The 72,089-nt window shown below is 32.8% G+C and overlaps 5 protein-coding genes across 5 annotated transcripts; 2 read left to right on the top strand and 3 right to left on the bottom strand.

Moving 5' to 3' along the window:
- Positions 1-13,754: 13,754 nt before the first annotated feature.
- On the top strand, positions 13,755-18,568 carry LOC129880179 (putative late blight resistance protein homolog R1B-17). The gene is made up of 4 exons (XM_055954109.1): positions 13,755-16,635; positions 16,733-17,852; positions 17,987-18,062; positions 18,146-18,568. Exons 1-4 carry the CDS (start codon positions 13,973-13,975, stop codon positions 18,253-18,255), a joined length of 3,969 nt encoding a protein of 1,322 aa, XP_055810084.1. The 5' UTR covers positions 13,755-13,972; the 3' UTR covers positions 18,256-18,568.
- A 1,436-nt stretch (positions 18,569-20,004) lies between these two features.
- LOC129880180 (sphinganine C4-monooxygenase 1-like) lies at positions 20,005-24,108 on the bottom strand. Its single transcript, XM_055954110.1, has 2 exons — positions 23,428-24,108; positions 20,005-20,876 (listed from the first exon to the last, which is right to left on the bottom strand). The coding sequence occupies exons 1-2, from the start codon at positions 23,680-23,682 to the stop codon at positions 20,322-20,324; spliced, it is 810 nt and encodes a 269-aa protein (XP_055810085.1). The 5' UTR covers positions 23,683-24,108; the 3' UTR covers positions 20,005-20,321.
- Positions 24,109-29,166: 5,058 nt separating this feature from the next.
- LOC129875013 (origin of replication complex subunit 6) lies at positions 29,167-32,377 on the bottom strand. The gene is made up of 10 exons (XM_055950444.1): positions 32,117-32,377; positions 31,969-32,015; positions 31,279-31,383; positions 31,082-31,162; positions 30,692-30,803; positions 30,526-30,588; positions 30,308-30,395; positions 30,057-30,124; positions 29,586-29,682; positions 29,167-29,485 (listed from the first exon to the last, which is right to left on the bottom strand). Exons 1-10 carry the CDS (start codon positions 32,234-32,236, stop codon positions 29,412-29,414), a joined length of 855 nt encoding a protein of 284 aa, XP_055806419.1. The 5' UTR covers positions 32,237-32,377; the 3' UTR covers positions 29,167-29,411.
- Positions 32,378-34,454: 2,077 nt separating this feature from the next.
- Positions 34,455-44,704, bottom strand: LOC129880178 (uncharacterized). Its single transcript, XM_055954108.1, has 9 exons — positions 44,569-44,704; positions 43,595-43,717; positions 39,452-39,649; positions 38,538-38,616; positions 37,091-37,233; positions 36,719-36,832; positions 35,539-35,670; positions 34,895-35,008; positions 34,455-34,798 (listed from the first exon to the last, which is right to left on the bottom strand). Exons 1-9 carry the CDS (start codon positions 44,620-44,622, stop codon positions 34,748-34,750), a joined length of 1,008 nt encoding a protein of 335 aa, XP_055810083.1. The 5' UTR covers positions 44,623-44,704; the 3' UTR covers positions 34,455-34,747.
- Positions 44,705-52,689: 7,985 nt separating this feature from the next.
- On the top strand, positions 52,690-58,570 carry LOC129880176 (probable hexosyltransferase MUCI70). Its single transcript, XM_055954107.1, has 8 exons — positions 52,690-52,857; positions 52,961-53,223; positions 54,262-54,360; positions 55,934-56,292; positions 56,699-56,910; positions 57,003-57,259; positions 57,359-57,537; positions 57,853-58,570. The coding sequence occupies exons 2-8, from the start codon at positions 53,001-53,003 to the stop codon at positions 57,928-57,930; spliced, it is 1,407 nt and encodes a 468-aa protein (XP_055810082.1). The 5' UTR covers positions 52,690-52,857; positions 52,961-53,000; the 3' UTR covers positions 57,931-58,570.
- The last annotated feature ends 13,519 nt before the right edge of the window (positions 58,571-72,089 follow it).

The raw sequence follows: 72,089 nt of genomic DNA, 5'->3' as shown, positions 1-72,089 counted from the left end.
CTAATTAATTAATAATATTTAGTTATTTTTTTGGATTGTAAGTTGTTTATCAGTAAGACAATCAAAAGATCATTAATTAAATTATATAATGAATTAGCCAAAAGAAAGTAAACGTTGTTTCCAACAAATTTTAAAGTGATGAAAAATAAATTATAGTCACCAAAAAAATATGAAGAAACAAGAATATTTTATTGATAAACAATGTGGGTACAAATCTGTTTGTTTCCTTGATTCTTCTTTCTCTAGATTTATCCGTGATTCGAGGGTTGTTGGTGGCGTATTTCTCGAACAAGGATGCTTTGAACGTGATCTCCATGAAAGAATTTGGGAATCTTCTTGAAGTATATGATTATCAAGATGAGTTTGACATATTTTGATCTTTTTATTAATATTTCATTAATTCGTGAAATTTTCGAAATGCTTTTTCAAGGAAATATAATACCCTTTATATAGGCATGAATTATGTTTTAGGATAGAGTAGCCTCCAAAAAACCCTATGTAATGACCCTGATTTTTTATCAGATTCCGAACGAATTCCGAGCACCCCATCGGAGATTTTGGATTCTCCAAAATCTGAAAATCACAGCAGCACAGCAGCCCCATTTTGGGGGATTTTTCTCCAACTTTAAAACCCCATAACTTGAGCATTAGGGCTCCAAATTGGGTGATTCAAAAGGCAAAATTGTGAGTTTTTTCGTGGAGAACGCATTGGAGAGATTGAAAACTGATTTGGAGCATTCGATTCAGGTAAAAATCGCGATTTTAATTGCAGCTGTCTCCATTTTCGGATTGAGTTTTTGAAGAACTTTGAGTAATTGTTTCTTGACCTATATAAATCCGATTTTGGTGATTCAAGGGTCTAAATTTAAGAGCATTTCGTGAGGAATCTCGTGTTAATCTAAGAAACGCGAGAAGAAGCTTCATTCGAGGTAAAAATGCGTTTTAAGTTACTGATTTAGCCATTTTCGGATTGAAATTTTATGGAATTTTTGAAGAGTGTATCTTGGTCAATATAACTCCGTTTTGAGTGATTCTTGAGGTTAGATTATGGGATTTTTCGCAAGGAACGTAATGGTGTAATTTGTTTTGATTAACATATTTTCGTTTTTGAGAAATCGATGTGTAAAGAGGCTGTCTTATATCATTTTCTTAGTTTGAAAATGTGGGAATTGATTTTTGATCGTCTTACGTAATTTCCCATCCCGAATTATGTTATAAATATGATTTGTGAGCTTGGGTTGACGTTTAGAACCTATTTTGGGGGTCAAATCCAGAATTTCATATGTGGGTCCCATAATTCCCATTTTCGACCCCAAAATTGGTCCATCTCCAAAAATTATGAAATTAGTGTCTAAACGACCGTATTGACATCGTGGTTCTATTTTTGACAGCTTGGAAATATTCTGAGGTAGTTCGGAAGGAAAGAGCTCCGACACAGTGATTTAGAGCCCGCGTGTTTAGCTTACAGGTAGGCTACGGTTTACCTTTCTTTAGATTGAGCCGGAATGTGTGAAAGCATGTTGAAATAGTTGAAATTTGGGTTGGGTAGTTTGATTGTATATCTTAGGTGTTAGAAATCATGTTTTAGGCTTATTATCGGGTTTTTGGATATTTAGAAGCATGTGTATCTTGTCGTTATTTGTTCGTATTATACGTAGAGTTGAATGAGCATGTTGTTGATATGGTGGGGTATGTTGGCCTTAGTATAGGATGTAAACTTGCTTTAGATGTCTCGGCGTAGCTCCGATAGACTTAGATCCTTGTAGAATGGTGTAGCGGGCTAGTGCCTGACAGTTTGGCCTTAGCTAGGCGTTACTCTTGCTCTTAAAAATACCATCATCCATAACTCGGTATAATTGTTACTTTCGTGATGCGTCGGCAATACTAGATTTCGTGATCGTTGACTTTGGCTCCGATTTCAGTTTTGGCGGCATATTGGTCGACTCATCGGGATGGAGATTCTTAGTACTATTATTATTTAGTTGGAAAGGAGAATATTCGGCACCATAGGATAAAATATATGTGAGCATCCGGGTACCCAGTCCCGGCCTCCATTCTGAATTATCAGGGAGCATCCGGGTACCCAACTCCGGCCTCCGTCGACTTGCTAGTATGATGAGCATCTGGTATCCAGTCCTGGCCTCGATCATATCTATGTGTTACGGCGAGCATCTGGGTACCCAGTCCCGACCTCGACCGCACTTATGTATTATGGCAAGCATCCGGGTACCCAGTCTCGGCCTTGGCCATTTTGAATATTCGGGTGAGCCTCTGGGTCCCAGTCCTAGCCTCGACCCCTAAGTCACCACTAGATCGATTGAATCTTAGAGATTCTGGGTTTGGAAATGATATTGTACTTCGGCTTCTAACATCGCAGATTCTTGGTTTCTAACCTTGGTAGTTGTAGCTATTCTGTGTACTCGGCGGACTTATGGGGGTTCGTTCGAATTTTTATTTAACTTGTGCACGAGTGTCCCGGTTGGGCTTATGGGGCCCAGTTGGGTATAGTTAGCTATAGTTTTCATAGGTAGTACTTTTTTCCCTTTTGATGCTTATGTTGACTCCTATTTAGGCTATTCTTCTTTTTCATATTATTTTTACCTTTTCTGCTCAGTCGGCCTATGATGCCTACTGGGTACCTGTTGTCTTGGTACTCATACTACACTCTACATCTACTTTCGTAATGCAGGATCGAGCACCAGCTATCGCCGTGGATAAATTGAGCTTGTTGCAGTCAACTTCAGAGACTAGGGTGAGTACTTGACGTTTTTAGATCATTCTTGTCTCCTTCAGCATGGATGGCCCGTCTTTTGCCTTATGAGACTAGCTAGTTGTTTTATATATTTTTGGTCCACTTTCGGGACTTGTACTCATATTTTATTTTATAGCAGTTCTGTACTTGTGACTTCCAGGTTCTGGGAGGAATCTTTAGTTGTTTAAAACATATTTTGGTTTACTTCCGCTTATTCATTTTGTTTACTTTTATAATTCGATGTTTTTATATAGTTTTTGCCCTCAAACACATTACTTGAGGTTCCGAGTTAACGGGTTGGCTTACCTACTAGAGGGTTATAGTAGGTGTCATCATGACCTAAGAAATTGGGTCATGACAAGTTGGTATCAAAGCGCAGGTTCATTGGTCTCACTTGTACAGAGCTAACGTCTAGTAGAGTCTCGCGGATAGGTGCGAAGACGTCCGTAACTTATCTTCGGGACGCTAAAGGATGTCATTAGGAACATTCTGTATGTTGTATCATTTCGTGTAGTGTTGTGTCTTATTAATTTCGTGAAATCTCATTTGTTCCACTCTTTCGCAGGAATAGTTCGTACGTGCGGTACCACAAGTCATAATAACGCACCAAGTCCTGGCATGCCTAGAGGTCGTCCTCGTGGGACAGGTAGGGGAGCAGCACCAGCTCCTAACCCAGAGATAGAGTCGGAGCTGGTAGAGCAGCATCAGGACGCTTCTATTCCTACTCAGCCAGAGGGACCACCACCAGCAGCACAGCCTCCAACTGCACCAGTTATGACCCCAGCACTACAGGCAGCGATTGTGCAGCTCCTCACGGCTATTGGAGTTGTACCACAGGCCCCGACCCTAGTATCGGGCATACCAGCACCGCGGGATACTCTTGTTCAGCCGGCACTTAAGGTTCAACTGCCTCCACTTGTTGTTGCACCCCCGCCAGCAGTTCCAGAGGGTATGATGTCATTACAGGATCAGAAGAAGTTAGGGGTATTTCAGAGACTGTCGCCCCCAATATTTTCTGGAGCCACTAGCGAGGATGCCATTGAGTTCTTGACTACCTGTCAAGAGCAGCTCCATTCCTTGGGTCTTGTGAAGTCCAGAGGCACCGACTTCACTGCTCACCAGTTTAGAGGGGCAGCTAGACAGTGGTGGCACTCTTATTTGCACTCCAGACCAGCTGGGTCACCACCATTGATATGGGCCCAGTTCTCAGAGGCTTACTTGGCTCGTTACATCCCTAGGAGTGTTCAGGACCGACTTCGAGATCAGTTTACTCGGTTAGAGCAGGGCCACATGACGATTGCAGAGTATGAGGCTAGATTTCATCAGCTTTCCTGACATGCCACTATGATTCTACACACTGAAGAGGAGCGGGTACGATGTTTTGTGTGTGATTGAGACCTTACCTGAGATTGGGGACCGAGCACCTTGTTTCTGCGGGCCGCTCTTTTCTGGATGTGGTGGATCATGCCTGCACGATCGAAATTATTCATCGTCAGGCCCAAGGGGGCAGCGATAAAAGACCCAGGCATCAGGATAGCTTCAGTGGGTCCCATTTAGAGGCCATGATAGTTATGATAGGCCCCGCCAGCGATGAAAACTTGCTTTAGATGTCTCGGCGATGAAAACTTACTTCAGTGGGTCCCATCAGGATAGCTTCAGTGGGGTATGTTGGCCTTAGTATAGGATGTAAACTTGCTTTAGATGTCTCGGCGTCGCTCCGGTAGACTTAGATCCTTGTAGAATGGTGTAGCGGGCTAGTGCCTGACAGTTTGGCCTTAGCTAGGCGTTACTCTTGCTCTTAAAAATACCATCATCCATAACTCGGTATAATTGTTACTTTCGTGATGCGTCGGCAATACTAGATTTCGTGATCGTTGACTTTGGCTCCAGTTTTAGTTTTGGCGGCATAATAGTCGGCTCATCGGGATGGATATTCTCAGTACTATTATTATTTAGTTGGAAAGGAGAATATTCGACACCATAGGATAAAATATCTGTGAGCATCCGGGTACCCAGTCCCGGCCTCCATTCTGAATTATCGGGGAGCATCCGGGTACCCAACCCCGGCCTCCACCGACTTGCTAGTATGACGATCATCTGGGTATCCAGTCCTGGCCTCGATCATATCTATGTGTTACGGCGAGCATCTAGGTACCCAGTCCCGACCTCGACCGCACTTATGTATTATGGCAAGCATCCGGATACCCAGTCCCGCCCTTGGCCACTTTGAATATTCGGGTGAGCCTCTGGGTCCTAGTCCCAGCCTCGACCCCTAAGTCACCACTAGATCGATTGACTCTTAGAAATTCTGGGTTTGAAAATGATTCCTAAATGTTGATATGTCGAAGATTTATTAAAATATAGGCGTGGTTTCAAAATATGGAATAACATGATAAAATATTTATTAGAAGCCTATGGGCATGACTTCTACATATAGTGTTATATAAAAATAATTAGGAAGGCCTAATATCTATTTAATTGTCATGTTAAAAATTATAGTACTTATAAACATGATTGTTATATGATAAAATATGTTAAAAATATTGTTATATCTCATAGACCCAACAATCTCAAAATATTTCTACCGACATGATTTCTATATGATTGAAATAATATTAAACCCTATAAATAATATTTAGGTTATTAACATGTTGAAATTTATTTTAAATGCTATTTATAGGTATGGTGTCTAGATGAAATGATATGTTGAAAATTGATTAAAATTGTAGGCATAATTTTTTTTAAAAAAAAATAACATGATAAATATTTTATCAAATCCTATAGACATGATCTCTTTATATAAAACTATGATAAACATGTGTTACAATTCCAAAAACATGGTTTAAATATGAGGCGATGAAATATTTATCAAGAATCTAAAGGTGTGATTTTTTTTTATTAATAATATTATACTAAAAATACTTATAACGACAAATTCCAAAAACATAGTTTAAATATGAGGCGATGAAATATTTATCAAGAATCTAAAGGTGTGATTTTTTTTATTAATAATATTATACTAAAAATACTTATAACGACCTATAGACGTGAATCTTACATAACGGATAAACTATTTATTAACTTAAATGCATGATTTGTATATATTGACCACATTATACACTAAACATGATTTCTAAATGGTTAAAAATCTTATGGCCATGATTTATAAATAAAGTATGTATTGGAACATTTATTAAATTCTATAGATATAGTTTCTATATGAGTCAATATGATGAAAATATTTATAATCTTATAAGTATAATTTAATTTCTACAAAAATACTAAAAATATCCATTAAGTACTAAAGACATGATTTATGTATATTTCTTACGATGAAAATCTTGGTTTTATATGCTTGCAATATTATTAAATTCTATAAACATAGTTCTATATGACATAATGTTATAAAAATATTTACTAGCAAATATATAGATATTGCATCTATTAAAGTAGCCTATTAAACTTATTAAATCCTAAACATGATTTCTATATAAATTAACATGTTATAGTCATGTAGATATAGCTTCAATTAATATGCTGAAAATATTAAGCTTAAACCGTGACATATGATTTAATTAACATGCTAAAAATTATCTATAGAAAGTGTGTGTACATGATATGTAATAATAGAATGGTTAATAGTTTGAATAAAATATACAAGAGTTGGGCATTTTTTTTAATACATATAAATACATGAAAAATATTAAAATTGATAGACTAATTAAAACATAGAGTTTATCAATATTTGTTTCTGTGATAAATATATTTCATTTAAAATTAAATCTAGAAATCAACAAAATAATTAAAATAACTAATTTCTTTCGGCATATTTATCTAGCGCACGCAACCACATAAAATTATGTCAGAGTAAAAATAAATTGCAAGTACCACATAGATTTTCCCTCCCCTCTAGACAGTCCCTAATTACTTTTATTATGTAGAGTAGAGTTTTCAAGATTATTACAAAACTAAAAATAAAGGTAAATGAATAAATAATACAAAACAAAAAATGTAAACGAAATAACAACATCTAAAAATTTTCGTTTGCCACTCCTGGTATATTGGACTTTGAAGTTCAAACTCTGCTAAATCATAAAGACAACACAAGCAATATCCAAATATATAAAGAGGTATCTCGTAATTATATAATTTTACTACAACAAAGCAAACAAACAAAGCAAGAACACATTTCAAAATAATAAACCAATATATCAAAGAAAGTGAGAACTAACCTGGATATTTCATATATTTATTTTAACAACATATAATATGTAAGAACCTAAAGTGAAGACAAAAAATAGGAAAAAGAAGTACTAACCGGTTAATATGAGTTTTGTTAATATGCCAACGAAAAACAGTAGCAAAATTCGAGATCCAAAGAAGTTGAAGTAGCAAAGAGGCAAAAGAAGGAACTTAAAAGCAACTAAGTAATTTGTAAAAAAAAAACTTCTCGAATTCTAGTGTTCTTTTCTTTTCTTTTTATTGTGTTCTTGTAATTTTTTTTTCTCTGTTTTGTTATTCTTCTTCTCTATCTATGTCTTTTTTTTCTTCCTTCTCCTTCAGTGAAAACAAGTGTCGATATTTATAGCAAAAAATAGTCGATTTGAATTTCAAAATGAGCCATTTGAGAGAGGAAAAAGTATCAGATTTTACAAAAGTCAAAGGAGATGAAAACACATCCCCAATAATTCGAATTTGATTTTGATGGCCTTTGATTCGGATTAGATTTGAGGGAGATTTTTCTAATTCAAAGTCAACAATTGAAGGCTCTATAAAATCTCAAGATTTCATAGGTTTCATAGGATTGCATAGATAGAGAGAAGGAAGACATTACTGTTGGGATTGCGTATTTGCGATGTTGCTCGAGGAATTGAGGAAGAAGGCGATGAGGGTGTGGAGAGAGTAGAGAGCGGCGGTCTTCTTATCTTCTTGAGAAGAAGATGAAAAGTATAGAGAGAGAGTTAGAGTGAGAGTTTAGAGAGAGAGAGTTAGGGTGAGAGTTTAAAGAGGGAATGAAGTGTCAAAAAATATTATTTTATTTTTTTTGGTATTGGTAGAAAGATGAAATTAAAATTAGGTAATTTAGGATTAGGTCAAAATTGATCTAATAAATTAATTGTCAAAAACAATGTCTAAAAAAATAGATAAAAAAAAATTATGCTTTAAATCAATTGGAAGAAAAAATTAGATTGTCATCTAATTAATAACCATAATATATGTATATTGGATAAGTAAGATCATAAACTTTAGCAAGTAGTAATATTTTATGCATAAAGTAACTACTTTTATATATATATATATATATATATATATATATATATATATATATATATATATATATATATATATAACGTATGTATGAATTTAATTATACATATCAAGATGTTGAAATGATCAAAGAGTGTCAAATTTAATCATAAGTAATGTAGTAGTGGAGCATTTTCAAAAGTATATATTAAAATATATCAAATTGCATGCTTTTTTTTTGTTAATGAGATGCAGTAGGGGTGCACTTTCAAAAGTAGAATATATCATATGACATGCTTTTCCTTTTGTTAATGATTTGAAAGGCATCCGTATACATTTTCAATGCTTTACATTCAATCTAATTCTTTTCATTATTATGCCTTCTATTTATAAATGGCATTAAATTACTTAAAGTCAAGATAATTCCCCCATTTATAAGAATACTTTAAGGAAAACAAAGAGTACTACACATGCTTAAATCTAGAGGTGGCTCGTGATTTGAACACGTCGAAGATATTATTATCTTAAAGAATGAATTAAGCGTTATAAAAAAAAAAAATAATAATAATAATAATAATAAAATATTTAAGACTCGAACTCGTACATTCGCGCTCAAGGGATCAAGGGAAGGACGATCAGAATTATACGTACCGAAATAGATGTATAATATATACTAACATAATTAAATAAAAATATAATAAACTTAACTAAGTAATGACCTTTTATATGCACGTGTATACAAAACATATAAAAATAAATATGTAATATGTACGTATTAATATGAACAAGTAAAACTATAGCATAAACTTAGTTAAGAAATATATATATATATATTTTTAATATAAAGAAAATACACACATATATAATATATACTAAATGGCACGTAAAAATATTTGTACATACGAAGCTTGTTACTTTAATTTTCTAATTAGGAATAACAATAATAAAGATGGGAGTAGTAATAATGATAATAATAATAATAATAATAATAATAATAATAATAATAATATTAATAACGACAACAAAATATAGTAGAAATAAAACGTCAAAATATACGGTTCATTGGGTAAAACCAAATATATATTTTTTATTTATTAATAAGGAAATAATTTTTAAAAAGTCTATTTATTAAGATAGTGATTCGAAAAGTAATTATAGGTAGGTCAAAATTGGATGTCAACAGTGCCTACAATTGATAGCAAGACCCTACTAATGAAAACAAAATTGTTGATTACTGTTTGGGGTCATGCTATCTTACATGCAGCACACTTGTACGTCTTAGACCGACACATTATAATAAATACTCTCCATCACAATTAGTATCTGATAATGAGCCAAATATAGCCCATTTAAGATTTTATGGTTGTGCGATATACGTGTCTATAGCACAACCACAAATTACAAAGATGGGCCATCAACGAAGGTTGGGCATATATGTTGGGTTTGACTCACCCTCCATAATTCGATATCTTGAACCGTTGACTAGTGACTTATTCACTACTCGATTTGCAGATTTTTGGTTTGATGAAATAATTTTTCCGCCATTAGGGGGAGAGAAAAAGGAACCTGAACAAGAAATTGAGTAAAAATTTTCACCACTATCTCATTTTGATCCACGCACCCGCACATGTGAGCAGGAGGTCCAGAAGATCATCCACTTACAGAGAATAACAAATCAACTGCCAGATGCATTTATTAATTTGAAACGAATAACTAAGTCATATATCCATGCAGTGAATGTACCTATCCGGATTGATATCCCAAAATGATCATCTACAAGTATCATAGCTTCTGAATCCCAAATACGTCAAAAGCGTGTTAGACCACTGGGTTCAAAGGATAAAAATCCTAGAAAGAGAAGCGTGAAAAATAATAAAGATGATACTACAAAATAACCTCTTGAAAAAGGTCAAGATTTGAGTAATCCCGATATTTCTGAAGAAATCAATGAAATCGAGACTCAAGTGAATGAAGAACTTTCAATAAGTTCTACCAGTGATGAGATAAATTTAGATCGATCGAAAATCATAATTGATAATGTTTTTGCATATAATATTGCTCTTAACCTCATGCAAGATAGTGAAAGTCTTGAGCCTAAATTCACTGAAGTATGTCGGCGTAGATGTGATTGGCCAGAATGGCAAAACGCAATTCAATCAAAATTAGACTCACTTGCTAAACGTGAGATTTTTGGACCTGTAGTCCAAACCCCTGAAGGTGTAAAATCAGTTAGCAATAAATGAGTTTTTGTGCGAAAATGAAATAAGAGAAATGAAATTGTAAGATACAAGGCATGCTTTGTTGCACAAGGATTCTCTCAAAGACCCGGAGTCAACTATGAAGAAACATATTCACCTGTTATGGATGAAATACTTTCGATATCTCATCAATTTAGTTGTACATAAAATCTTGAAATACATCTAATGGATATAGTTACAGCTTATCTTTATGGTTTACTTGATAATGAAATTTACATGAAAATCCCAAAAAGATTAAAATTGCCTGAAGCATGTACTAAGTCTCGAGAGATATACTCAATCAAATTGCAAAAATCATTATATGGTCTGAAACAATCAGGGCGTATGTGGTATAATCGCCTTACTGAGTAATTGATAAATGAAGGTTATATAAATGATGTCATTTGTTCATGTGTTTTTATTAAGAAAACGAAATCAGAGTTGTTATACTCGCCGTTTATATTGATGACATAAATCTCTTTAGAACCCCTGAAGAGGTCCAAAAGGCGATTGAATATCTAAAGAAAGAATTTGAGATGAAAGACTTTAGAAAGACAAAACTTTGTCTGGGTCTGCAAATTGAACATTCAGCAGACGGGGTTTTTGTTTACCAATCTGCCTACACTGAGAAAATCTTAAGACGATTTTACATGGACAAAGAACATCTATTAAGTACTCAAATGGTTGTTCGATTACTTGAAGTGGAAAAAGATTTATTTCGACCTCTAGAAGAGAATGAAGAACTTCTTGGTCCTGGAGTACTATATCTCAGTGCTATTGGTGCACTTATGTATCTTACTAAACGCAACCAGACCTGATATAACATTTTTTGTTAATTTGCTGGCAAGGTATAGTTCATCCGCAATGCGGAGACATTAGAACGATATCAAACATATTTTGCGATACCTGAAGGGTACTATTGATATGGGATTGTTTTATACTAACAAAGGTTGCGTAGACCTTATTGGTTATGCAGATGCAAGTTATTTATCAAACCCACATAAAGCTCGATCTCAGACAGGCTATTTATTTACACACGGAGGAACTGCCATATCATGGCGATCTACAAAACAGTCAATTGTTGCTACTTCTTCAAATCATGCTGAAATAATAGCAATTCATGAAGCAAGTAGAAAATGTGTGTGGTTGAGATCAATGATACAGTTCATCAAAGAAAGATGTGGTATGGAAAATGATGTTAAAGTATCCACAATTATAATCGAAGACAATGTCGCGTACATAGCTCAATTAAAGGGTGGCTTCATAAAAGGAGACAGAACGAAACATATTTCACCAAAATTATTTTTTACACATGATCTACAGAAGAATTGTGATATTGATGTACAATAAGTTCGTTCAAGTGATAATCTTGCAGATTTATTCACAAAGGCATTACCAACATCAACTTTTGAGAAACTAAGATATAAGGTTGGAATGCGTCGTCTCCAAAATATCAAATGAAGTTTTCATCAGGGGGAGTAAAATACGCGCTGCACTCTTTTTTCCTTAACTAAGGTTTTGTCCCATTGGGTTTTCATGGTAAGGCTTTTAATGAGGCAGCAATCAATGCGTATTATCAGATATGTGTACTCTTTTTTCCACTAAATTTTTCCTAGTAATTTTTTTTAACGAGGCACAACATCTATGGAAGTTGAGAATTACTATGTATATTATTTCTTGTAATTATTTTTTTTTACACGTAGACATTCAAGGAGGAGTATTATGAAGGAGGATTGTCCACCTTATGAAAGTGGATTGCCCACTAAACAAGTTGCTCACAACTTGCCTTCTTCACTTTGTAAATTGCCTCTTCTGGCAATTCATTTCGTAATACAGCAAAGAGAAAAATTAAATTACATACACTGCTTCCTCTTCGTTCTCCTCTTTATTTTCTATTTGTTGTTTTGCCAATTTAATTCACAACACTTATATATATATATATATTTGTAAATCATTCAAACTTTTGCTTTACTAAACTAATTCAACTATCTCTCTTGATGAATCTTCCAAGACCATGCATTAAACTTCCTTCTTTATCTTGATGAAGTTGTACCCAATTAATATAATCATATTTTTCTTTGATAACTTTTACATCGTTCTTAATTTTAATGAATTTGTATTTGTTTATTAGGATTAAAAAAGAAATTAATTCTTTGGCACTTTATCTTTGTGTGCCTGTCTTGAATACTTTTGAATATTCTTTGGCACTTTATCTTAGTGTGCCAGCCTTGCTTGACTTTGTTTTTCAGGAATAATCTGATATTCTAAAATTTATATTAATTTTTATTTAGATATCTTAATTAATATTTATCCATTTTAAATATTTTATGTCATTTTTTTGATATGTCTTTGACTCTTTTTTCACTGACCTTACACACATATTGATCAAACGTGTCCACATAAATTAAAGGTCCAATTAGATCATGCCATTTTATTTTAAAGAGAAAAAATTAAAAATTAAAAAAATTAAATAATCTTGACCAATTAAAAAAAAATCCCCCTCACCCCTCAAATTAAACTTCTCACTAGGGCTGTTCACAGTTTTGATTAAAACCAAAACCAAACCGAAAATTTAACCAAACCGAATAAAAAAACCGACGTTCAATTTGGTTTGATTTGGTTTGGTTTTAAATTTGAATAACCGATAATATTTGGTTTGGTTATGGTTATAGAAAAAAATAACCAAATAAATAACCGAACCAAACCGATAATTATATACTTAAAATTTATAATTATTTATATTTATAATATTAGTTTTTCATAAATAATTAAAGATATTTTATACGTTTTAATTATTAATTTAATATTAATATAATTATTTTTAAGGCCCAACAATCCAAACTCAACTCTCAAGCTCAATTATAAATTCTAATAAACACTAAACAACGGTCCAAGTCCAACAATTCAAGCCCATTAGCCCAACTCTCAAGCCCAATTCTAAATCCTAAATTCTAAATCCTAAATTTCTAATAAGCACTAAGCACTTGAGCAGTAGGTAGCAACATAAAGTAAAAGTTAAAACTTTAAAACCATAGTATCTGTTTTCCTTTTACATTTTTGTTCATTTCACGTTGGTTTTTCACAAAGTCACAGACTCACAGTCATAGACTAACAGTGAAGGCTCAAGAGCAACCTCAACTCCTCAACCCCAAGTATAAGATTGTCAAATTTTGAGAAGGTTTGTAAAGAGTTTTTCAAATTTTAAATTGATTTTAAGTTGTTTTTTTTTTTTTTTTGAATGTTTAAATTGTTTCATTTTCTGTTTTGAACCTCTGTGGGTAGTGAAGAAAAAAGAGTTTCATAAGAATTTGAAGAATGTAGAGAGAGAATATTTGAATTATCTCGGCTAGTCATAAACCGAATAACCGAATCAAAACGAACCAAACCGATAATAACCAAACCCGTGGTTATTATTTTACTTGGTTTGGTTATGATTTTAGACATTTAATAATCGATTAAATTGGTTTGATTATGATTTTAATCAATAACCGACCCAAACCGAACCATCAACACCTAGCTTTTCACTACAATACACAGTATCTTCTTCCTCAAATTTCTCAATTTTCATTCACATAGTTATCTTCTCTGCATGTTCCTCCATTTTCATGATTTTTTTCGATTTCATCCTCTTCTTCACCGCACGAACTTGCCCAACTCCTTGTAAATATCTTACGCGTAGTTGAGATCGCTTTTTCTGAAACTTTTTCCCCAACAGTTTAATTCTTCTGTCACAAGGATGTATTTCAACAATGAATTGTCTGATCTTAAAGATCGCTTCATTAGCACTCTGGGAGACAAAAGATACTCGAATATTAGAAGGGATCAAATACATTTCTTTGTATGGGAGTTAAAATTCCTTGATTGTTTTCTCCATTTGCAGAGCTTCGCTTTTGCAAGTGAATGTGGTATGCTAGATATCTCACAGAAAATGCTAGAAATTTGCAAGAGGCTGTGTGCTACAGTACGGAGGAATGCTGGTTCAAATAATGCATTTGCATACTGGAAGAAGGTAATTTTCAAGAAGCTGTGTGCTGCCTTACCAGATGCTGGTTCAGATGATGGATTTGCATATTGGATGGAGGTAATTTGGAAGACTAAGCAAGAATTCAGAGCTAAATACTCCTTACCAAAAACTCCACTTGCAGCCAACAAGGTGGATGATGATATTAATATTTATAGTCCCAAATTTGTGATGGAATTCATTGATGCTGTTGTGGGGAATCTCAATGTTCTAGTGAAGATCAATGATCCATGTTCGTTGCTTTTTGTTCCAGGACCCAAGGAACAAATTGAACGAGTGTTAAAGGAGTTGAAGTTATTGAGATTTTTTGTTTGCTTTGTTTCAAACAAATGTATAGAGCCTCAATACCAACATACTACTTTTTATACTCACGCTTTAATTGAGACTAGCCACATCGCAATGGTTGTGTGGTTGCATTTGCCAATCTATGGCAACCGAAATCAAGACTTGGCTCCAAGTGAAGAAAGTCGTTTGCTTTCTGATTTCATGGAAATGAAGATTAAGTCCATTCAACCAGGCATCTGCAACATCATTTATATTGATGTCCTGCAAGCTTTCAAGTTCACCATACCACAAGCTCAAAATAAGCATGCAGCTGAGAGTGGCATTGTGGAGACTCCGACACACAATCTGATGGTTGGTTTGAGTGATCAAATGGCCAACCTTCAGGAGATGCTCTGCCTTCTAAGAGATGGTCTCATTCATCTGCCAGTACTAGATCTGGAATTTCATCTTCAAGATATGGATTCTGTTATTGTTGATGCCGGACTTCTTATTTACTCATTATATGATATCAAGGGGCAGACGGAAGACACAACATTGGAGGATATCAACCGGGCATTTGGTTTTGAACTTCCGAGAAACATTGAGCCTATCAAGGCGATGGTCTACCTTGTCATGCAAAAGGCATTTCAATCTAACTTGCCAAGGGTTCATGGACTAGGCTATGTCGATTTTCTATTGAAAAACCTGAAGGATTTCCAAGGCCGTTATTCAGATTCACTCGCTTTCCTCAAGAATCAACTTGAAGTAATTCAAACGGAATTTGAGAGCTTGCAACCTTTCCTGAAGGTTGTCGTAGAAGTGCCACACAACAAGCTCAAGACACAGAATGAAGATTGTGCTACACAGATAATTAGGAAAGCATATGAGGTGGACTATGTAGTTAATGCTTGTATAAACAAAGACATTCCTCATTGGTGCCTCGAGCGTTGGCTCCTGGATATAATAGAGGAGATTACTTGTATCAAAGCAAAGATTCAGGAAAAGAACACAGTTGAGGATACAATGAAGACTGTCATTGCTCGTACGTCATCACAATTGGCAAGGACTCCAATTATGAATGAAGAAATTGTGGGGTTTGAGGATATCATAGAAAATTTAAGAAATCGACTACTGAATGGAACCAAAGGGCAAGATGTCATTTCAATTCACGGCATGCCAGGTATAGGTAAGACGACTTTGGCCAACAGACTCTATTCTGACAGGTCAGTTGTCTCTCAATTTGATATTTGTGCACAATGTTGTGTGTCCCAAGTATATTCATATAAGGACTTGTTATTGGCCTTGCTATGTGATGCTATTGGTGAGGATTCTGAGCGTAGAGAACTTCATGCCAATGAATTAGCTGATAGGCTTCGCAAAACTTTATTGCCCCGAAGGTACCTTATCCTTGTTGATGACGTGTGGGAAAATAGTGCTTGGGATGATTTAAGACATTGTTTTCCAGATGCCAATAACAGAAGCAGAATCATTCTAACAACAAGACATCATGAAGTTGCCAAATATGCTAGTGTTCATAGTGATCCCCTTCATCTTCGTATGTTTGAAGAAGATGAAAGTTGGAAGTTGCTTGAAAAGAAAGTGTTTGGTGAAGAAAGCTGCTCCCCTCTCCTAATAGATGTTGGGCAAAGAATAGCAAAAATGTGTGGACAACTCCCTCTTTCAATTGTTTTGGTGGCTGGTATTCTGGCAGAGATGGAAAAGGAAGTAGAATGTTGGGAACAAGTGGCCAACAATTTGGGTCCCCGCATTCACAATGACACGAGGGCCATTGTAGACAAAAGTTATCATTTTTTACCCTGTCATCTTAAGCCTTGCTTCCTTTATTTTGGAGCATTTTTAGAGGATAGAGTGATTGATATTTCAAGGTTAATAAGGTTATGGATATCAGAAGCATTTATAAAAAGTTGTGAAGGCAGGAGCTTGGAGGATATAGCAGAAGGTTACTTGGAGAATCTTATTGGAAGAAATCTAGTAATGGTTACTCAGAGGGCCAATTCAGATGGAAAGGTCAAAGCATGTCGCATTCATGATGTGATACTCGACTTCTGCAAGGAAAGAGCAGCTGAGGAGAATTTTCTACTATGGATAAAACGGTAATATGATCAGTAAAATGGTACTTTCAATCAATCAAGTATTTCAAGTTATATTTGAAAATTAATGACATAATTTTGCTTATTGATATATTCACAGGGATCAAATTACCAAACTTTCTTCCTGTGTTTACTCTCACAAGCAGCATGCTCACTTGGCCTTCACTGAAATGGATAATATTGTAGAATGGAGTGCCTCTTCCTCACTTGTTGAGTCTCTACTTCTCAAGAATTATGTTCCACACCTTTCCAATCGTCCCTTATCCTCACATGCTTTTGCAATTTCACACATTTTTTCAAATTTCAAGTTTCTAAAAGTATTGGATTTGGAGCACCAGGTTGTTATTGATTTTATTCCAACTGAGCTCTTTTACTTGAGGTATTTCTCTGCACACATTGATCAGAATTCAATTCCTTCAAGCATATCCAATCTTTTGAACCTTGAAACTCTTATATTAAAGCCTGTGAGACATAACAAGTTATTACTACCTAGTACAGTTTGGGATATGGTTAAATTGAGACATCTGCATATTCCTTACTTCAGCCCAGAAAATGAAGAAGCATTACTCGAGAACTCTGCAAAACTTTATGATTTGGAAACCCTTTCCACTCCATATTTCTTTCGTGTTGAGGATGCAGAATTGATGCTGAGAAAAACACCTAATCTTCGAAAACTGATATGTGAAGTCGAGTACTTAAAATACCCCCATCAGTACCATGTGTTGAATTTTCCAATACGGCTTGAACTACTAAAGCTTTATCGATCAAAATTCTTTAAAACCATCCCCTTTTGCATCTCTGCACCAAATCTCAAATACCTGAAACTATCTCGCTTTTTCCTGGATTCTCAGTACTTATCAGAAACTGCTGATCATCTCAAGCACCTTGAGGTACTCAAACTGTACCATGTTGAATTTGGTGATCATAAGGAATGGAAAGTGAGCAATGGCAAGTTCCCTCAACTCAAAATCTTGAAACTAGAATGTTTGTCCTTGATAAAATGGATTGTAGCTGATGATGCCTTTCCTAACCTTGAACAATTGGTTTTGCGTGGCTGTGGAGATCTTATGGAGATCCCTTCTTGTTTCATGGACATCCTTTCTCTCAAGTACCTTGAGGTAGACATCAGCAACAAGTCTGTTGTTAAGTCTGCCCAGAAAATACAAGAAACACAAGTCGAAGATAATCAAAATATTAATTTCAAGCTCGTCATCATCAAGGTACACTACTGAGAAAAGCTTTATTCTGCACGATTTTGATGAATTAGAAATAACGGCTTTAAATTTTATCAACTGTTTTCACTGTGTTATCTTTAACCCTCGTGGCCTCGTTTTACATTTGGGTTTTCTTGCAGAAAATGGTGGTGAAAATCCGTATACCACAGGAAAAAGATAAACATAAGATGATAAAAAGAATAGTTGTACTTCCAGGTACTGATTATTTTTTCTTTCTTTCCTTTTTTTTAGTACACCAAATAAATTGACTCATCTTTTTTGTCTTTTTGATATGAAAGGGATAGAAGCAATTTCATGGGATCACAAGGAGAAGACACTTACTGTGGTCGGAGATGTGGATGCTGATGAAGTTCAATTAATTGTGGAGAAACTGAGAATGACATGGTGAACTCAACCATGATGGATTTCCAGAAAATGGCAAGGTTTTAGTCCCAACTTGTCAACACAAATGTGTTATAGTCCTTTGTCCTTTTTCTTACTGCAATTAACTGTAGGACCAGCAAAAGAGCTAGGGGAGGATGGTAGTGAGAAAATAAATGTAGGGTCAAGTTGGGGCGAGTTGGGTTATGACCAAAGTAAAGTTTGGATGATCAATAATCTGCTGATTTATTAATTCAATCCATTGTAATTTGTTCAAATTCAACTCAAAACGCCCATTTATCACCTCTAACTAATGACTACATCTGCAAAGTTAATGGTTTTGTTGATGAATTTCAAAGCAAGGTTGAGGAACTAGTTACTTAAGCTAGGACCTAAGGTTTTTATCCTTTTTTAACTGTGATTTTTGTTGGATGGTAAATGGACACTTTTAAGGCATTTCTCAAACAAAGTAAATATCTATATAAAAAGAAAAAACTAGTTTTAATTATTTATTGGTCATAAACTAAAATCTTTATTATTTGTTATGTTTGATTTACTTTTGCATTTTGAACTATTTTGATATGTCTTACTTGAGCCAAGAATATTTTGGAAACAGTCTCTCGATTTACATACACTCTACCCTACTCAGATTCCACCTGTGGGATTACACTGTGTATGGTGTTGGTTGTGTTGTGGTCTTAAAACTAAATTGTGTATTCCTCAAGCTAAAAAATTTACAACAAAAAGAGAGATCGTAACTTTGTCGGATCGTCTATTTGTGTTCGGACCCTGTTGCATCACGAGGCATTGTCTACGAGTCGGGTTATTTGAGAATGCAGTCCAAATCGGGCAGTGAATTCGTCCAAGGCTATATACAAGCAAGAGACTGATAGCGAACAAGTACCGCGAAGGAAATATGAAAAGGACTTTGAAAAGAGAGTCAAAGAGTGCTTGAAATTGTCGGGAGCTTGTCGCACCACGAAGCATTGTCTACGAGTCGGATTGTTTGGAAATGCAACCTAAATCGGGCGGTGAATTCCGACCAAGGCTAAATAAGGGCGAGAGACCGACAGCGAACAAGTACCGCGAGGGAAAGATGAAAAGAATTTTGAAAAGAGAGTCAAAGAGTGCTTGAAATTATCGAAAGGAAAGTGGATGGGGGCCGGCGATGAGCCCCGATACAGTGATGAGTCAGCCCACCGATCGACTTAGGGCGTGGACCAGCGTGGACAGGGGCCAAAGCCCGGGATTTTGATACGCTCTTGGAACATCGTCTCCTAGATTGTGGTAAGCAGATCCCATCCTATCCAAGTTCCAACAGAGTCTAGGGCATGAAATCAAGATTTTGACCAACAATATATCGCTCCCACTAGACCAAATCAGAGCCCTAACTATATATTAGAGAAATGAGAATGTTAGCACCTGAGGGTGTGGCATAGCAGTCAATCAATGAAGTGGGAGAAAAAAACAAAGCCAAAAAAATATTAAGAGATTTCTTCCGGTCTATGTTCCGCTAAGCAGAGCTACCTGCTATCTCTGTTGGTTGGAAGAAACAGGTACTCAGGAAAATTGTCGAGGTGAGCTCGACAAGATCATAAAAAAAAAAGGGCAGCCCGGTGCACTTAAGCTCCCGCTATGCGCAGGGTCGCAGCCTTACCTTGCATTTCTGCCAGAGGCTGTTTCCAAGGCTTGAACCCGTGACCTCCTGGTCACATGGCAGCAACTTTACCAGTTACTCCAAGATCATTTCGACAAGATCATGAACAACACAAAAACAGAACAATGAGAGAGTCACAATACATGTCCATATGCTTTGGAGCTAGCGAATTCAAGGCACACAATACTTTTCAGGAAATTTTTATCTCTGCCTGCAGTTGAATATACCAGATATCAGATCTGAGACAGTTTAAAAAGGAAACTATTATTCGACCCTATTCCTTTCTCAAACCTCGAAACCAACACCAGCTATACAACAATATATGCAGAACCCTTTAACTATAAACTCTATACAAATTAAATGAATAACTAAGCATTTGAAGGAGGCAAAAATTGCAGTGGTACATACTCTATGACAAACATGTACTAACAGTATTGTCAATGTTCCTTGCAATCTTTAACAGGCTTAGCTTCAAAACCTCCTTCTGGTCTCCTCTCAAGTTCATATGGCATGTAAGTACCAAGTATCCTATCCCACGTCACAAAGAAAGGCTGTGAATAGTTAAACTTGGTCCCATAAAGCTGGTGATGGATATCATGGTAAGCGGAGTTGTTTTTAAAGAAGATATGGAAGAGATTTCCGGGCAACCATAGTCCGCAATGATCATCAACCGTCTTGATCGTAGCAAATGAGAAAAAGAAGATGGAGGTACGTGGTGACATGCCAGAGACGAGGAAAGCTAGAGCCCCACCGATTGTGTCAAGAATCAGACCCTCCAAAGGGTGGTTGTACAAAGCTCCAAATGCATACGGAACAATTAGCCGATGATGTTGAGCATGGATATGTTTGTACAAGAACTTGTTTTGGTGCATGTACCGATGCATAAAATATTGCCAAGTATCTAACATCAACATAGCAACAAATAACTGTCTGCCAAGAACAAAGATGGAAGCGTGTTGATCCCCATCGGATTCACCATCATTTCCTGTGACCTGCTCCATATTAATAGACTATCAGATACCAAGACTTACTCAAAATATGAACTAAAAAAAGAATTAGTCAAAATACAAACATAAAAATTGACATGATGTGGAACAAGAATATGAGAATCGGGTTCATGATTGGAACAAGATACTAAAAGTACACAAAACAAGTATGAAAAGTGTGACTCCCCATGATATATACTTAGGTTACTTATCAGAACATACAAAAGGTGGACAACTTTCAGTTCATTGATCAGAGATTAATTGTGTTCAGTATAAGCTAGCCCTCGCCTAACTAAACTTATCTGTTTTCCTCTTGGTGTCAGAAAAGCTTACACTTTTGCTATCATAAATGAAAAGGCAAGTGCTAATTCGTGGCTCCCAAAATCACAAGCCAACTTACCAAAGTGAAAGGAAACAAAGCAGTGCATTAGTTAAGGTCAGGACTCAAGAGACCCAATTAATCACCACATGACCATCCACAAAGAGAAGAGCCAACAAATAAAATAAGCTTAAAGTAGAGTTTTTAAGGGGGTAGATATGAGTTAGGCTATACTTTGCAAATTAGTTTAAAGAAGTGGTTGAAACTAACTTTGCAAATTAGGCTACAACCTACACATATATCAATGCAAGCCAAAGGAAAGACAAGACCACATTGTTTCCTTTTTATATCTCTTCTTTGCAGGTTAAAGAAACGAATCTATCCCTCAATATATCCACGCTCACATATTGAGGTTGAAAAGATCATCTCACAACTTACTTTGGTCTTTCCAAAATTAAACATATGTGAAGTAGCACGAAAAAAAAAAAGCTTTATTAGGAGGTCAAAGTTAGGCCTCCAATTCTCAACTATTACAGCTGCCGTCAACTAACTTTGCAAGACAGACGAACACCAAGAAGAAGGTAGACAAGAAATGGAAAAGAGGAGCAATGATCCCCCTTTTTCTTTAGTAAAGGCAGATAAGCCAATAAAATTTTATTCTTAGGATAGTCTAAATTTTATTGAGCCGAGGGTCTCTAGGAAACAACCATCCTACCGTGGTAGGAGTAAGGTCTGCGTAGTACACTTTACCCTCCCCAGACCCCACGTTGTGGGATTTCACTGGGTTGTTGTTGTTGTTGATAGTCTCAATTTCCATGTTGACAGTTTCTATATGAGACGTCTAGTAGTCTCATCCACAATATCAGCATTAACAGCTAAGATCAACACAGTGCCGATTGAGCCGCTTTTGCAACCTATTTTCCTAGAAGAACTTCAAAGTTGACCTTTCTTTATAAAATCAAACAAATCAAAACTAAGGCTCAAATGATTGCATCTGATTTTTACAGAACTCCTATTTCCCTATCATTCAAAGAAAATCAAACCTGCAAGCTTCAGCATTTCATATAAACTTCCTTATCAAAAATATTTCATATAAAGTTAAAAGATGAAATTTCTGTTCAGATAACGATCTACTATCACTTTTTTAGGTTCAAGAGATTAAGAGACACTTCATAAAGCAAATTCCAATATATAGATATAAAACACTCTACAGAAGTAGCCTTGAGGCTTGTCACACCAGGAAAAAAGAAATTTGCACACTTTGTGATTGAAGAAATCATACGTCTTGCTCTTTTCCTTCATTTGAATTTGTTTATTCTGTGCATCAAGGAATTCATCTAAATGATAAGTAAAACAAGTAAGCTATGGATTAACATCCAAATGAAGCATTGTATCATAGTTACTCTGATAAATGACTCATTCACCAAAAATGTATATAAATAACTATTAAAAAATGTTAATGACTAAGGTAGAACAATTTTACCATCCATATATCAGGAAATTCTAGGATCACACACGTAGACAAGCATAAAAAAGCTCCTCCCTCAAGTCAATGAAAATAATTCAAAATGTTTGAAATCAGCCTAAAAAATATTGGATATTCTTATTTAAAATCCAACAATATTTGCCTAGCAATGCCAATTCAGACAAAGAACTATTATTACACCACCATGGCATCCAAATATTCCCCTTTCCATGACTCACCCCACGTTGTAATACACAACGTCCAATTATGGGCTGCATATACCATTGACAAAATCATATATTCACAAATCAAATAATATCTAAATCTTAAAGCAAAAACAACTACACAAGAATGTTAAGGCATCTATGAGAATTTTCCGAGAGGTGTAGTGATAAAGGTAATGAACGCATCGCAGAAACATCTAAACAGCAATAACCTCCAAAGGAAAAAGAAAAGCCAGATATAAACATTTCATTCCAATCAAAACAAGACCAAACAAGCATATGCAACTAAGCTTCAATAATTAACCATACAAATCCTCTGTATCATTATGATTCATATCAACTAAGCCTCAATAGTTAACCATATAAATATCATTATGATGCATAAAAAGAAGACCAAACAAGCATATGCATAACAATAAATCAATACCATCTAATCTAAGCCCCAATAGTAAACTATATGAATCCAATTCATCATGATGCATAATAAGTTCCAAAACAAATTAAAAAATCAAAACTTTGCAGTAACTAGAGATGATCAAAGCAACTAACCGCGAAGAGAACGGTGGCAACAGCAGCCTGAACGATCTGTTGGAGAAGAACACCTTTAACAACCTCTTTTTTTGACACCAAATTCTTCTCATCCTCATCTTTCTTAGAATGCAACCTATAATTATCCATATTCCCAAGCATTAAATACAATCCTGAATATACCCAATACACAACAATTGGTAAAAATGTTCCCAACACTTCATCTGACACATATCCTCCCTTCCCCTGTTGATCAATATTCACACTACCCACCATCTCAAAACTACAAAAAGAATACCAAGACCCTTCCTTTATATCTTCTTGAAATTACCCTTAATTGAAAAAAACCAGAAAAGAAACCAAAGTTGAACCTTTTAGTAACTTTTGTTTTTAAAATTACCCTTGAAAGGAAAAGAAAATCACTATCTTTTTCAAAGTACCCTTAAAAGGAAAATAAATAAATACCCAAGAAAAGAAAAACTGAGATTTCTTTGAAACTCTGAAAAATATTCAAACTTTGTATAAAATTGAAACTAGGGTTTGTAGAGAAAGAGAACAGTAGGATAGATGGGTTGATTGAAATTCTCTTCCAAACGGAATTGGAAGGAATTCCAAACAGCAAAAAAAAAGCAGAAAATATTTAGCAAAAATAATCAAGTTCTCAGAGAGGATATTATTGTTTTGCAAAACTTGATACTCCTATAATAAAGATCATCAAATTAATTTTATTTATTTATAATGTTTTCTTTGTCGTTGTTATTATCAAATTAATTATTTTAAAAAAAGAGAAGAGGAATATTAGGCCGACGACTTTTCAGCGGTGAAAAACTTACTTTATTCCGTGTTTTAACTAAGTCTATAATTTATAACTTTACGATATATATTAAGCACAAATTAAGACAATCATTAAATTAAAAATTATTCTGGTCAAATTTTAGGTATGTTCGGCCACAAATAGTATTTGAGAAAAAAAAATAAAAAAATTGGAATTAGTGTTTGATAATTAATTTGTTATTACTTGGCTAGTAAATTTGGCAAACATCACAACACAAGTTCCCAAGTTCTAATATTTGAAAAGTTTTAAAAATTTAAAAATTACCCTAAATTTTTATAAAAGGGTAATTCGGTGCACTAAAGCTTCCGCTATACGCAGGATTCGGGGAAGGGTTTGACTACAAGGATCTATTGTACGCAGTCTTACCTTGCATTTACAGCAACTTTACCAATTACTCCAAAGCTCCCTTTCTATCTATTAATAAAAATAAAAACACTCATTATTTATTAATTTCAGCTAATATTTATCCACCAACTTACTTCATTAACGTGGTCAACCAACACCATTAAATAACATATCTATCTATTAATAAAAATAAAAGCTTATAGGGAAGATATTGTTCTTAAAATGTGGTAGATTTTATTAAAGAATAGTTTGATATTACCTCCTCCGGAAAAAAAATAGTTTAAGTAACAAAATTGAAAAAAAAAAAGAATAATTTGTTTTTTATTCGATTAATGTATTGCTTTTGTCCATATTGTTATTTTGTTGTTGTTGATTATTATCAATTATGTTATATTTTTAACGGAACATCTTTATTATAAAATGATAACACAAACTTGTGAGTATTTTTAATAATTTTTAGAATTTACGAATACAAAATAATATTTTTGGAACAACCAAATAGTCTTAGAAAAATTTGTGACCAAACACATGATGAAACTTCGCCAGAAACTCCACCCAAATATAACTTGCGAAGAATATTTAGAAATTTGGGATCAAACTCTATAGTGACAATGTTTGTAAACTTCATGATTGTTATAGTGAGATATTGTTATATATGTGTATAATCAGTTGCCGTTTAATTTAATAATTTTATATACCAAGAAGAAGGATTATATTTGTCATCCAATTTCATAAAAAATTAGAAAGAATATGAATATAAAGAAGACAAACACTGCAAGTGTTTCTTCGTGAAGTTCTTACTTACCATAAGTCCATAATTGATGAAAGGGGAACGAGGGAAAGAAAAAATAAAAGAATTTATATTGAGTTTTAAAAATAATTATTTCAAATTATTTGTTATTGTAGAAATTTAAACAAAATTATTCTTTTCTTATTTTTGCTTAAAAATTGCAAACAATTTAATTATATGGTACTAACACATAAATAAATAAATAAATATTTAATTTAAAAAATTATATATTAAGATATAAATAAAAGGGAAAACTACACAAAATAGATCAATTGTGAAATTATTTATCTAAATTGCACCCAATCCAAAATATTTACTCTTAATAGACTCATGATCTGAACTATTTATCTCTTACCCCACTTTTTTCCTTTTAATCATGCTGACATCAGCATCACTGAATATGACGTCATGACGTTATGCTGAGGTCAGCATCAATGAGTATGAAGCAATTTTTTCTTGATACCATCAGAGTATACATAATCTGATGGTATCAAGAAGGAAGAGACAATGTTTCAGCGAAACTATTTGTAACCATCATAGTAAATGATATACTCTCATAGTATCAAATGCGCAGGATAGTTAAAAGCAAGGGGTATGAAAGTAATGTAGTATCTAATAATAAATAAATTTTTTGGGTATAATAATAATCATCTCTAAATAAAAGTAAAATAATGAAAATTTCTCTAATTAATAAATTTTAAAAGAAATACTGCAAATAATTTAATAAGAAAGTATTTGTCTTTTCTTTTCTTTTTTGGGTGTGGGTTCATCGTGGCTTAAGAATCTTATACTTTTGTTAAATTGAAGTCATCCGAATTTGACTTTGGACTTTTAGGCTCAATGTATTCCTCCTTCCTAAATTACAATGACCCGCCAACAATATTCTTACCCACCTGCTCTTTATACATTATCCCATAAGCTTTTCCTTATGATAAAAAAAACTAATTTCATATTGCATTTTATTATGGATAATATAAGGAATTTAATTATTGGGTATTTTATTTAAATTTCTAAAAAAACTCAATTACAATTTATTTCAATTTTTTTGATAATTATCTAAATTTCCTATTTTTTCCAGATTTCTAATACATATGAATAGTGTTGATACATCGCGATTTGATACATAAGTCTTTTTCATGATACATCGTTAATCAACTAGCGTTGTATCATGAAAAGGACTTGTGTATCAAATCGCGATGTATCAGCATCATTTCTATGTATCAGAAGAGAGATTTTTGAAATTTTTACAAATAATAGAAAATAATTGAAAATATAAGAATATAAGGTATGTAATTTGATAATTTTTTCTTTAATTATAAGTATAATATTATTGACAATAAAAGTTTAATAATTATTTATGGAGCATGCAATTAAGAATTACTCCCTCAGTCTATATTTACTTGTTACGAAGCATGCAACTCAAAAAACATTTACAAAACATAGAAAAATATTTTTCATGACATTTTCCGCTCAATGTTTGACCTCAAATAGTTTTTGAGAAAAAACTTGAAAATATTTTGAAAACTAATATTTCACCATATGATTTGTCATTACTTAAAAATATATTTGCAAATATCCAAGTTTTCAAGTTCTAGAAAAAATTAGAACTTGAGAACTTGGAAAGTTTTAAAAATTTAAAAATTATCCCAAACTTTTATATTTTATAAAAACACTCATTATTTATTGTCGAGAAGAGATTGTTCATAGATTGTGAATTTTTTTTATAAAAGGATAGTTTGTTATTACATCTTCCGTAAAAAAATAATTTGAGTGACAAGATTGGGAAAAAACGAACAATTTGTTTTTAATTCTATTAATGTATTGTTCTTGCTCATATTGTATTTTGTTGTTGTAGATTGTTATCAATTATATTATAAGAGTTTTTTTTAACGAAACACGTTTATTATAGAATGATAACACAAACTTATGGGTATTTTTAATAATTTTTAAAACTTACAAATACAAAATAATATTTTATGAAACAGTCAAATATTCATGGGCAAATTTATAATCAAACGCATGGTGAAACTTTATCAAAACTACATCCAAAAATTATTTGCCAAAAATATTTGAAAACTTGAGTCAAACACTAAGAGCATGTTTGGAAAGCCACAATGTAATTAGAATTTGGTGTAATTACACTCTTTGATATGTTTGGTAGTAATTATTTGGTAAGAGAGGAATTGGTGTAATTGAAGATAAATAATTACACTCTTCAAGTTTCAAGGGAGGATAAGGAATCGGTGTAATTACATGAAGTCTTTTAAAATTCTTCTTTTATTCATATTTATATTTTTTTTATTTTTATTTATTTTTTATTTCTACTATTTTTTAAAAAATATTTTTATTATTCTAATATTTTTAAAATATTTATTTTTTATTTATATTTCATTTCATTCTCATTCTCAACCTTTACTTTTTCATTCTATGCAATTTTTCATATTATTTATTTATTTATTTCTTATTCTATTTATTTTTAAAAAATAATTTTGTTAGTATTCTAATTTTTAAAATCATATTTATGTACGTTGTATTAAAATTTAATATAAGAGCATTATGTTAAATTTTTTGTTTTGAATTTAGAATTTATGTCATATTTTCGGTTTCATTTATTTTAGTACTATTGACTTGATATTTCACATTGCAAAATATTTATTTTTTAGTTAAACTTGATATATCATTCTTTTGTCAAATATTTCAATAATTTTATGACATTATATTTATAATATTAACATTTTTGTCAAACATACATTTCATGATGTTCATAAAAATCTTATACTTTTAGTTTATTTGATTAAATTATTTTAAATATACTAATTTAAAAAATATAAATAAATTATTTTTTAATAATATTAGTTAAGAACATATGTTTATTAATTAATATTTAATTTAATATCATTTATAAAGATCCTTATTTGTCTAATATAAACTTTAAATTTAGAAAATTAACTTTATTTTTAAAATTTAATATAACCTTATAATTATAGTTATGCAACCAAACAGAATAGTTGTGATTATACTGAAATAACACTATAGCAAACCAACAGATCATCGTAATTACTAGACTGTATAATTACTATGCTAGTAATTACTAGCATAATAATTACACCAATTCAAATTACAAGTGGCTTGGCTTCCCAAACAAACCCTAAGTTTGAGAAAATGTAGTAAAATGCCTTGAGATTGATTTTGGCAAACGATTTGATTAGAGATTGACTATGTTATATCCTGATTTTTACTTCTCTTTAGTGGTATTTCAACAATTGAGTTGAAAGTGTTTCAAAAATAATTTATTTATCTTCATAAGATAGTGATAAAATATATGTACATTCTACTATTTTCAAACCCTATTTGTAAAATTTCACTTGAGTATGTTGTTATTGTTTATTAGATATTTAAATATTCTAAACAATTGTAAATATATTCTAAACAAAAAAAGACAATTATTTTCCCAGACGGCATGGCTTCAACATGAATTAGTCAAAGTCATAAAAGAAAAGAAAATTCCAACTTTAAACGTTAAAATTGATGTTGCGTTGTGCAATTTTACTCTTCTAGATGTTGATATCAATTGCGGAAGCATCCTTTTCTATTTACTCTTCAAAAACAAGAGGCCTCCAATTGTAGAAACATCATTTTCTTTCTTATCATTTAATCAAGACTAAAAGATAGGTGACTAATTTAGGATAGGGACACACATGCTCGTTATTGTGTAACATAGACTATAAATCTATAATAAGATAAATGAGTTAAATATCGTAGAAGATTAGGTTCACAACATACACAATAATTAAGCTATCATAAGCATGTGCTATGATAATTCAATAAGAATAATCTATATATGTACAGAGAAACTTTGCTGTTAAATAGAAGATTAATCCAAATGGACGGCTTACCAGTTACCACTATCTCTTATTTTTTTTTAAAGGTAAACTATGGTATTAAGAAACCAAAAGGAAGTTTCTTCCAGATCATGTTCTCCACTGTTTGAAAAAATCAACTAAAATTTGTCTAATTGAAAAGGACAATTGAGAATTATGTAGCTTGAACTTTAGTTTCAGGAACTTTCATCATGAAGTCCAGTCGGGCTTGTTTGGTTTGTTTAGGAGCTACAAGAATAAACAGACAATTCCCATCAGCACTCAAGCTAATGTAACTACTAATTGTTCTAAGAACTCTTGGTTATGGATGAAGTATTCATTTATTTACCTTTTTGGCCACTTTGATTTTTTGTTGCAAGAACAGTAGATTTCCATTCCTCATAAGCCTGTTCGTCCATACGTTTGCGTTTCTTGTAAGCTGATGACTGGAAAATGAAAGGTTCCAAAAATCAGCAAGAAACAACCACAAACTGAGATGTAACTTGTAAGAACTTTAATTGAGTATATAACTACAACACAAAGACTTGCAAAGACTATTACTTCCATTCAATGATGCTTTACTTTAAGGATAAGCCAGTAACCAGTCAAATTCATCATTTCGAATCTAGGGGATAAGCATCAATGTGGCTTACCATATGTTCTCAACAGTTGTAGGGTTATTTCCTACCGTATCTATTCATAACATATGCACAGACAGGTGTTTACATCTGAGTTGAGAGCTTTTATGTTCCTTATTTATGTTAATTAGTGTTCTGGCATCATTAACTAGTAGAAAACATCAAGAGAGCTTCTCACTTACATTATCCTCCTCGGATGAATAGCCACCGTCTTCAACCCTCCTTTTTTCAGGTAATGCATCTAGCAGCTCTGCATAAGCAAATCACTATGTTAAAGTATCATCATGTGTATTGAAAAGCACGGAACAACATAGCAGCTCTGCATATGCAAATCACTATGTTAACGTATCATCGTATGTGTATTGAAAAGCGCTGAACAACATTTTGCTTGTAATGAATTGAGGAACGTAATTAATCAGTCAGTAGGTGTTACCTCGGTTCCCCTTCACTGTCTTGGGATCTTTTTTCTCCTTTGATGTACCAAAAACATCAAAACAAAGATCATTCATTGAGGTAGAAACCTGTATCATTTCAATCCACATAAAATTATTAGAACCATAGTACATCAAACTGATAGCTTAAGTGAGTAAATGATTTGATGATAAAAGACAATGAAAAGAATCAAGGAATCAAAGGAGCATGAGGCCTTACACTAGCGAATTCAGGTTCTGATGTGCCACAAAGTTCAATTAACTTCATTTTATCAACCTTGAGCTGCAAATACGGATGAAGAAAACTATGAGGCAGTTCATTCAAACTATCATGTTGCTACAACTAGTGCAGGACTACCAATGCTTGAAGAGTAGACCGAACATACCTTATGCCTTTTCGCGCACAGATAAAATGCAGCAGCAGTGAACACAGGTCGACTGAAATCAGCACTTGCCCTTCTAGAAGGTGGCAAGGATGTACGAAACCGGTCTTTGTATCTGGAAAGGAATTGGAATCTTTAAAACCTAATTAAGAACTCTCTAACCGTTTATATAACCCCATCAAAACTAGAAACTCTAGCATGCTGAAATTCAGAAAGAACAACACTGATAGGTCCCAAACATGCCAAACCAAATCCCATATAAAGCAATACTAAAGCAGCTTTTTGTGTCCAATTAGGCTCCCAAACATTAGATCAAACAAACATCATAGGCAGGACAATCAAAACAAAAAAAATATGTAAGACCATGAGTTCAAAGGAGATGATCAAACTTACAATGATAGACCTTTTTGAACAAAGGGAATGAGCCTGATACACCCAAACTGAATTGCCAATTCTCTAATATCAAGCTTGTTTCTGCAAAGTAGAAGAATTTTACTCATCAACAAGAATCCAACATATAAGAAAACATCATTTGGCTCCAAAATGCATGTACAGATTCATAAAAGTGAAACAAAAGCTTAAGAACTCACTTTACTCCAATTCCATTCTGCATTGAAGTGAATGATCTGTTGTAAGCCTTCTCAGACATCCCACTCAATTTTATCGCTGCCTGACGATCAAACACCATGTCCATCCTACATTTATCACCAGAACATATTACAAATCATAGACAAATGTTGTTCATAGCCCACATCTTACAGCAGCATCATTACTTCAAATAATTGTCTTGATCATTTCTAATAGGAGTATACATTCTTTTATTTTGATGTAAAACTATAAGTTGACCTGTGATTTGGCCTACATAAAAAAAAAACTCAATGCACTAAAGCTTCCGCTATGTGCCAATCCGGTGAAGGACACAACCACAAGAGGCTGTTTTTCTCCATTTGCCCTATAAACAAATTATTTACTCCTAATATTTAAAGGAAATAGATATCAAATATAACAAAATATATATAACCCAGTTGTTTGACTCATCAGTACTACAAATTGACATCCAAATCAACCCATTTGATAATCTGACCCTGCGTACCTCCAATTTTTTATCGACCCAAAAATGAAAGAGGATTCATATAACCAATCCCAAAATTCATATAACCAATCCCCAACAAATTTGGAATACCCATGATTGATTGATTGATTCTGGTTACACTTAAGCCACTAACTCATCTTGGAACAGAATTCAATCAAACAGTTGGAGAAGAGAACAGAAATTGTACCTAGAAGCAGCAATCTCTAAGCAAATTATAGCCTTGCATATCTCTCCCTACAAAAAAAATATAAAAAATCAAACAAAATTCAACTCCATCCAATTCAAATCAAACAAATCTCAATTCCCAACAATCAATCCATCGTATCGTTACTTACGACGCCAATGACGGAGGAATCGAATTGTACATCGGCGAGTCGACGGAGCTCGGCGGCTTTGCGGACGAGATGTTTGGTCTCAGAGAGGCCAAGCTTTCGGGCGATGTCGTAAAGATCCATTTTCGATTTCGGGTTTGGGAGATGAAGAGGAAATGGAGAATTCGGGTCGCATCTTGGAGGGTTTAAGGGAAGAAGAAGAGGAGGAAGAGATGGCGGGAATGTTGAATTGCTTGTGTTTCGCTATATTTCATTTCGCGCGCGCGGGGTGAAGATATGCACAATCTTCATTTGGCGCCAACGGTTATTTTTACTGTGGTAAAAAGGAATACATCTGTGGAAAAGTTAAAAACTAGAGTAATTTGTAGAGGTGTGCATTCAATTCTTAGGTTTCTAGATTTAAAAAAGTGCAATCCAATTTGAGCTAAATTAAATTTGGAAAAAGGTCTAAAATACCTTTGAATAACAATATATATATATATATATATATATATATATATATATATATATATATATCATAATGACAAAAAATGAAAAGTGATGCAAATTGTACAAGGCAAGAACAATAACAATAGCAAAATAATGTGATGATCAATAGGCAATAACAAGACAACTATAAGTCTATACTGGCCCACCTAAGCCTACGACCAATCTTAAACCGTCACAAGATAAAACTGCATTCTATCCCTACTAGCCTTCTACCCTAATCCGCAATCTCCACTATTTTCTATCTAAGGTCATGTCCCCGGTGATATGATAATTAAGACAATCAAATAGTTATATTTATTAAACAGAAAAGGGTAAAAATTATACAATATTGAATCTCTTAAATATATTTTCTAATTTAAATTATGAATAGAATTTTAAAACATAATATTTAAAAGTATATTAATTCATGTCCAAACACAAAATCTAAAAACTAAATCATAATTAATGAAACAAGTTGAAAATGATAAACTCAAACTCTAACTCTAACTCTAACTCATAATCTAAATATATTAAAGAAATATATACATATTAAATAATTCAATTTTCTCGATCTTTTCGTTTTTATTTTGTTTTTCTCAATTCGAAACCAATCTTAATATGAAACCAATCCAAATTAAGATTTAATTTGATTTAATCCGAATAATGCACACCCCCAATAATTTTGAGGTATAAAGGTTAAAGCAAATAGTCACTTTCAGAGGATTCTTACAACTTGTTTGGATAATTGTTATATATAGTATTGTAGGAGTATTATATTATTATCATTTATCCTTGTTACATAATGTCATACATCATCAATCTAAAGAATAAACAAACTTATAAAATTATAAAGAAAAGTAGGGTATGGGGTACATATTATAGCAAAAGGTAGGATAATTGCTAAAATAAGAAAAAGAGAATAAGCGCTATCCATTGAGTAAAGAGAGGGTTTGCTACAGTGATTCAGGCGGTTGGTGGCCCCTTTGAGAGTTGCGGGTCTTCTTTTGATCAATTCCCAAACTGTTTCCCTAGTAAGGTCTGATTGTTATCCGTAAGTCTTGTTTTGACCGCGGACTTCGAACCATTTTAGGGGTGATCGGCACCATGAGTTATACTATAGTTGATTGATGCAAATTTTAATTCCAGCTCGCCCAGAAGAAGATAGACCCGCCACTATAGATTTGTCAATTTCCGAGCTTGGCCATTTTCAATTTTTTTTTCGTTTTCATATTGAAAAAGTAATAAGAATAAGAAGTGTTAAGCTTTTTATCATCCTGGCGTCAAGCTAATATTATAAACAATAAGAAATGGCAAAATAAGAAGAAAATAAAAAATGACATTTCATAGCAAATCAATCGTTACATAAGAATATATTTAACGATGTAATACAATTATTGTAAATATAATATTAAAAATAACAACAGGATACAATACAATAGGTAACAACTAACAATCATCCAAACAACTGTTAATGGTAAAATCTATGGAAAATATCAATTCATGTTCGGTGTCCACCTCAAATAAAAAACAAGTTGTAAAGGAATATATTCAATCGTTTCTTCAAATAGTATTAACTCATCAATGTTAAGTAATAAATCTTGGTGATAATACATATTATATTAATTAGCCATAAACACATAAGTTTCTTGTAAAATTACTAAGATAATTGACAACTACAACAACATACTCAGTGTAGTCCCGCAGGTGGGGTCTGAAGAATGTGAGGTGTACGCAGATCTTACCCCTACCTTGAGGAGGAAGAGAGGTTGTTTCTGATAGACCTTCAACTCGAGAAGGGGTTTGAATAGAACCACCCTCAGGCGGGTGACAACTGACAATCAATAACACTGCTAAATCAGTTACACTACAGAGATATCTGAAATCATATTCTTAATGTCAATCTTATATTGTTCCTTCAGCAGTAAAAGCCCTGCCTTGTATATATAATAAAATAACCTCCAATACACCACCCGAGTCCTTCACATAGCAACCTTTTAGAGGACCATAACCAACCCCGCTACAAGAAACCGAAAAAATAATAATTCAAAGTACTCTTGTGACCATCCAGTTATATAGTGTGCTTGAAGCAACCTGCAGTTTCTGTCTGGATTGATTGTTTGAACTCGTTGATATCGCACTATCAAAACCAGCAAGAAAGCAGGATGTCTAAGAAGATGTCTCTGTTAATTCTTCATCGAGGCCACTCTCTTGAATCAGCTGTTAACATTCAGAAGAATTTAGATTAGGACAGTCAAGGATATATTTCCTAGGACAGAATAGAGTTGAAGGATGATAGGCAGGAATTGGAAATACCAAGGAGCCAGCTCGCTCATATGCTTCCATTGCTTTAGGATCATCCTCGTCTGCATAGCCAACTTGCAATATCCGGGGACCATTCACTGACCAAAATGCTCTTCTGCCTGCTTCCTGCAATCAAGTCAACCATATCATACAGTCGCCTACAGAATCATCCATAGCAAAAGGAAAACTTCCCCAGACAATAAAATCTGTTGTTTCAAGGGATAAACGCAGCAACTGGCAAGTAGAAGGGATTCGTGAACTACTAATGTACAATAATTTTGCCATCCAACAGAGTAGAAGTAATGATCAATTCATACACAAAAGATTTCCTTTAAACATACATGGAAAATAAAGAGTGCTATTCTTGGACAACCATCTTCTACAATTGATCAAAAACTGTTTTTTTTTTGTTATAGTTAAAGTTCCGAAAAGTGAAGGATGGCTTGATAAATGGTTTCATTACACAGAACCATAGCTGCCTTCTATACACACATCTGAAAGTATAATAATTTTGAGATACTTAAATATGTGGAGCAAGAGGAGCTACTATTTCAGGTGGCTGGAAAAGCTATAATATGTGCTGCTTATTATCACAGCTGTAAGGGTTAAGATAAGCAAATGAAGCACATACAAAAATAAAATAGTTCAGATTATACCTGTAATATGAGCAAATAAATAGCCTCTAGCGCCTGTACACGAATTTCAGGATCAGTAATGTGTTCTCGTTCGATTGAGAGTGCACTTGCAAGCTCTAGTGGCATTTTTCGAGTGTCTTCCTCACTATAAACCTGTCAGAAGTTGGCCCATAAGAAAATACTCAATTCAAATGAAAAGGAATATGGAGAACTGAGACAAGAAAATTAATGTTTGACATATTTGTAACGAGTTACAGATAACTGGGAAGGAGACAAAGCAAGAAAGTAAAAAATATAGAGTGCCAAAAAGGTAAAAAGAAGATATGTTCTGTCATGGAAGATACTTTAAACTTGATAGAAAATCTAGATCAAGCCTTTTTAGCCTTTACCCAAGCAGCGAACCAAACAGAAATGATTCTCAGATCCACCTGCGCCTTTATTCCCATTTGAAACTTATTCTATTTGCTCCTCACTAACTTTGTTTTTCTATTGACTTAGGTCTTCTAAGGCATTCAGGTTACCAGATTAATGCTTAGCACACTCTGTCAGCAACACCATAATGTTACTGGCTAAATCCTAAAACAAGTAGTCCTTGACAAGTGAACAACTAAAACACAGCAACTTTGCACTTAACAGGATAAAAATCTTAACTATAGCAGATACTAATCAGCAAATCCAAGCAGAGAAACCATTCCCTTTTGTGTGCATTATGTAATGTCACGCACTGATAACTAGAATACACATAGTAACTCTCGGTATACTTGTTGAAAGAAATCTTTGTAGACAGTACTAAAACAAAGATGGAAGCCTTCCTATTCCATTCAAAGAAGAACCATTTACCTAATGGTCAGAATGAATTCTCGATAACAAACAACATTTCTTAGTTTTCGGATTTCACATTATCTGGTTGAACTTATCTATTTCTTCACATTCTTGAGCTATTTCAATCAGAGAGCGAGAGAACAATTAAATGATAGATCTCCATTGAGCATAATAATACTGACTTTGAGAAGATGGAAAAAATAGCTTTACAAGTCTCTAACAGGTTCCACGAAACAGAAACAGAAACAAATAAGTGTGATATGACAGTAAAAAGCAAAGACATGTCCATTCTTTCAAGTCCTCATTACAGAGAGATTTGAAGAGTACTGCCGAAATAAATGAATATCATTGACATCTTCCTTATATAGGTGCAAGTCACCTTATTTCCAGCAACAGGTAGGAGCAGAGCTGGCCATAAGAATTCAGAAATCAGAAGCAAATCTTGCAGTTGATTCTCAGCTTCAAAGCAGCAGTTGCGGATGGTTCCTGCAACCTATATCCAAAATCAGTGCACAATTTTTTTCCAGCTAAACTTCTTCTTATCACATGATTGTAAAACAAAGCTTTAACTATACAGTAAAAAAGCTGGATCAAGCCATATTGCTCAATCTAGAAGGCACGAGCTAAATATATTGGTGCTTGATGACACAATTTAAAACATTTTGAATTCAAAAACTTAATTTTAAAGCAGAAGTCCATGTATGCATGAAAAAAAAAGCCATCTTGAACTGAAAAATATCCTACCACATACCCCTCTCTTTCGCAACAAGCTCTTAGAATCATGCCGGACTATTTGCTTTAGAAGGCATCGTTTTTGATCAAGCAGAAGCTTTCTGCCCTGTTCCTTCTTAGAAATGTTGACAAGTACAGAAGCCACATGTTCAAAGGGATCAACTGATCACAAGGGAAAAAGAGATTTGTGGTAATAACAACAATAAAGATAACAACACTACGGAAAGTTAAGCCAATAATTTCTTGTTTGAGTTAAACATGCACCATGTTAGAGATATATTTAAGTTAGTACGACTTCTATAAAACTTAAGCTTTTTATGCCAAAAGATACCTTTTATGTACTAGCATCTTGAAATAATATATTTTGCTACACCTTCAACTTCCCCTAAGCAAGTAAATGTTGAGAAAAAGCTCTGTCAAGATTGAAGGTAGAAGGCCAAGGACAGAATCCAATTAGCATTATCGTAGAACAGACAGAGTTTACACAGCATTGCTCATCCACGGTGGAATATTTTCTAACTAAGTCTTTATAGCACCCAAAATTTAGTGAAATAAGTACTTCAATCATAAAAGATTCTTCTTCCTAGTAAAGTCTGCTAAGTTTCTTGCTACTCAATCGAGGATTTACCTTTTCTCATAAAACACAGAAAGTCACATGACTCACATCTGGTCAAATTTAATGCTCAGTGGACCAAAATTGCGTATAGAAATTGTGCTCCGGGTTTCAAGGCTTTTGGGTCAATCCTTCAAGTAGATGAGAAATCCATGAAAATTTACAACACTAATTTGTCGACTTAGACATTTTACCATTCTCAGAAAACAAATTGTTGACTTAGATTTGTTATCCATCTTAAGCAGAATAAGTTGAATTTAAGTCGAGTTCTCTAGCTAGGCAATCAATTCAAGTTCAAGTAACCAATCTGGAGGCATGATCCGGAAACAACCACCTTCCAGGTTCTCACTTTGTGTACAAGCTAAGCAAGGGTGTATCTGAGTTCAGCTGTAATCGTTTCATTTGTCGCCCTTTGTTATGGGGACCAATGTTGTCAAGGGCGCGCTTAAGCCTTGAAGCGAGGCTCAAAACGTGTTGAGCGCTTCGCTTAGTGCTATTCAGTGTCGTCATCAAGGTTCTAAGACATCTTTTTCCTTGTCAATGACCCTCATCTGAAGAGGCGACACTAAACAATTGCTATTTCACTTTATCATAAAAAAGAAAATTCAATTTCCTTGTTCATATATTTGCCGTCAGACTTGGACTAAACATATATATTTGTATTTTTTTTTCTCACTTTGCGCCTTTCTTCATTAAAGCCCACACTTTATTTGCGCTTAAAGCCACAACGGATCTTAGAGCTTTTTTGCGCTTTTGCTTTTGATAACACTGCTAGGGACTAAAGTATCAAAGAGCTTAAAACACGCAAAACAATCAATCTGGTTAAAGGGAAATAGAATGAAATTAAACATACCTTTTCTCTCATAGGAGGACGAACAAAATGATCTCACAAGTTTCATGACATATAAGCCATGCATCTTCTCATCTGCAGGCTGCCAATCACAGAAAGCAATCAGCATAATAAGCATAAGAAACCGATATATTTTAATGACGGTGTAAAAGAAACCGGTATTCAACTAAGCCATATTAATTGTGGAGAATCAATTACTACAACCTAACAGCAGGTAGAAAGTGTACGACGTGTTTTAAGATATTTATGGAACTCTTCTTGTTTCTTTTCTGTCCCTCAGTCTATCTCCTGTACAGGCATTTTTTTAATTTCTTTTTTTCAGCCAAATAATGACCAAAGAGGAGGGAAATGCAGAATCAAAACCTAATTTTTGCGAAGTTGTCCCATTCTATTTTCAAATGGGAAGGTTAAGTGTGGAAACTTTCCTCCATTATTGATTAACTTAAAAATGATACAGGACACAATTCGTAATTTATCTCATGACTGCATAAACAAGAATATTGACACATATAAGCAGCTTCAAAGTTAAACTTGTCGTAAACAAGAACCTAAGGAGAGTTGATAAGACCATCAAGAAAATCTGGGTGATAATCCCTACAATTATGTTTTGGTGTTTGTGGATGGAAAGGAATCGAAGATGTTTGGGGGAACCTCAACTCCAAATCACTCTAAGAGCTCGATGTTTGCTTAATCTTTTTTGTTGGACTAAGTTAACTTGACCAATTTTTGGACACACTTTGTTAGCTCCCTAGTTTTAGTTTGACATACATTGTAAAGGGGCTAATAATCTTGCACTTCATTTCTTTTGTAGTTTTGCATCTCTTTGATACTTTTTTAATGCAATACCTTAATTCATAAATTAAAAAAAAAGGCATTTACAGCTTTATTGCAAAAAAAAAAAAAAGATGAGAATTAACCTGAAGCAAAGAATCAATTCCAGCATCCAGCTGTGTGAGATTAACAAGGAGCATAATTAGCAGACTTGTGATTTCACAATCTTGCTTGAACAGGGTCTCCATTGATGTCCTAACCATATGCATATCAACCATCTTAGCTGCCAACTCTGGCTTTTGTGACAGATTTACCAGTGCTTGAGCCGCAGGTTCAGAAACCACCTGAATAGGTTTTTTGATACAAGAAAAGAATTAAAAAGGCCTTCTGGAGGCTACTGCGTAGTATAAGTATCAATACAAGAAAAGAAAATTAAGGCTGCCTTCTGGATGCTACTGCATAGTATAAGTATCAATACACGAAAAGAAAAATAACAAACATTCAATAAATTGAGTTTGATAAAAGAACTCAGGAAGATAAATGTTATATTCCGTATTTTTGCATTTTGGACTATTCGTGAGCTAACGGATACAAATTCAAGGACTTTTAATTTTGAATTTTAAAATGGCATGATTTATTATAAATGCCAAGTTATATGGATAATTTATGTGAAGTTAAACACAACTCAAGAAGGACCCTTGAGCCAATTCAAAGTGGAAGCCATCAAAAAGATTTTTTTTAAGTCACGTTTTCGGGTGATTTGACTTCGGGAGGCCATAACCTCTTTAGAATTTGGGAATTTGGGAAAACTCTCAAAACAAAAGTTGTAGATAATTGAAATATCTTTCCAACCATAGGTCGTGGGCCGAAATGTGATATCGGAATAATAAGATACAGACATTTTAAGTATGATGGGTCAAACTAAATAGTGAATTCGGCCCAACCCAATTCTAACTTGGGTCAAGCCCAATGCCCACGAAATTAAATCTAATTTTTTTTTGCTCTTCCTTCATCTTTTAGACCAAGACATATCTGGAAATTTCCAGAGAGAGTAAGAGAAGAGCAACCTAGAGAGAAACACCAACATCTACCACAATTAAAGCCCCGAATCTCAAAGCTCTTGAAGAGAAAAGTGTTGTACGTCGTGTTGCCTACAATTTGAGCTAAAAATCAGCCAATGAGGAGAAGATTTAATGTGGTTGCTGCACATTTAAGGTAATATTAAAGTCTCTTTTTCATTGTTAACAAGTTTAGTTAGAGTTTTAACGGATTAGAATGGAGAAAATAGCGTTATAAACTCGTTTGGTGATTTGTTGAGATTTATGAGTTAAAGGGTTGTTTTAGGTAGCCTAAATGGATGAAATTAGCTTAGTGATGATGTATAATAATGGTTGATATTGTTTTGATGTTGTTGATGAGTTGTTGTTCTTGAATTTGGAGGAAAAAGGTGTATGAAGATTGTGAGTGTTCAAATCCGTTTTTGGGATTGTGTAGCTGGTAGTAATTCTGGAATATCTCATTGTGTAGACCTTTGATTTTAGATATTAAACATGTTTAGGAAAGCTAATACACGTACCTACAACTCTTATGTTTATGTTGTAGTCTATATCTGTTGTTATTATGTCAAAAAAAAGGGGATGAATCATGAGACAAATTCTGTCCAGATTCTGGATTGAAAAATCCCTCATGTATAGCTGTTAGTGTTTTGATGATATCTTTTTGTACAAAATGAGTTTTGAATTGATTTCTTTTGGGTTGCAAACTTAAAACATAGCTCTAAAAGTTTCATGAAGGTCATCAAGTCCAGTTTTGCCATTTTTAATTTCAAAATTTGGATACAACGTGAGGTACTCGGTTTTCCGAGCTTACTTTTTTGGGTAACATAATTCGGGTGGCAACATTCTAGGCTTATTGTCAATAATAAATCTTGTTTTATGTCAATATTTTGGATTGTTGATATTACTTGATGATTATATGGTTGATTTGAAAGTGGGGAAAGTGAGGGGTATAGGGGAGGTGCTGTCTAATTTTTTTTTAGAAATAACCTACTAACGGTAGAGTACATTTTATTCTTGTCCATAGCTTAATCATAGTGCTTAACGTTTTAATATAGGTTGAGAAAATATTGGGCAACATATTCGTGTAAACGCTAAAGGTATGTAAAGCTAACCTTTCTTTCTTTTGGCATGATCTTATGAAACAAATGGACGACGAATGTATAGAATTCCAACGAAGCTCTTATTCTTAGATATACTAGGATGGCGAATGTTCTCAATTTTCAGAATTTATATCGATATGTCTTGATTCATATGTATGATTCCAGCCATCCAAGTTGGTATAAGTCGTATTTTAGTATAGATCATACTTCTGTATAATTCATATTTGGAATAATTTATAAGGTCAATCGGAGGTTACTTGAAATGAATATTGTCTTGATTTTCAAATGATGGTTCATTTGAATTATTCTATTGAGTCTCAAATGATGATTTAAATGCATATAGTTACTCACTACTCTACTCGTACATGCCTTAATGTATCTTTCCCCGAGTCCCTGGCCGGGTATGTATTCGTGCACAGTTTCACTGCATAATTCACCGAGTTCCTCACTAGAGGGTCGGGTACGGTATATATGTATATGATGATATGACATGAGGCCATGATGGGCTAAATATGATATGTATGTATACGACAGATTCACTGAGTCCCTAAAGGGACGGATATGATATATGATATAAGCATACATGACTTTATTTCATAAGGTACAGGTATAGTGACTTCTTGAGTATCATACTTATCTCGAGAAACCTCTACTTTAGCTATGATGTTTCTTATTGTATTTTATGCTTATATACTCAGTACATATGTTGTACTGACCCCCTTTCTTCGGGGGGCTGCGTTTCATGCCCGCAGGTACAGATACTCATTTTAGAGAGTCGCCAGCTTAGGATTCTACTCAACGGGTTTGAAGTGCTCCATTGTCTCGGAGCCTGAACTTGTGGTACTAATCCTTATAATGTATATATTTGTGTATTTAGGGGTACGACGGGGCCCTGTCCCATCATATGCTATTGTTACTCTTCTTAAAGGTCTGTAGACATATGTGTGGGTTTTATATAGATGTTATCCGTTTGTACTGGTATGACTCATGTTTTGGAACGTTCCCATTCGTAGTGGCAGCCTTGTCGGCTCGCGTTATGTATATAGTGGGACGTTCGTACATGTAATGAAAGCTTTGTCGTCTTACGCACTATGCTATCTTATTTTTGATAATTGTGACTCCAGGAGACAGGTGGTTTCGATATACATGTATATGTGTTGGTTTTGAGACGACGCTCCATCCGTATAAATTTCATGTCATATGGGTGTTGATCGATTACAGATAACAGATGTGTATATGAGTGTCCAATTCGGACACCAGTCACGGCCTACGGGGTTGGGTCGTGACAATAAACCACGATCATGGGATGAATAAAGTAACAATAAATTTGTCAGATTTGCACACAATTAGTATGCAAAGAAAACAAGGGCTTCACAAGAAAAAAAGTGATACCATATGTACATCCATCAATTTGGAAAGGTTCATATTTTCAAGAGATCTCATTCAGCTTTGTCTTGTTCTAGCTTACTTTATGCTAGGAAAGACTTTTTTTTTTAAAAAAAAAAAGGTTTCGTGCACAATTTAATTTTGGCATAAAATCTTTCTAAAAATTGGAATAAAGTATTTGCAAAAATTAAGTTAATTTTGTACAGTGAACTTTGGTACTATAACATAATGTTTGTTTCTTATCTTTTCAAAGTGATATTTAAAACATCATTGATATAGCAGTGAGTTAGTGTTTGCACAGTGAACTTTGGTGTTTTCGAAAGTCTTTATTTCTTCATCAAAAAAAGGGGAAAAGAAAATTTTCTAAATCGTTTCTCTATCACCATGTTAGGATATGGATGGTTATGCATAGTGTATGCAACTATCAATATTAACTACAGCAGTTCAAGTTTACACAGACAAAGAACTAATCCCTCCTTAAGATTCTTTTAAATGAAACAGAAAATATTAAAAACATCCAGCCATTATAACAGTTAAAAAAAAATCTTTTTTATTTATGTTTTTTCTTTTTTCTATTGTGTGTGTGTGTGTAAGGCGTGGGGTGAATGGGGAGGGTTTTCAAAAGTTGAAGTGTCACTTATAACTCTGAAGAAAATGGATAACTTGTTTAACTTTTCTTGTCCCAAGCATACATAACATGAACTTTATAGATGTAATCATACAACATTTTAGAAGATACTGCTACCTTTTTTTCACCAAGAAGGCGAGACAGAGAGGGAAGCACAGCATTAGAATACTTGCCAAGAGATTCCAAGCCATCCTCAGAACCAGTATAATCACGAACAATATCAACCGCTATTTTTTTCACCTAAAATCATTGTTCAAACATACATATACCAAGAAAATTCAATAAGACTACCGAATTCAAAGCAATTAGCTGTAACATGAAAAAGGTTTACACCAGTTCAGTTGCACATTGAAAAATTCTAACATCTCTTTTTTTGTGTGGGGAAACACACTGCTTTTTTTACATATATCATTGTTCAACATGCACACTGGACAAATAAAGCCAAAAAGATTAACCACAAGTCAGTTCCACATTAGACATCTAACAAAAGATTCTTACTTTTTTTGACAGTTACTTTTTTCACCAAAACCGTAGCTCAAACATATACCAAGAAGCTCAATAAAACGAGAAAAATCCAATAGCAAATCATCTACGATGAAAAAGGTTCACCCCCAAGTTAGTTCTATATCCTAATTTAAAATTTATCCAGAAAGATTCTTCCTTTTTTCGAAAAACACAGCATTTTCAGCTAAACCATTCTTTAATCATACATATCCAAAAGTTCACCAAATGGATAAAAGAAGTCAATCCCATTAAATAAAGACGAAAAGGGTTCGAACCCATTACATTCCCACATTAGACAATTAAGAGAATAAGCTAATTTTTCACCAAAAATCATTCTTTAAACATCCCATAGCAAGAATTATTAGTAATTGACTAAAAACTCAAATAAAAAAACTGTAAAACGAAAAGGGTTCTTACCAATCGGTCCAAATTTACTAATTTTTAAGAAAAGATACTTCCTTTACATCAATCAATCAAATTGAAAACAGGTGAAAAGGGGGAAAATCGAACAAATTGTACTCAAGAACATTAATGAGTAAAATTATTAATACAAAAAGGATTAAAGGGTATTAGGTTATGATAGTTACTGGAGGAGAAGGGGATGAGAGAAAGCCAATCAATTCTTCTAGCTCCGTCGCCATTTGATTTGGTGGTTTCCTTCTTCACCTGGCGGCAGTTGCTGGCTGCTCTACTGATGGTTAGCTCTGTTTTTCAAGATTTTTACATTCAGGTTTTTAAAGGTACGACGTCGTTGCGTGCTGGAAATAGTAAAAACAAATTTGGGATAATTTCAAATATGTACCAAAAAGTTAGGTATTAATTTATAAAAATATAGCAAAGAAAATAATAAGATGAAATATAGTCAAATTCGTTATTTAGCCACGGTTGATCTCTATTTAGCCATGACAAATAATGTTATTTTTTACTTTTTATTAGCCACGGTTTATTTTCGTTTTTTATTAGTTGCGATTGATCGTGGCTAAATAACTAGATTTTTTTTTTTACTAATTAACAATTAAGTAGTGTATATGTAATATATTAATATTGTATAGATAGAGTATAAACATGTATGGATATTGTATCAATGGTGTACGAACATGTATATGTGATGTATAAATATTTATGTAGTGCATATGTAATGTATCGATATTTGTATAAATTGTTATGTAGTGTACATGTAATGTATCGATGTTCTATAAATAATTATGTAGTGTATATATATAATGTATCGATATCATATAAATAGCTATATAGTGTATATGTAATGTATCGACATTGTATAAATCATGTATAAACATGTATCGATATCGTATAAATGGTATATAAATACGTATATATAATGTACAAATAATTATGTAGTGTATATGTAATATATTGATACTGTATAAATGCATATAATCGTGTATCAAATTATATAAACAATTATGTAATATATCGATATTTATTTGATTATCATCCATTATCACCTTAATAAATAAATAAAAATAAATGAAAAATAAGAAAACGATATAATATTCATTTCTCACAAAAGTGAAACAATTAGAAAAGGAAAAAAGTTTTTTTTTTAAAAAAAAAAGCTATAAAGAAAAAAAAAGTTTTTTAATAGCATTAACTGTGGTTAAATAGAGATAAATTGTGGCTAATGTATTAATTAAATCAAATATGACCCTTTTATTTGAACTGAGCCATTTTGGTAATTTTGTAAAGTTGGGCTAGAAAAGTTTAAACAAATGGTATTGGTTGTCACTAGGTGCAATTTTTCTTTTTCTTGTGGATTCACATCGCGTATGGCCTCATTCGAAAAGAATCGCTTACTAACAAGGATTTTTTTATATCGGGGCTCGAATTCGAGACTTTTAATTAAGGAGAGCAGTCTCATACACTGCACCACATCCCTTGGTAGTAAAAAATAGCGATTATGATCCTTGTGTTATTTCTTAATTCTATTTTTGGTACTTGTGTTATTTAACATAGCCTATCAAACCTTCAATTAAACAAATTGTGTACTATTGGTTCCTAAGTTGACAATACTAATGTAAGGACACTAAAAAATTAACAAGAGTACTAATGCGAACATCCAAAAATTTGAGAGAGAAGTAGCACAACATGATAACAAAATTGAAATAACTATACGTAGACACGTAACTTTTTATCGAATTCGAGATTTTACACGATTTAGTGCTTAAATATTTTTTTTATATCTTTTTTCTTATTTTTAATAAGTTTATTTTAAAAAATTTGAAAAACTATAAAATAAAAAATAATCACATTTAATATAAGTTTTGTTTTAAAGAAAAACACGTCCGTACCTCCCAATTCATCCAATAACCCTCAATAATATGAATGGAAAACTCATCATTTGTTGTTAAATAATTCAAGTCTCTATAGTCAAAACAAAGCCTCTAGCTACCATCCTTCTTTCCCACCAACACAACTGGAAAACATATGGACTAGTACTATTCTGATGTACCCCTTGATCCAACATCTCTTTCACTAACTTCTCAATGATGTTCTTCTTCAGCTAGAGTATCTGTAAGGTCTATTACTCACAAATACAACAAAATCTATAAGTGGTATTCTATGATCATAAGGCCCTATGTGAGGTGGTAAAGTAGTAGTAATATCGAAGATGTATTTGTATTGGTCCATTAGAAGATCGACAACACAACAGAGATATCATTTCATTGGCCTGGACACTGTTACATTGCAATCATGCAGTTGTGATCATTGATAGCATGTAGAATTGCACTTGTTCCTCAGTTTTTTTGTTCAATACTCTGGCTTTGCTAGTCTTTAATTGATTACCTGCTTCTTTCAAAACATGTCTCTTCCCTTGGTGTATAAACTCAATGATTTTATTGTTGAAATCAAATAAGATCCTACCCAAAGTGCTTAAACAATGAGCTTCCAACACTATATCAACATTTCCAAAGGGAAAAAATAGAAAGTCAGAAGAGAATATGGTGCCTTGCAGTAACCATTACATATTTATGTTAACTACAATAATGTGAACCTTTCCACCACAAGCCATACTAACAGACTGCTCCATAATTGTGCTTGCCTTACAAACCAATTTCTTTGTCACTTTTTCATCAATGAAGTTGTGTGTATTACCAGTGTCAATAAGAACCTATAAAGGCTATTTCTCATGATATTCAGTGACGCTGATCGTTTGGTGTTTAGTGACTCAAGTGAAAGCTTACAAGGAGATAGTCATGCATTCATCAGAGTTATCAATAACATCACTCTCATTGCTGATTTAAATCTGATCCTGCTTCACTTCTTCACCTATGATTACATCTCAATCCTCATTCACTTCCACTAAAACAGTTGTTTCTTAGCTTTACACATTTACCCATAAACATATTTCTTATCACATAGGAAACACAACCCCTTATCCCTATTTTCATCCATCTCTGCATCAGTTAACAACTTCCTTCCATTATTATTATTATGAAATATAGTAGGTTTATTACCATACGGCTCAAAGGGTAGTGTTTTTTGAAAATTGTGGTATTTAGAATTAATAGGAGGTTATAAGATGGGGTTATGATTATTCCCAGAAGATCTAATTCCCCAAGATTGAGCCTATGCTTCAACTTCCTTAGGCAACCTGACAATCTTGTAGGCCTACATTAGGGTTCTTGGTGCTTGGATCCTAAGTGACTTATTCAATTTAGGTTTAAGCCTTCCTTAAAAGTAATTAATGGTGTTTTCTTTACATAAACTACTTTAATCATCAGCGTGGCAAAATCTACTTGATAATCCCTCATAGTACCAGTTTACTAAAGCTTCTTGAGGACTTCCATGGGATCTTCAAACTCATCCCAAACCTCTCATTCAAAGCTAAAACATATTTAGTACAAATAAGGTCTGAATTAGTGTTTCTAGCTTTAATATATAATCTATGCCAAGATATGACTTCACCTTCTAAGTGAATAACTGAAACCTTCAGCCTATGGCTATAAGGAATTTCCTCCATGGAGAAAAAATGATCCACCTTATACAACCATGTATTTAGATCCTTCCATGAAAATTTAGGAAAATCAACTCTAGAGCAATGAGTGAGAAGATTACATTTTGTTAAATCAGGGAGTAATTCCAAGAATTATAGCTAAAGAGTAAAGAATTGCAAAAAGAGAGAAAAATATATGATATTATTCATGAATGAGTAACAATGTACATCAACTACTGTATTTATACAATAGAGATCCCATCAATCAACTAATTAGTCACTAACTAACTCTGTGACAGTTACTAACTAACTTTGTCACACATTAATTTGTTAATTGTTTTCTTGAATATGTTATCTGCCTAACTGATTTTGTGACACATAAGCTCCTAATTGAATTGGCTTCTAATTAACTTCTAATTTCGTGCCTTAAGCGGTCGTTTGGTAGCTGGTTAGAGTTATGCATGTATTAATAATGTAGAGATTAGTTATGAATGAATCTATGTATTATCTTATGCATGAATTAGTTATGCATGAATTAGTTATTTTGTCTTCTATCCTGCATAAAATAATACATAGGTTTCCTTATAATTTATACATATATTAGTTATGCAGATTTCTTGATTCTCAACCAAATCTCCTATAAATTTTATACATGAATAACTTATTTTCTATCTACCTATATCAAACGTCGTATAAGTTATATGAAAATTAATACATGAATAACTTGTTTTTAGCTACCAAATGACCCCTAAGTCTCTAATTTTGCATCAATACTAAAAATAGACAACATTAATAATGTCCGTTCACTTTTTCTTGTTAACCATTCTAAAAATAATTTTTTATTTTTATTTATCACTTTTAACATATCAAAGACAAGATAATTTTTTTCTTGTTTTATATTTAATATTAATTACTTATATTTCAAACATATTTTAAAAAATCTAAAATGATTTATTAATTAGTATAAACACTACAATAAAATATTAATCATTGTTTTTTAAGGCGTGAAAAGTACAAATAGATAATCAAAAGTGAAAATGAAGTAATCGTCCAAAACTCAATAAGCGCGAACTGACCAATAATAAGTTAAAAGATCGAATCAGTACTCACGTGAAAGCATCTGCAAGATAAAATGCACAAATATCGATTCACATTGCTCTCTCATGAAAACACAAAATTTAATAACTATTTTATGTATCTTAAGCAAACAACATCAATTTTTTTCTGTTTTTTCTTATATAGTGAAATTTACATGGCCTGAAATTTGAACGTAAATGACATCAATTCCCGAAATAGTGGAAGGAGTTAGTACAGACTATAAACTAAAAACAGACAAGTCCCAAAATTGATTAGACAATAACCACCGACAATAGTGGTTAAAGAAAGAACAAACTACTCAGGTAAAAAAATAATACTATACATTGTTATTTTAGGTTAATTTGAGTGGGACTATCCATGGACATCCCTTGTTTCAGATAAATATATTTTTTTCTTGTTTTCCTCTCATTTTTTTTTAATTATCGACAAGACATGTAAAAGTGGGTATTACTAAGAACAAACAACGTTAATAATTGTTCCAAAACTGGCTAGGCGTGACTCGATCGACAGTGGGTTAAACTCAGATTACTACTAAAGTGCAAGGACATTTCTATAAAATTTGTGGAATAAAGCTAAATTTTAACTTATACCTTAAAAATATACACATACATAAAAATAAAAATAAAAATTAATGTGACTTTTTTTATTTTTTCATAATTGCTATTTTGATGTACTTATTTATAACAATAACTAGTAATTCAAGTTAATAAGGATTTAACCATATGTTTTTAATATATTACCTTGATTATTATTATAAAAATATTATTTATTACTATAAGTTCTAAAATATTTTTGTTAAAAAGTGATAATTTTTCTTTTCATTTTTCTATAGATTTTATAATTTTTTTAAAAAAAATTATATTTTATATCATCAAAGAGAAAACAAAATACATAAAATTCACAATTTAAATTTTCTTAGGTCTTAGAATTTGAGGCTACAAAGGACTAAACTATGAAAGCATTTACAAGACAAAATTAATGTGCAAATATCGATGCACATCTCTCATAAAAACACGAAATTCAATTAACCCATTTTTATTGACGGGCATTTGAATTGAAGTGAATTGGTAAATTCTCATTTAATGTACACATTTGTACGATATATTTGCTATCTATAATAAATTAATTTTGTGTAATTTATTGAACAAACAACGATCGACGTTAGATCCCGTTTGAATATATGGTATAATTTATTTATTTTTGATAATTAACATTACAATTATATAAACACTTGCAATAGGATATCCATGATGATGAATGACAAACCAAGTGCCACCATGGTACATTTAGGAAATCTCCTAATCACGATATGAAATTAGATTGACGTGAAGTTGAAGTTTTTATTTGTGCAATTTAAATTTCTTAATTGTATGTTTTTTTTCATAAATTTGAAAATTCACAAATTGTGAAAACTATTTAAATTTTTCTAATTCTTATATATATATATATATATATATATATATATATATATATATATAAAATCTTATCAAATTAGTAAATCATATATAGTATATAAATAAGATTTTGGAATATCCCAATGTGCCATATCAATAAATCACAGATCTACATGTTTCTTTTATAATAATTATTTACGATTACAAACATTCAAATATACATAATTTTATAAAGATACAGTACTAGTCAACAATAATAGTAAATAGTCATTCTTTCATATAATCTTTTCACATGATATAAAAAATCTTTTCACGCCGAACATAAATCTTTTTCTCACAAAATTTAAAATGATAAGCCTTATTTTTTTACAAATATAAACTTATGCGTTAAGTTTTACATTCGAACACATGCAAGTATTTTACCATGATATCTATATTAACGTTTAGTTTTAAATCTTGAAAAATGATTTAGCGAATAATTTGTTATCAAACTGTATTGGAAAATATTAAACAGTAACAAAAACTTCTGAAAGTAATAAAGACAGAATCTGAAATTAATCAAAAAATAATAACAGTTTATGAACAATTATTGTAAGAACAAAATCGAGCTCACTGAATACACAGTGTGTCCTTAAGGAAATTATTCCCCTCAAAGTACCCGAGGTTTTGAAATCTTTCCTCCAAGGATAGAACGATTTACTCATCAAAGTAGAGGTACTGCAAATTTTTGGTGACTGCGAACCACTTGAAGGTTGTATATCACACGAGTTTTAGGAAGTGCAGAAAGAAGAAGAAGTTGTTTCAGAATTTGCGTATGGAACATTCTGAGGATTAAGAGACATATATAGACTGTTTGCACCTTTTAAGAAAAGGTTTGCAACTTTTCGGAAAAGGTTGCAACCTTTAAAAAAGAAACGGGTCGCGGGTCAGGATTTTTTCACTTAATTAATTAAATAAATAAATAATATTAATTAATTAAAATTTAAAGGAAATTTCCAAATCCAAATCCAAATCCGTAGCCGAGCGAGCGACGACGGCGACGGCGCGAGGGGAGACCCTCTTCTTGACCCTTTATCAACATGAATGAGTGCTTCTACTTTTAAGTAGGAGACTTTTCCTTTCCACCACATATGTGGGACCAAAACTTATTTAATAAAGCAAGAGAGAACAAATCATTTTCCTCTCCACTTCTTTTTTCCTCAATTTTCCATTCAAACTATCAATTAAACCAACAATCCCCCACGTGAATGGGGAATGTCTCCAAGATAAAGGAATGCACGGATAAGTGTGTGATATACAAGCGAAGATTAATTGCATCCGGATAAGTAGGTTTCCCTTTGAACTTTCCATAGTGAACTTATATAGGATATACTCGATCAATCGGTAGATGCGATATCTTTGAACCGTCGAACTTTGTTGTATAACTAGACAACATAAGTCATACAATTAATCATCAACCATCTATGGTTCTCACGGTTGTGTTCTTTTCAGCCATGAACACCGCCTGGTTTCATGAATGCATAGAGAATGGGCCTTTACCGTCATTCCCTTTGAAGCGACTTATACTTCACATTCACATAGATGATTTCTAAACGTGTAGTCCTATAGATACACTATCTAGTTATTTTCCGCCAGACTTAGATAATCATTAAAAAACCTTTAATGTTGTATTACTCAGTAAAAAGCCTTAAGGTTTTATCCTTTGTTTCTGAACATTGTCATCATCACGAGAATGGATTGAGTTATTTGACAATGTTGAACCGCCAATCATAACTTTGTTTGATCTCTTTGATCCGAAGCCGAAGCCGAAGCCGAGCCGAGCGAGCGATGACGACGACGGCGCGAGGGGAGACCCTCTTCTTGACCCTTTAACAACATGAAGGAGTGCTTCTACTTTTAAGTAGGAGACTTTTCCTTTCCACCACCTATGTGGGACCAAAACTTATTTAATAAAGTAAGAGAGAACAAATTATTTTCCTCTCCACTTCTTTTTCCCTCAATTTCCCATTCAAACTATCAATTAAACCCAACATAATTAACTAATCATGAGAGTAAAAGTGAACAAATAAAAGTGACAAATAAAAAAAAACGTATTTATAGTATACTGAATAAATAAAACTTAAAATGAAAGATAGTTTTTCAAATTGAATACGTAAAAAATGAATATCTATTTTTAATTTTTGTTATAAATATTTAAACATATATTATGAATAATTAAAAGTGCAAGGATATATTACATACTAAAACACACAAATTCCTATATTTGATTAGACAAACAGCACCGACACTGTTAAGAACACTACTCAGTGAAAAGGGATCTGAAACACAAATTAACGTTCAAACGCCGATGCACATTTCACTCTCGTGAAAAAAACAGAAAATTCAATTAATTCAATTTTATTGACGAGCATCTGAATGGAAATGAATTGGTAATTTCTCATTTCTACGATGTATTTGTCGTCTACGATGAATGATTCTGTGTAGTTATTGATTTTTAATTATTTTTTTTGTTATCAATTTTGGTTTGGACAGATGAGGAGTTTGGTGTTTAAGGTTTTGGAGGGATGTTGTGATGGGTCTGTATAAGAACAATACTGAATTCTTCCAGGAGAGAAGAAGCATAGCTGGGCTTGTTTACAAGTTTTTGGATCAAATCAAGAACAATTTTAGAAGCTCTCGAAGAGGAGGAAAGTTCAGTCTTTCTACAAACAGGGGATTACTGTTTTGTGTATTTATACTTGCTGTCCTCTGCTTCATCTCATTGGCTGCTTTTGCCTTTGGGATGCACTTCCATGGTGAGAAACTAAACATTATTGAATTTCATTCTACACTTCCAGATTATAGTATTGTCATATCTGTAACTATTAAACTGAAATTTCTTGCATTTTGGCAAGACCTGTGTTTTTTTTTTTTAAAAAAAAATGAGGCAAGTAATATATATTTTTTAATATTGGGGCAATTGTGGGATATGTTTTGATATGCTTTTCCTTGAGTCGTGTTTCTATCATAAACAACCTCTCTACTTCCCAAGGTGGAGGTAAGTTATGGGTACACTCTAATTTCCCAAACCCGACTGGTGTGAATTACATTGGGTATGTTGTTGTTGTATTGGGGCAAAAAAGAGCCCGAATACAAGAAGTATACCAAAATCTATGTTTCTCGGACTCTTTGATAGATCATTGGGTGTGTTGTACGTTATGCATTTTTGGAGAATCCGACACAGGTACAACAACATTTTTGAAGGTCCAAGCAACATGGACAAAAGGTAGAAAACCTATATTAAGAAATGATTTTCTAGGATGGTACAGCCAATCTTCTATACATACAAGAACCTCGTGGTTGCACCAAAAAAAGAATAAGGGAAAAGAGGCTACTACTCAATTGTGAAACGGGGATTTGTTTTCCATCTTAGGCACATCTTGTTTTTTCCTTGACCAAACTTGAGCTGTAAAGATTTATACTTGTATATGCTGGATCCTCTAGCGCACTGGATGTTATAAATTAATTGCTCTTCTGAACGACCAGGTCATAATGAGATTAAAACCGATGCTTCCTTCATTTATGATTGTAAATGTTAATGAGTAGGAACTGCTAGCAATTGCTACTCTTTCTGGGATTCTTGCATTTGTAGATGAGCATACTACTGCGAGTATCTTATAGGCAGTCGGTGTCCCTTTGGCTGCTTTAATATCCCATACACTAGTTGAAGGATAACAAATCTGTTTTAGTCATAGGAGGCTCTCATATTTTGAGTTAATAAAATTTTTGGCAAGTTTTGTCTACTCTAAGTACAGCTGTTATTCAAAGACATGTTTTCCTGTTGTTCTTTGCAGGTAAATTGGAACACGGCATGTTGCCTTGGAGAGAAATGCGAGAAGATTATATTGGGCATGATGTACCTGACCGTCCAACAAAGAAACCCCGTAGGCAGCGTAAGACTTGCTTTTACTATGCTTGTGTGTACTTTTGTCTATGTTTATGTCATTAAGAAGAGAGTTTCCAGAAAGTAGACAATGGGAAGGAAGTTATACTTACCTGGTCAAAATAGATAATTACTAATAATGGCATTGTAGCAAGAATTAGTGCAGACTAGCAGACAATGGGAAGAGAAGTTATACTTATCCTGGTCAAAAATAGATAATCAATAATAATGACATTGTAGTAAGAATTAGTACAGCCTAGATCCTGAACTTTGTAGTCAGTTTTAAGAAATTGTCTGTAACAACAACATACCCAGTGTAATCCCACAACTGGGGCATGGGGAGGGTAGAGTGTTCACAGCCTTACCCCTATTTTGGGAGGTAGAGAGACTGTTTTTGTGGTTGTTAATAAACAGAGAGATACATGTGGAGAACTATAGTTGAACATCCACTTTTACGGTTTTACCTGTTTGTTTCATGGTTGCATGTGGCAATGTGAGAGTGTTGGTGCAGATCTCTGAGTTGTCCCTGTAATCCTGAAGTACATCCTTCAAAAACTATGTCGTTAATTACTTTTAATGACTATCAAACGGTAACAAAAAGAACAATATCTAAAACTTTGCCTACGAATGAGCTCTTTGGTTATTATATCTTCAAGATCACACCATGTTGGTAAATGAGCAATCTTTGATCCTCTCTTTATTTATTTAATTTGTAATATTTGAAGTAGTTTTACATAAGCCTTGTAAGAGGGAAGAGAAAGAAACAACCTTTCAAACAAAAAAGTATTTCCAATGAACAGAAAAGACAATGTGGAATCACTGCATGCTCCAAACGAAGGAGGTTGATTTTACTATGAAGAACCTTCCTTTTCCATCTTATTGCAGTGAAATGGCCTCTTTTGGAGAACACTGGCGAGTAACAAATCAAAATGTCTATTGCATTATAGTTATATCACATAATTTTAAAGAAACATAAGTTTTGTATTCCTCAAAAAAAATATTATAAAGAAACAAAAGTTTCTTTTAGAAAAGGTTCCATGAAGAATACAATTTCGTTGATTATGAAGATAAGTATGCCTTCAATAAACTACTTCTTTGTAGCACATATGGCCTGCTAAGCAAGATTACTTTATAATCTGTCATGTATTTTATCAAAGAATTTTGTGGTCAAAGTTCAAAACCTTTTATCTTTTTGAGGTTGGTGGCAACCGAAGTTTAAACATGCTTTGAATGTGTTCAATCCAATTAATTTTTGGAGTTCCTAGATATGCATTATAGCGTGCCTCATACAACAAAGTTTCATGTTCTATTCTATCCTCTTCACTTCTTTTCTAGCTCCAAAAAGTGCCAAAAAGAGTTGGTAATTGACCATATTATTGTCCATGGCACAAAGTATATATTATCATGTGGCTATGCGGAATTATCATAACATTCTGGAGATCAGTTAATGAAAGTCTATCCCTTTGTTGGCATCTCTTGGTAAAATGCTATATACAAGCTAGGAAGTTAAAGGACTATTTCCAACGTAAGCAGAAAATATTGAAAATATGCAAATACTAATTTTGTTGCTATTTGATTTTCAGGTTTTTTTCCTTGTGAGGTAGCTTTTAAGGACTCCGTCAATTTGCTTAGTGAACCGAAGGACTTTTTGAATTTCACCCATTTTTCCTTGGGATATATGGAAACAGAAAAGAAATCTTCATATATTGATTCTCATGAACCCAGATTTGGTGGACATCAGACCCTTGAAGAAAGAGAAAAATCATTTTTTGCTGTAAATCAAACAATTCATTGTGGTTTTGTGAGTGGAGCTGAAGGGTTTCCAAGTACTGGATTTGATTTAAAAGAGGAGGATAAAAAATACATGAGTGCGTGCAGAGTGGTCGTATCATCATGTATTTTTGGAAGCTCTGATTTTTTACGAAGGCCAACAAGCAGATTGGTAATGATTTGGCCTACTTTTTTCTTTATATTACTTTTCTCTACTGTAATGATATTCACTGAGCTTGTTTTTATATCCATTTATAAAACACCTGGAAGGGCTGGAAAATTCCTTTTCTCTTCATTCTCATCCTAATGACCTTGCAGTATTCAGCTGTGTTTGCTCTCCCTCTCTATTTTCAGAAATGGCAATTGCATAAAAGACTTGTAAATCTGAAATGTTGAATAACTCCGTGAAGATCAAGACTTTCTAAAACATGTTCCCAGATACAACAGTTTTATGTAATAATAAGTGACTCAATTTAGCCATATTCTACAGATTTGTCAGATGGTATCTTTGGAAAGCCCAAGAGCAGGTTAGGATATTGCAACATGTGCTTACTTTGGATTGATCCTTGCCTTTTCAGATGAGTGAGTATTCAAGGAAGAATGTATGTTTTGTTATGTTTGTTGATGAGGAAACCCTTTCCACACTCTCAAAAGAAGGAAATGCACCTGATGATGGTGGATTTGTTGGTTTGTGGAAATTAGTTGTCGTCAAGAACTTGCCTTACACAGATATGCGTAAAACTGGGAAAGTACCCAAGTTTTTGACACATCGCCTCTTTCCTTCTTCTAGGTGATTTTCCATATCCCTAGCTGGAATTTTATTCTTAATGTATCTTGCTCCAATTAAAGATGAATTTGTTCTCCTCTTGTGGCAATTTTTAGGTACTCTATTTGGCTTGATAGCAAACTGCGGCTCGCAACCGATCCAATGTTGATAATTGACCATTTCTTATGGCAAACTGGCTCTGAGTATGCCATCTCAAATCATTATACTCGGCACTGTGTTTGGGAAGAAGTACTCCAAAATAAGCGTCTAAATAAGTACAATCACACTGCTATTGATGAACAGTTTTCATTTTACCAATCTGATGGTCTTACCAAATTTGACCCTTCAGATCCAAATCTTCCTCTGCCAAGCTGTATGTGCCACTTAATGCTTACTATTTATCCTATTCTCGTTGCCTTCTTTTTCCATATGCAGTTTATTGAACTAATTATCGTTTTTTTGTGTATTGCAGATGTGCCTGAAGGTTCTTTTATTGTCAGAGCACATACACCAATGTCAAATTTGTTCTCTTGCCTCTGGTTCAACGAAGTTGACCGATTTACTTCACGTGACCAACTAAGCTTCGCATTTACATTCCTAAAATTGAAGAGAATGAATCCAGACAAACCATTCTATTTAAATATGTTTAAGGTAAGGTGTCTTCAGGTCACTTTAATTCTTTTTATTTACAGCTCTTGTGAAACTGACAAATGTATGGTTACTGTTGAATCATCTGCTTGCTTATGAGACTAACTGTATTGCCAGATATATTTCTGCAGCATTATTCAATATATCTACTTACCAAGATAAAGCTATTTGTAATTTGACTTCGCAACAGTGTTTTGTATCAATTTGAAACATTAACACCGTTTTTCAACAACACTGCACCCAAAACTTGGTGTCCTTAACTTATGTTAAAGCAAGTCTGTGGAACTTCATCATATGTTTGAATGTATGCTTCTGCAGGACTGCGAGCGTAGGTCGTTGGTCAAGTTATTTCATCACAGAGAGCCATCTGTTTCACCTCCTCCAAGAATAAGTTGATATTCTGACTTGATTTGGTAAACTGGACCTCTTGCTCGACCCATTTGAACTAACTTTCAGTTTAAGGATGAACTGATGCATTCCATTGGCGACTAGAGATTATATGTTTTAGAAGGCGATAGAACTTCTGTTGAATATCTTTGGTTTTGTCATTTTTGGCCAAGAGTATGGGGCTAACTCATCTGCCTTTGAGCCACCATCTTCATGTGATTGAGATGCGGAGTAGGATGCTCGTGAGGTGCTACTGCTGCTTTAATTATCATAGCTGTTGGATGTTTTTCTGAGATTTCTTGTGGGTTCAGCGCTGAACGAGTTCTGCAGTAGCGTGTATACATGTATTTATCTCCACTGAGAGGAGTGAGGGCCATCTCATCTGATATACTTGTACAATCTAGATCGGGTATACGTTTTGTACATTGAATATTGTATCTCCTCATTTCCAGCTCACATTGATGAAGTTAGTCATTTCTAGAATTCTACGATATAGAGAACTTCTATTACTTTTCATATAACCGAATCATATAACCGATCCCAATGAGGCATAATTCTTATTATTTACTACAGTGTTGTAATGAATTGCTCTTATAGCATTGACAGTACAGTAATAATAGAGTTTCCTATGCTTAGTTGTTTTAGCGTAGCAACTTTTCTTCTATTTTTACTACCATCTTTTGCATTGTTCATCTTGCTTTTCGCTGTAGTTATTTTCTTTCAATAATGCTTTGATTTCACTTCTTTTGAGTTAAGGATTTTATCGGAAACAACCTATCTATCTCACAAAAATAGGATAAAGTCTGCGTACATACTATCTTCCTTAATCCACCAAATGACAAGGTCTAAAAACACTAAAACCCCAAGATAACATCTTGTAAGTACAGTAAGTAATTTTTTGCTGCACGTTCAAGAATACTAATGTGAAAGAGAGTGAAATTATTATGTTATGTCCTTCAAGCTTTTGTAAATGCGTGTGGTAAAACTATTTGTTCTCTGATAATTATTCAATTAGTACATTTTATCGGTGTGAAACTCAGTTCTCTTTTTTTCACTTTTTATTCTTCCTTCTAAACTCCTTCCCCCGTTTGTAGACCCCCCCTCCAAAAAAAAAAAAAAAATTAAAAATGAAAAAAAGAAAATGAGATGTCTTGCACGGTCATAATTTGAACGGAAGAAAATGACTTTTTTTAGATATGTATAAAAGTGAAAATGTCTTGTTAAAACGTTTTCTCTCAAAAGAAGATACAATTTTTTGTGGAAACAAAAAAAAAGGATAGCGAATTAAAATACTATTCCTTTTTTCTTATCACAATATTTTTTTTTTTAAAGAAAACGATATGAACTTTGACTGTTTAAGATAAATTTTGTTAACATATTGATATGATAAAAATTACAATTTTATAGTACTTTCTATATATTTTTTGAATATCTAAATTTTAATTTTAAGTATTGAATGATTTAATGAAATTAAACTTTAAAGTTAGTTAAATTAACTTTTGAAAAATGAAATGTGACAATTATTTTGAAACAGAGGGAGTACGGTAGAAGGAAGATAGGAAAATAAACAGTTTCATCTGCCTTATTTACTTTATAGTTAATATGCATTGAGACAACAACATCACCATCAGAGTGGCGCAGCGGAAGCGTGGTGGGCCCATAACCCACAGGTCCCAAGATCGAAACTTGGCTCTGATATTATTAAATGTTGTATTATCTCAGATGCAAGCTTCCAATCTCCACACATTTTTTTTGATGTTAATATTTTAATGCAAATAAAAAATTATAATGTACATTTTTATAACATGTGAAACTACATTAATAATTCATTTCTATATATAGCATTCATTTGATAAATTGTTACCAAAAATATATTTTATGTGACTTGTAAAATCTACTACTGTTGCAATCTTTTGAGCACTATTCAGGACTTTATTGTCATAAATTAGTCTTTGATACATCATTTTCATGAAAAATCTTTTATTGTGTCTAAGCAAGGGATTATAGCTGGCTGAGGAATTATTGGATGTAAATGTGAAGTGTCATATATTTAGAGTTTTTATATCTAAATTTTATGAACTGTCATTATTTTGAAAGCAGCTATTGAAATGGGGCCATATGTTTCTGACTTTTAAAAATCAGATATTGTGTTGCACTTCCACATAAAGTCGGTAATTTATATCACCATTCACTCGATAGCTTTAATAGTTTACTGAAAACTTTTGACTTAGGCTGATAAGGTAGGTGGCGATACTCAATATTCTCAACTCCGACCTACACAAGTGGTTCTATGGATTGAAAATTTTGAAAGTGAACTAATGTAAATATGTAAATTAATTAGTCATCCTTTTCAAGTAATTGTTTGTTTTTAAAAAATATGTAAGCAAATTTGGATGATTTATCAAGAGGATTGACAACAAGACAAGGTTGAAATATACATGGATATTTCCCTAGAGGGTTAATAGGAGATTTTGAAGTGAAGCCTTTGCAAGCACATGCGTGTTCACTACAACAAATAAAGGATTTCGCAGCAATAATATAATTTTATTATATTTAGAAGTGATAATAAATATGAGTATTTATAACCAACACTCTATATAAATGACGATAAAGGCTTTGACTCTTTAAAGATGGATTGATGAATCCATCCAAATGGAAAACGATGTGGCTTATGTTATATAGTAATTGAAAACTAGATATTTGGAAACCTCACAACATCAATTTTTAATTCAATTCACATTTGCAACTTTATATTTGACTTCTTACAATATACTAATGTTCACAGAAAATCTAAATACAGAACTAAAACGAAAAGTGAAGGATTATATTATTAGTGTTCAATGTTTTTAAAGAATTAAGGCCATTTTATTCCAAATTCCAAACTTAAGGGACTGTTTTAAACATTTTCTCTCAGTTTTAAAAGAGCTTTGTAGAAATAGTTACTTTGTAAGATAAATATATGAATTTGAATGACTTTACTGGAACAAAAAGAAAAAAATCTAAATGGTTTTAATTTACTAGGTAAGTTCAATAAGTTGCAATGACCATATGAGGATTTAACTCCCAAATTCTTGGACAATTCTACAATTTCTTTTAGAGGAAGCTACACGTATGTGTATAATAATAGATTTGATAGTGTTATGTTGGAATATAGCCAATTTAATATGTGATTGAAAGTATAATGTTATATATATTTTTAAAAAACCGACAAAACTCAGAACAATAAAAAATCAACTTAATTAACTTATTTAGTTCTAACACTTAAAAATCTGACTTAATTGATTTGATTTCCCATGAAGACCCATCCATGTTTCTTTTGTGATATTTTCAAGAAAATAATCAGAATTAAATTTAGTGATTTATCAATCATGCCGCAATTGGTTACACTTCAATTTTCCTTTTATCCCCCCCCCCCCGCAACACCACACACACAAAAGTCTATATCAAATCAATTATCAATCAGGACTCATAAATTAAATTATGGTGGCTAGTTTATATCAGATCATATTGGGAATACGTAATAACGAAAGTGACTTATTAAGATAATTTGATCGAAGGTGCTAGCTAACAAACAATAAGCAATCTATTACTCATACTATTTCGGATTTAGATTGAAATTATAAACACCATGTGTTTGGATATATCTAATTTTGAGAAATATTTGGAAAAAAAATAATGATATTTTAAGTTGAAATGATGTACTTGAAAGTTAAGTTTGTGTGGGAAGATTTTCTTTTGCTTAGGAAAAAACATAATCTAATTTGGAGGGGGAAATTGGTATCGGAGAAATTTCATAAATAACCACTATTCCTTTTATTCCATATTAGTTGAATTTTTAAGGTAATGCACATATATTAAGAAAAATATTTAAGGATAAAATTTGAATCATATGTTCCTCTATTACCCTTTTGTTTAATCATCATCATAAATATGATTAAATGTGAAATCATAAATACAAGTAGTCCTTTATTGGAGTATAACTTTGTAAGTAATGTAGTTTACTCCTAGGAAATTACAAAACTTCATTAATGGAAAGGATAAACATGGAAAAAGTTTCGAATATTTCTCTTAAACTTTGGACAATTCAACTATTTTGAACAATGAAAAAAGTTCTAGAAATTCAATTAATATGGAACAGAGGGAGTATAATAAATTTTAATTAGGCTCCTTAGCTATAGTTTGCATATGTACAGGCCGTAGTTATAGTTTAAGCAACATCATTTGTATAATTTGCAGATAATTGAGTTATTTTTGTATAAACTTGAAATAACGAATTTATACAAACACAAACATCTGAACTTTAAATAATTATATAAATTATATTATACAAAAGTTATACAAATTTCAAATTATACAAACGTGCGGATTATACAAATTCGAATCATAATTAACGTTAAATATTAGTGGAGAATTATAAATTAGCTAAATTATAGCTATGTTAACTAATATAATTTTCCTTAATTTGTAACTAGATACTTCGTATAATAATCTATATACAATAATTTTTAACTAAAGGTGTTAAACTTTTCATTCTTCACTACATGAGGCTACGCCATAATGTATCACCAAACAACTATAATAATCTGTGTCCAAATGGCCCCTAACCGAAGTTTAAAAGGAAACAAGCAGCACCTAATTAAACAAATCACCATCACTAGGTATGATGCTAGAGAGAAAGTTGGGGTTCAATATAATTAAGTAATTTTAGTTAAAATTTTGTATTATTGTTACAAACTTTACAGAGACTTTTATTTATTCGTATTAAGATTAAAATATTTGAATTTTAATGGATTTTTAAATAATTATGATATTGTCTCCAGATCAGAATGATGGATGATTAAGACTATTTTTTAATATCTGAATATGCATAATTTATTTATTTTTAAATATAATAAATATTTAATTTGAATAAAAAGTAGTTAATATTAGGAAAAATATAAATTTCATATAATAAAATCATTATTTGATTAAAGAAAATATTTATGTGCGGTAGTGGTGATGATGGTAATAGTTGATGTTAGTGGCTAGTAATGATCGTGATGATAGTTGTGATGGTAAAAGTGGTAATTGTAGTGATGGAGTAATTAGTTGGTGTTGGTGATAGTTGATGGTGGTGCTAACTCTGATGGTGGAGGCGATTGCAGTAAGAATATGATCGTAATGGTGGTGACTGCTGATAATATGATGGCAAAGGTGATAATGGAGATAACGACAATGATGGTGACATTGAATATAATTATAATGATATAAATAGTAAATTGTAGTAACAACTGACACTATTGGTGGTGATGGTTGACAATGATAGTGATAATTATGATGGTAAAAATGGTTTAGTAATGATGATTAATGATGGTGAAAATTATTCATAATATAAAAAATTCGTTTAAGATTTAAACCATTTAGATTCATATCACCGTTAATGTTTTAAGTAAAAGGCATGTATATGACCTGTAATTATCTAATATAGAACTTGAACTCTTTATTTTTAATTCAACATATTATTTTTATTTTACAGATATTTTCTTCTCCAATTATCAATTATGTGTGTACTTTTTGTATGGATGGGAAAATACAAAAACACTCAAATAAGTTTTGAGTGCTTGAGGCCGACATGGAATTGTCATCTTACCCACCAACTTTGCCAGAAGGGATGGAATTGACACTTCAAATTAAAACCATTTGGAAATATCAGTATCAATTTGTACAAACATAGTTTTCACTAATGAAAATGATGGAGACATATATAAATGAGTTTTAAATTATTTCCTCACTTGGCAACTAAGTTAAGCTTCTTTTTTCTATGCCTCTTTCAATGCATGCATGCTTATACCCTTTTTTAATAAGCATAATACTCCCTCCGTTTTTATTTACTTATCAAATATTTTCTAATTTGATTTTCCTTTTTACTTGTCATTTTTGATAAATCAAGAAAGATAATTTTTTCTTACTATTATACCCTCAATTTATTAAGATGGAGTTTTGAAAAATATAATGAGTAAATATGTTTAAGAATCTATCAATTAATAAGGGTAAAATGATAAACTCATATACCAATCATTAATTTCTTAATAGGTACGCCTAGTTAAAATTTGACAAGTAAAAAGAAACAGAGAGAGTACATAAATAGTCATTAAAACTTAGTCTCAGCAGACAAGTAAATATTTTAACTTTGAATATGCATATATAGACACTTCAATTAATCTCCATTGTATCAGTTGAATAGTACTCCAACCTACAAAATGATCTTCTAGACACCTCCAAAATTTATGTGATACATTAGCATCAAGAATCCATGAGACACAGGAGAAATAAGTTAAAGTATTTGGTTGTCAGTTAAGACAAAATTGAGGTGTCTAGATGTAACCCCGTAGCTTTGACTAGAACCGTGCATCCAGCCGTCGAGAACACTGTTAGCTGGATTTCAAATCAAAGAATGCAGACATGGGAACTGAATATGGAATGAACTTGGTTAGCTGGGACTAAGAAGGGATATGATTTGATTAGCGCGCTTTGCAAGGAATCCCCTTACTCAAACATAAGAAAAGAGGCTTCTCACTTTCTTGAGGACACGCTTCAGTCTGTTGACGATCCGGCTCAGAAAACTCTTCATCAGCCGTCAGAGAATTCATTTGTGGAATTTGAATTATGGGTGAACGACGGAATGATCAGTTCGCCTCCATTCTATTGAAAAGTAGGAATTCCTACGGCGGTTTTATCAACGAACGCATCTCGGGTCGGATTGACTAACCTAGCCCAGCCTTCGCCTTCTTCAGTGTCCAAGTTGGAGCGTTCAACGTCAGCTAATCAAAAGAAAAGAAAGAAGTATGAAAAAAAGGAAAATAGAAAAGGAATTCGCTTCTGAATGAACTTCCTTCCTTATGCTCTGGCCTGACCTTCCCGAGGGACGGGCCCTAAAGCGAAGGACGGGAATGAGCGGACTAATAGGGTGAGATGTCCGATCGATGACTGGTATCGACTGTGCGGGCGTATTCTACTGTCATGCCCCGGGAGGGTACCCTAGATGTGACCGGCACTTGAAAGCCATTTCTGACCGTCAAGCGAACCACCTAACTCAATCATTCTGTCATTCAGTCATATACGCTCAAAGGAAGGCTCAATTATAACATGCTATTTACAATATGGGGGCCGAAGGCCAAACATGTTTAACTCAACAAAATAGGTATAATAGGACTCCTCAAAATAACAGTTCAACCTCCCCACACTCTAGTCTATGAAGCCTCTATCAAAGTCTAGGAGGTGCCAATGACAAGCCCATGGCTACCAAGAAATCAAAGTAAAGGAAACTACAACAAAACTATACAATAAAGTTCAACATCCTCCGGAAATTAGGAGGACTCACCAACTAGCTGAGAGTGTATGTGGATCTTCAACGGAGCGCTGGTTGATGATCTCTAGTACCTGTCTCTGCATTATGAAATGATGCAGGCCAAATGGAGTCAGTACATGGAATGTATGAGTATGTAAAATGGCCGGATGAAACAAACATCACGGAAACATCAACATCAACTCAGGGTCTCAACTCATACATACATGACAACTCACTCAAGTTTCCTAAGTCTAACAAGAATAGTTTAGACGGGACTAACTCATAAGCCACTCAATTCAACTGACTCAGAGCGCTATCAAGACCTAAATGAGAGTTTCTCTTATCCGACAACCATCACTTATGAGCCGGTGATAGTACAACAATCAGACGTTGTTTCCACGTCCGTCCATACCTTGTTAGGGCATGAACGCCTCCCTAATCATGGATACCATCGATTAGTCAAGTCCTATCATTTCAGGACAAATAAATGGGAAACATCCGACTTTAACGGTTCGATTCCATGGGAAGCATCCGACTTTAACGGTTCCATCCCTACTTACGTTGGCGGCGTAGTTCCTGGGGTTCAAGTACGGACTATAATCTTGCCCGCCTCGGTGCTCGATACTCTTCCCATGACTCTATGCTCATAAGACTCCCTCCAATCATCTCAAACAAGCCCTCACGGCTAGTTTCATGTGGGACATTGCCAACTCATCAACTCTATTCTCATTTCAACTCAATTAAGTCATAATGGCAAGTTCCATTTAGGACCTCGTCCACTCGTCAATTCTATCCTCCAATTAACACAATCAAGCCTCATTTAGGTAAGCATTTATGACATCTCCTCAAGACTCATCACAACTCTATGACTTTAGCTCAACAACACAAGTAGAATAACACATTTAAGGAAATTGACTTAAGCAACATAATCACATGGCTAAGGAGATCAATAAAACATAATAATAGGTCATCTCCATCAACTCATACTAACATGAAGGTTTTAGGAACTTCTTAGCTCAACAACATCAACACATATAGCATCAAATAAATAGGGGACAAAACTCATTCAAACCTAAACCATACCAAGAAACTCCATTTTCATGGACATCTAACCTCAAAGCAAGGGTAGGGCACATGGGTGGACTCAACCCATGTTTTGGATAGCCTTACATACCTTAGTGAAGACTTGAAGAAAACCTTGTGGTTGAGTCTTCAATGGAGAACTCAAACCTTGAAGCTCTTGGAACTCTTCTTGTTGGAGGAGGATTTGGAGAGGAAAAAGAAGAGAGAGAGAGAAGAACTCCTAAGGCTTTTTAGAGAGAGAGTGGGGGCTGAAAATATGATCTCAAAATAGTTTAGGGTGATACATATATAATTTGGGTAAGTTCCCAAATTGCCCCTTCTCAAAAGTTCTGAAAAATAGGCAAAAATGCACCTGGCGCGATAGTGGCGCATCGCCAGGCTGATTACGCCTAAAACCTGCACACCTCGCAGTGGCGCGCTGCGCCAGAGACCAAACTACTGAGGCATGTTTCTGGCGCAATAGTGGCGCATCGCGCCCTTACAGCGCCAAGGCCAATATTTTCTGGGTTCTGAAAATTGGCTTGAAAAACCCTGCACACCTTTTAGTGGCGCGCCGCGCCAGAGCCCAAACTACTGAGGCATGTTTCTGGCTCGATAGTGGCGCGTCGCGCCACTGCGGCGTCAAGCCCAGTTTTCCAGCAATTGCAACCTAGGCCTGAAAATCTCTACTGTGCTAGTTCACCTTAGGATCGTCATATCTTTTGACTCCGATCTCTAAAAATTACATTCTTGGTGGCGTTAGAAAGAAGACTCGACGACCTTTAATTTGATGGGTCATGGGCCACCCAGATTATCGTCTTTCAAAAGATAGGATCGTTAGAAGTCGACCCCTCATATGAACTCATCCTAAAACTTAGCCACGATGGATCTTTTGGACTTAGCTTGGTCCTAGGGGTCCTTCGTGACCCCACATCACCTTTAGCACTTCTCAATTTCTCAAGGACTCGTCTTAACTCCTGCAAATGCTCCACAATACTCGAGTTCGATCCTACCCGAATACAAGAAGGGTCCGAATCTTAGGGAAAAATTTTGAGGGGTGTTACATCTACCCTCTCCTCTCCCTAACGGTCGTAAGCTTATTAATCTGACTTAAGCGGGGGTGCCCTCAGCGTCGAGGAACATGTACTAGGGTGTATGTGCGACTCGTTTAGATCATGAGCTGGCACAAAAAAGCAAGTTAGAAAACTTGTGTCTGATTAGGTAGTATGTCTTCTTAATATTTTATATAAAAAAGATAGTGCTAGAGTTTTAGTTATGATTTCGACATAATTCAGTAAAGTTGACGAAAATCTTGTACTTCAATAAGAAATTTACTTAATATATAAAAATAATTTATTTAGAATCAAATAAGTTATTTTTTTCTAAAATTTAAAATTCATAAACTAAAGACTTTGGATCTATAGAAATATCGAATGAGAACTCTAAAAAAACAAACGGAAATATACTTCTGAAAATGGGAAAAAAGAACAAAAAAGTAAGAAGTAAATTAGTTGTTCTCTCTCTTTCCTAACCATTATCTAACCACTCATCAAACAACTATTTTTATTTAATACTATTTAAATTCGATTAGGTAATTTCACTCGCACAATTAATTTTATTTTTGAGATGGTTCAAATTTCAGTAGAAACAAAAAAATAATATATAATTAGGTTAATTAGTTTTTTCATTTGCTTAACTCTTAGCTAGTAATGTTATTCATTATTTGACCATGTCTATCGATTTTTCTATTTTCGAATTTTTGCCAACTTTGTCAGTTGCTTAAAATAGTGATTAATTTTTATTTATCAATTTTGGCCGTGTTTTAAGTAGCGAAACACCACCTTTATATATATATACTATTACTTAATTTTACAAGCCAGCGAGAGAAAGTTTGTTTTTCACTCTGAAATTATTATCATCGAAAACAAAATATGCCAATGACTCTCCATCCAAGTGTATAAGAAAACTGAGATTTAGGTTGTGAATTTGAATTAACGAAGAAGTAAAAGAGCAGTTCGGTGCACTAAAGTTTTCGCTATGCGTAGAATCCGGGGAAGTAAAAAGGTGAAAGCTTTTAGAGAGGGAAAAAACAAACTATTATCCCAAGTTAAAATAAGCAGCAACATTCCGACAATTTTGTTTGAATAATTTAGCCAAGAATGGATGGTAAGACATCTCCATTATGTCACTGCAACAGAGGTTGGCATCCCACGTGACTCTTGCAACCACTTATATATATTATTTTTTTGGTTTTCGATTTGTTATTGTAAATTTGATTAAATTTAAATTTGTGTATTGTAAAATTTGAAGACGATATTTCTAATAAGATTTTTTCATTTTTTAAAAGCTCGAATTCACAATCTTTAATTAAAAGTAAAATATTTTTAACCATTTCATTATAATTCATATTTTGTACGACTATTATATTATAGTAATATTTCTTATCACCTAAATTCTAGCAGTCATCTTCTTCTCCTTATTTATACTTTCTTTGTTCTAAAATCAAGTTCACAGATTTTAATTTTTTTTTCTAATAATTTTAATAAAATTAATTACATATCCCATAATAGCATAGGGATGAATTATTCCTCGTTACATGATAACAATTTTTATTTCTTGATTTAATTTTCTAAGATTGAGTTGAGTTTAAGACGGTTCCATCAAATCCCATAAATTGTACAACCAAAAATAACGTGAGATGTTGGAAATAGACATAAAATATAAAAAATTGCGAAAAATTGCACCTTCAAAATTCATGAGAGTTTCCATTAATTTTCTTTCACAATTCTTTTTAAATTTAATTATAACTAAATTTTATTAAATATTTGATGGAAAAATCATAAATGCTCATTTTTAACAAACTTAAAAAAATCAAACTGCTCAAAGATTTATTTAGCGATTTTTTTTTAAATCTTCCTGAAATATAAAGGATATGTTTTTGTCATTTCTTTTACAATTACTTTATAGTTTATACTATAAAATAACGGTAACTTTTTTCGTTCACTTTTATTTATCCATTGTATAAAAATAATTTTTTACTTTTACATATTCACTTAGCATATCAAGAGAAATATAATTTTTTTATTATTTTATCCTTAATATCAACTACTTTCAATTTATTTCTCAAGTTCATTAAAAGTTTAAAATTCATATACATATTAATATAAATATTATAATAAAATATAATAAAATTACGAAAATTTTACGGTAAATAAGTAAACAATTATGTCAGAATTTGGAACACAACGTGACTTTGTCGTGGATTATGGTAACTGTACTATCTATATGATTAGATGCCAACAAATATTACTCCGTCTATTTTATACAGAAAGAATCGAGGTTGATTTTTTTTTTTGTAATATGGAATGCAATTATTTATATTATTTGACTTTTGCTGCCTTGATATATCATTTTAGATATATTTTATTAAATAATATTTAGAAATTTTAAATTTGATTACTATTATATTTTATATAGTTATTTAATATTAAATATAATATTTTTAAAATATAATAAAACTAGTTTAATTTGCTAGAATGGATAAATAAAATAAAATACTTTTTTTTGATATAGAAGGCCAAGTAAAATAAAATGAAAGGAATACTACTGATAGGTCCACATTGAGGCTAATATATAGAGAGAATAAAAGTACATATGCAACTATATATAAGTCTATAAAGTCATGATCTCAATTAAGTTAAGAAAATGTACATTTGATTGTGTGCTTGGCCAAGTAATTAGTGTAATTAATTTTTTTAAAAATGTGCATTAATTGAGAAGCACTTTATAGTAAAGTATCCTAATTCTTAGGGAGCAGACATGACTAATAAGCATAATATATATAGAGTTTAAAACAAATCAAACACTAATTGGATTATGTCCATGATGAGGAAAATGTACTTGAATGGGAAAGTAGTCATAATCAAGTTAGGGTGTTCATGGTTGGATTAAAAATCGATCCATGAAAAATCAAATCAAATCGATTAAATAAATTGATTTTTTATTTTGTTTGGTTTGATTTTATATTTTTAAAAATAGATAATATTTGATTTGATTTTAATTTTGTTAAAAAAAAATCAAAGAAATACGAACCGAACCGACAAATTATATACATATTTTTTATAATTATATATATAAATAATATTTTATATGAATATTTTTTATGCAAAAAATACAGCACACTAATTTAAAATATTAAGGTATGATACGTCTTTTATTTGGACAACCATATCACTAGCTTATGCATTATTCAGTAAGTTTATGTTGCTTAGGACATTGAATTAACTAAGCAAGAAATTAAATATAATTAAAGTTCTGGTATAATAATTATAAGATCCAAAATAGCACGAAGATAGTTTATTTTTTTTGTTTTGATTGAATCGTTTTTTTTATTTTTGTATATGATTAATAACCGAATAACCGAACCAAATCAAACCGAAATCAATAACAACCAAACCGATGGATGTATATTTTAATTGGTTTGGTTTGATTTTAATAATTTTAAACCAATTAAATTAATTTAATTTTGATTTTAATCAGTAACCGATCCAAACAGATCCGTGAACACCCCTGAATCAAATTGTGGGGGCCATAATTAATTAAGTACAGAGAATTACATGCAACTACACCTATCAAATTGTCTTTTATATCATAGTTAGTCAAAAAATATATTAAATCATGTTTGATTGTTGGTAGTTCAATTGTTACGTCATACTAATCTTCTACAATGGTCATGATCAAGTCATATTTTCAACATAATTGCACCTAAAAGTATAATTTCCTGGCGTCTTAAATTATTTGTCTCCATTTTTATAAGTAGTCGCCTCATATTTATATTATCATCTTAAACGTTCAAGATAAAATAATTATCTTTTTCCATTTTATCTATAATAATGATTTTTCTTGGAAACTATCAATACCTCAATTGTGTAAATAATTAATATATATATAAATTATATCTTAAGACATAACTGAGGATAAATATATAGATAAACACTTCCTTCTAAATACTCTAATATTTTCTTTAGAGACATGTAAAAAAAAATATGATAAATAATTTGAGACAATCAGAATGGTATATATATATACACTTGCTACTTAAGAAATGCATCTTTTATTTCATAATATTATCCTTTCTTTAGTTCATATAATGGAGACTAATATTATATACTATAGTGTTTTGCCTCCCCCCCCCTTCAAATTCAGGGTTATATATATTTAATTAATTAATTCGTAAAAAAAAAGAATTATGAAAAAAGTAGAAAACTCCACATAAATTAGCTGTCAATCAAATCGACATTAAAGGAAGTTCCTGAATTCCCAACACTATGGTTGATTAAATATGAAAAAAGTTGAATTACACAATGATTGCTCAAATGAGATATATACATATGGATCCACATGACTTTATTTTCTCTTTTTTCTTTTATTTTCTAAAATAAAAATATATTTTCTCCCTCCATGTCTTTATGAATTGAATGATAAGCAGCACTACACGTGGAGTCTGAATGAAGGGACCTTTGCTTCCAATCACAATAATTATTGGGGCCGCTTGTATTTGAATCAGGAGGCTAAATATTGAACCGATTAATAAATTGAATAAAAAAAATGTTATTGAGATATTGATTTAATAAGTTTTTTAATAGTTTTATAAAAAAATTATTGAGTTATTTATTTGATATTGATTTTTAATATTAGATTATTAGGTAAATCGATAATCTAATAAGACAATAGTAATTTACTATTTTACTCTTAAATAAATATTAAATATTAATATCAA

This window comes from Solanum dulcamara, chromosome 2 (genome assembly GCF_947179165.1).
Source record: "Solanum dulcamara chromosome 2, daSolDulc1.2, whole genome shotgun sequence".
Lineage (NCBI taxonomy): Eukaryota > Viridiplantae > Streptophyta > Magnoliopsida > Solanales > Solanaceae > Solanum > Solanum dulcamara.
Note: the sequence above shows the minus strand (reverse complement) of the source record. Positions and strands in the feature narration are given on the sequence as shown.

Bases quoted from the DNA above. Each gene is read 5' to 3' on its own strand.
- LOC129875013 (XM_055950444.1), bottom strand. From the start codon at position 32,236: ATGGATCTTTACGACATCGCCCGAAAGCTTGGCCTCTCTGAGACCAAA. The intron at 32,016-32,116 runs GTAAGTAACGAT...TTTTTTTTGTAG, and splicing joins ATTCCTCCGTCATTGGCGTC to GGAGAGATATGCAAGGCTAT. The intron at 30,804-31,081 runs GTAAGTTTGATC...ATTCCTTTCCAG, and splicing joins GTTCAAAAAGGTCTATCATT to ATACAAAGACCGGTTTCGTA.
- LOC129880180 (XM_055954110.1), bottom strand. From the start codon at position 23,682: ATGGTGGGTAGTGTGAATATTGATCAACAGGGGAAGGGAGGATATGTG. The intron at 20,877-23,427 runs GTTAGTTGCTTT...AATATGGAGCAG, and splicing joins TTGCCACCGTTCTCTTCGCG to GTCACAGGAAATGATGGTGA.
- LOC129880176 (XM_055954107.1), top strand. From the start codon at position 53,001: ATGGGTCTGTATAAGAACAATACTGAATTCTTCCAGGAGAGAAGAAGC. The intron at 53,224-54,261 runs GTGAGAAACTAA...TGTTCTTTGCAG, and splicing joins CTTTGGGATGCACTTCCATG to GTAAATTGGAACACGGCATG. The intron at 54,361-55,933 runs GTAAGACTTGCT...TTTGATTTTCAG, and splicing joins AAAGAAACCCCGTAGGCAGC to GTTTTTTTCCTTGTGAGGTA.
- LOC129880179 (XM_055954109.1), top strand. From the start codon at position 13,973: ATGTATTTCAACAATGAATTGTCTGATCTTAAAGATCGCTTCATTAGC. The intron at 16,636-16,732 runs GTAATATGATCA...ATATATTCACAG, and splicing joins TTTCTACTATGGATAAAACG to GGATCAAATTACCAAACTTT. The intron at 17,853-17,986 runs GTACACTACTGA...GTTTTCTTGCAG, and splicing joins TCAAGCTCGTCATCATCAAG to AAAATGGTGGTGAAAATCCG.
- LOC129880178 (XM_055954108.1), bottom strand. From the start codon at position 44,622: ATGGCGACGGAGCTAGAAGAATTGATTGGCTTTCTCTCATCCCCTTCT. The intron at 39,650-43,594 runs GTAGCAGTATCT...AAACCTATTCAG, and splicing joins GCCTTCTTGGTGAAAAAAAG to GTGGTTTCTGAACCTGCGGC. The intron at 35,009-35,538 runs GTATAATCTGAA...ACTTGATTGCAG, and splicing joins TTTATTTGCTCATATTACAG to GAAGCAGGCAGAAGAGCATT.